This window comes from Gossypium hirsutum, chromosome A03 (genome assembly GCF_007990345.1).
Source record: "Gossypium hirsutum isolate 1008001.06 chromosome A03, Gossypium_hirsutum_v2.1, whole genome shotgun sequence".
Classification (NCBI taxonomy): Eukaryota; Viridiplantae; Streptophyta; class Magnoliopsida; order Malvales; family Malvaceae; genus Gossypium; species Gossypium hirsutum.
In genome coordinates, this window is record NC_053426.1 from 69377677 (window position 1) to 69449765 (window position 72089).

Genomic DNA, 72089 nt, shown 5'->3' on the forward strand with positions numbered 1-72089 from the left:
TCCGGCAACGGTCTCGGGCACGGGGTGTTACACAACAGCCAATCGGGCCCATTTAGCCCATTTCAGCCCATATGGCCAAATCACAACCCAAGTCCACAGAATCGCCCGTCGGCCTCAGGAAACCTATCAGTCTCCCCCTTACGAGTGCTCGAGCACTCGCAAGACTACTAATAAACTATAAATTATACATATTTTTACCCCATGTTTAATGCATTTTATGGATGATTACTCATTAGAATTGGTCAATTCGATGCTCCTAATGCTTTAATTTCATGTTTTATACTTAGGAGAGCATAGGAGAGCGAAAGGAACGAGAAACGGGCCAAAAATAGAGAAAATGGGCCAAAGTACGAAATCAAGACGACATGGACCTCCTCATACGGGCAGACCACACGGCCATGTCAATCTGGCAGAATCGAAGCACGACTCACATGGGTATAGCACACGCCCGTGCCATTCTAACAAGCTCGAACACGGCCTAAAGTAATCGCACACGGGCGTGTAACATGGGCGTGTCACACGGGCGTGTCCCTGCCGAGCCCAAGTTGAGTCCAATTTGGAAAAGGCCACTTTTGAGGGCTCATAGGAAATCCAAAGCGTATAAATATACCCTAGAGGAGGAAGAAAAGGGAGACGGAGAAGGGAGAGAAAGGAATTACTCCAAGGAAGCTGATTGATCCATCTCGGAAGCCTGATTCATCATCAAGATTGAAGATCTCTCTTCAATTTCCTTTCAGGAGTTTTGTGTTTTCTTTATGTTTTGTATTCTTTATTCTTCTGAGATGTTTTCTTATTTAGTTATGAACTAAAACCCCTAAATACCTAAGGGGAATGAAACCTAAGATGAATCTTGTTATTATTTTCTGAATCATATGATAAATATTTAACTTGTTCTTAATTCTTGTTTTGATATCCCAGGACACTGAATCAAGACATGCTCTTATTCAGAGGAGGAATAGACCCTGTCTAAGAGTACATTTGTCATAATTAAGCGGAGTTGATTGCGCGCCTAGAAATAGGGTGACAAGATTTTACTGGATTAGGGTGAAACCTAATAAGGGGATCCATAGATCGAGTTAATGCAACCCTAGAGTGTTAATTAGAGAAAAGTCTTAGTTATTCAATCTAGGGATTAGACGTTATTAGTATTGAATAGGGATAATAACATAACTTAGGGATCTCTGCGAAACAAGTTGAATGAATAAATCGTTCGATTCGGAGCCAGAATAACAAGTAAAGTCTAGGTGGATTTTTCCTTAGGTATTGTCTTAAGTCAATCGATTTTTCCCAAAAGCAATTCCCCACTTCTTTTCTTAGTGCGTTCTTAGTTTAGATAATTAGTTAATTAAAACAAAACCTCTTTATTCTTAGGCTAGATAATAAAAAGTCAGACATTACTAGTACTTTTAGTTCCTTTGGGTTAGACAATCCGGTCTTGCTAAAACTATACTACTGTTTGATAGGTACATTTTCCTACATCTCGATAATAGTTAGTTCAAGAACGAGTAATTATAAATATTTAAAACCTATCACGAAATCACGTGATCAAGTTTTTGGCGCCGTTGCCGGGGAACTGAAATATTAGAAACGCTCAATTTTTATTACTTTAGCCATTTATTTTTCTTGCAATTTAATTTATTTTTATTATTATTACTAATTAATTTACTTTTTCATTCTCTTGGTAGTTTTTTTATAGTTTATGACTAGAAGAAACCTGTCGGGACCATTACTTTTCGACAAAGAAATCGATCGTACAGTTCGCAGAAATCAAAGAGAAATATGGCGCAGTTTAAGATAAACAGAGAACGAGCAAGAAGGTGATACTCAACCCCCAATGAAGAGGTGGCTGAAAACCAAGGCAATCAGCTACCTCCTGCAATTGCGGCTAATCAAAATCCTGCTCCACACACTATGTATGATTATGCTAAACCTTCCTCAATAGAAACTGAATCTAGCATAGTTAGACCTGCTGTAGCTGCAAATAATTTCGAATTAAAACCTAACACTATTCAAATGATACAACAAATTGTTCAGTTTGATGGTTTGCAGGATGAGGATCCCAACGCTCATTTAGCCAACTTCTTAGAACTATGCGATACATTTAAAATTAATGGTGTTTCTGATGATGCCATTCGTCTTCGGTTATTCCCTTTTTCATTGAGGAACAAAGCTAAACAGTGGTTGAACTTGTTACCACGAGGGTCAATTACTACTTGGGAGCAAATGACTGAAATTTTTTTACTAAAATACTTTCCACCGGCTAAAACGGCTAAATTACGTAATGATATCTCTTCTTTTGTGTAGACGGATTTAGAAACACTTTACGATGCATAGGAGAGATACAAGGACTTACTGAGAAGGTGTCCTCACCATGGGTTACTGCTTTGGCTCCAAGTACAAACATTCTACAATGGTCTGAATCCTTCAACTCGGTAAATGGTTGACACAGCTGTTGGCAGAACCATCAACAATAAAACACCGAAAGATGCCTATGAGTTTATAGAGGAGATGTCACTGAATAATTATCAGTGGCAAGTCATGAGGACAAAGCCAACAAAAATAGCCACCGTTTATAACGTCGATTCAGTCACCATGCTCTCTAATCAGGTAAAACTCTTAAATAAAAAGATTGATGGTTTTCTTAGTTCTTCACAGGTTCACCCAGTAATGCAGTGCGAAGCAAGTGGAGGTGGAACAAACAATTCGAAATATCAACCTTATACCCACAACATGGATAACGAGCAATTAAATTACATGGGTAACAATCCTCGACCTCAAAACAATCCATATAGTAACACTTAAAATGCAGGTTGGAGGAACCACCCCAATTTCTCGTGGGGCGGTCAAGGAAATCAAAGACCACAACATCCTCCAGGCTACCAACAACCACCCACCAATAGGAAAAGAAGCCAACCCTTGAAGAGATGCTCTCAAAATTCATGTCAGTGTTAGAAACTCATTTTCAGAACAGTGAGACAGCATTTAAAAATCAACAAACGTCAATCCAAGGGCTCGAAACTCAGATAGGCCAGCTTTCCAAACTAATCTCCGAACGACCACAAGGTAGTTTGCCAAGTAATACTGAACCGAACCCAAGGGAACAGCTCAACACAATTAATATCCAAGATGACGAATGAGTCATTGAGCCTGAACCAGAACCGAGGCAAGAAACTGTGGTAAGCAAAGGTCAAGGTGAGGTAGATTATAATAAAAACAAACCAGTGCCTGTCGAATAGAAACCTCATGTGCCATTCCCCAACGCGACAAGGAAAGACCGCTCAGATGAACAATTTGGTAAATTCCTTAAACTCTTGAAAAAATTTCATATTAACTTATCGTTTATTGAAGCTCTATTGCAGATGCCAAACGCAATGAAATTTTTAAAGGAGCTTTTAGCAAATAAGCGAAAGTTGGATGAGGCGTCACATGTGGAGCTTAACGCAGTTTGCTTGGCCATTCTCCAAAATAAACTACCCAACAAACTAAAAGACCCAGGGAGTTTTATAATTCCTTGCTTAATTGGTAGTTTAGATGTTAATTATGCATTAGCTGATTTGGGGGCTAGTTTCAACGTCATGCCTTACAAAATGTTTAAGCAACTAGGTTTCGGGAAACCCAAATAGACTAGGATGAGCATTCAACTAGTAGATAAAACTATAAGAATCCCTAGGGGTATTATTGAAGATGTGCTAGTTAAAATCGATAAATTTATATTTCCTATTGACTTTATTGTTCTAGACATAGAAGAGGATAGCAACACTCCCTTAATCCTAGGAAGGACCTTTTTAGCAACTGCTAAAACCATCATTGATGTTGGCACAGGTGAACTCACACTCCGGGTGGGAGATGAAACAATCACCCTTCAAGTTCGCAATTCGAGCAACATATCAGGAATTGAAGGTGATCATCTAAACCATTCCACTAAAACTAACAATATGGTGCCACCTACTTTGCAGAAAATGAGTCTGAAGGAAGCACACGAGTCATTCTCAAGCAATAGTAGAGAACCTGTTCATGAAGATTGGAGATTACAAATCGAGGAACTCGATGAATGGAGGACGAACAAACCAAGAACACCCGACAAACCGAAACTACGCCAAAACGAGCCCTATACCTCTGCAAATCAACTTAAGGTTGGTGATAAGGTCTTATTAGATGCTGCAGATCCCCACATTGTCACTACCACACTGAATGAGGAAATCCCTCTTACGGTACTCAGTATTTTTCCATTCGGTACGGTAGAGGTGAGTTATCCCAAGTTTGACACTTTTAAGGTAAACAACACCCGGTTAAAACCTTATTTTAATGAGATTGATAATAGGAATGAGGAGAATAAACTCCTCAAACCACCATGATTATTCAACAGAGAGGTAAGTCGAGCTTAGACTATAAATAAGCGTTTCTCGAGAGGCAACCCGAGCATTAAAAATAGTAATTTCTTTAAATTTTGGTATTTAACTCCTAACTTACTAATAGAAATCTTGAATACAGGTGTTTCCACAGAGACACAGCCAAGCACACGGGCGTACGTAAGGCCGTGTGAAAGTAGGGCAAAAAGATTTCCCCAACACGGGCTATGATTAAACTCCACGGCCGTGCAATATGGCCGTGGTCAAGCCTGCCAAAACAACACGGGCGTGTGACACGTCCATGTGGAAGAACCATGGTCGAACCTGTTAAATTGACACGGGCGTGGGGATCGCACACACGGGCGTGGGAGAAGCGAACGAAGCTAGACACGGTCGTGCGATACGATTGTGTGAACCCACACGCCTAAGGAATACGGGCGTGCACTAAATGTCAAACGCGCCCAAATTTGAAATTCGTTAATCACACGAGCTGAAATTGGGGAACACGGGCGTGTTCGCTAGCCGTGTGGTGCAAAATCTATAAATACCCTGCACTATTCACTTTCTTCCCCATTCAAAAACCCTAACCCTAGCCGCTGCAACTCTACACGGCCCCCCTGCCATTCCCGTGCGCCACCTCCAAATTCATTTTTAAAGCTCAATCTCTCTCCCTTAGCATTTGTTTACTCCTTTCACTTCTATTTTACTTATTACTAATGCTTATTATTACAATAATCCCCATTACTTTTGAACTATTTTTCATTTTGCTCATTTCTTTATCATTTAGTTTGCATTCTTAGGTTAGTTATTATACATTTCGAATAGAATCAAGTTATATTGCACACTTTATATCCATGACATTACTATGCTTATTTTCATGCTATTACCATACCAATGTCTGTCATTTAATTTACATTCCTATGTTAGTTACCATACAATCTGTGTTAAATTGAGACTAGGAAAACTTTACACCCATTACATTTCTATTCTCATTCTCATTGTTATTGTGGTTGAGGTTGCCTCATATTAGTAGTCTTGGATGAAATAGTTAATTCATGCCTTTTACTTCCTCTTCGAATATGTTTACATATTATTATTATATTTATATGACAGGCTTTTAATGTCGTCACGAGGAAAGAAAACCACCGTACCAGCCTCGAAGAAGAGGAAGGGAGCATCATCTTCCGCGGGTCCAACCGCAGAAATTCGTCACCCTCTCCTGCAGTTCCCCCGAGGGCCTCAAGAAGAGCTTTTCCAAATACTTCGGGCCCGACCCTTGATTGCGGGTTTCTGAATCGACTCGGCTGCCATAGAATAAGTTCAGATGGCTGGCGAGATTCAGGCTCTCTTAACCACCGACCCGTGGGAGCTATTCTTCGAGATTATCGAGCCGACATACCTCTAGCTCACTATGGAACTCTGCTCAACGTTCCATCTCCAGACCATAATGACAAGGTACGATGATCCCGACATGGTCCAGTTTTGCCTAGGCAGATTAATCCGCCAGCTAAGCGTCCTAGAGTTTGGTGCTGCACTAGGCCTATATACGGAGGAGTTCAGGGAGGAGAATGAACTACATGCTCTCAGTCGCCACATACATTTCTCTCCCTCGAAGTGCTGACACACTTTGGCACCTAGCACGGCCTCGTACAATCCTAGTCGTTCCAAGGCATCAGTTCTCCCACCATCCCTGAGGTACTTACACGCTATTTTAGCTCACATGATTACAGGGAGGCGAGAGAGCACTGGCATCGTCAACACCCACGACGTCTACTTCTTATTGTGCATGTCGCAAGGGCACGTCATCGACCTTGCCTATTTCATTACCCTTGTGATTCAGCACCAGACGGAGCGGCATCAGAAGGGGGTCATCTCCATTGGCCCCTACATGACTAGGCTAGCGCGACACTTCGGGCTCCTCAACACCGTGGCCCAAGAATCATCCCTCACCCTCATCGGCCAGATGTCTCCACAAGGCATCTCGAGCATGCTTAGCATGAGGATGATCGAGAGGCGCCAAGGAACCTACCCTCCCCAGTATTGTCTCACCCAATCTACTGAGGAGGAGGCCTACGAGGGCATTGCTGATGATGCCCCCCACAGCACGAGGACCAACCGACACAGCCACCACCACCCTCTCGTCCAGTTCATGCGGCGGCTTCATATACTGACATCTCTGAGCATCTCACCCGATTCGAGCAACAGTGTTTTCAACGATTTGACAACATTGATGCTACTCTACAGCAGATTTATCAGCACCTCCACATCTCATCGCCAGTCCCACCTCGCGAACCATCCAGCGATGAAGATGTTTAGAAATATTTATCTATTATTTTATGTTTTTAATTTTTATTGAAACTACTTTTTATTTTTGTTAGATTTTAGAATTTTATTTTTAATTATTAATTTCGGTTATTTGTTTTCAAGTAATTATTGTTCCTAATATCCCCTAAAAAGTTCCTGATTTTATCACAGTTATATAGAGCTTTTAAGCTCATCATCACATAGGAACTAAAACTCCACCGGGAAAGGTTCTCCATGACTGCCATGTCCTGCTCGACCACGACCATAGCTACCACTAGATATAATATTCTTTTGGTGCAGGACCTATGGACTAATGAACCTCTACGACCGCCGGAGTATCCTCCTCCACCCTCAAACCGATTACTCTCCAAAACTCCAGTTCGAGGAATCCATCATACAGAAAGTTTCACTTCTTTCCCTATCTTATTTTATTTTATAATACCTATCTTTGTACATTGATGGCAATGTACATCTTAAGTGTGGGGGGAGGTATTCATTTCATTATCAGAAAAATTCTTGAATGACTGCCTAGTTCTCTTAAAAAGCTCTTATATCATATTTAGGATAAATTTTAATTGATTTATGATTTTGATTGATATATCTTGAATTAAAACATAGGGATTTATGCATTGATTGTTTAAAGTTTAAGACATTAGAGAATCAAGCATGATAAGTTGATTTTTAAGAATTTAAAATCTTAGGCTGTTTCCCCAAAGTTTAGGTATTACTTTGAATTGGAATTCACAAGTTTTTAACATCAAAAAGCCATAATTTTTGTGAGATTTTTGAGCCTTTTGAGCATCTTGTAATTCTTTCATGCTCACTTTTATTATTGCTTTGAGTGCGTCAGTATTGAACTGTTATTTTAGAACTTGCTTGATTATGCATGTCGAGACCACACCATTTGATTTGATATATCTAAATGATTAAGGCACTTAGGATTAACCCACTTATGCCATGAAAAGCCTACCTCCATGATTAACCCTTAGTAAACCCATTTGAGCCTAACAAGCCATTCCTTGTATTAACCTCAATATTAGCCCTTAACCCATTATTGTTGAAATCCCTTAAATTAATTTGATCCCTATTTTTGTCGAGATTTGAGTTGAAGAAATTGCTTAGTTATGTCTTGTTTGTAATAAGTTAGTCTTTGAATATTTAACTTGTTCTTATAAAAAAAAATTATGTATGCATATCTGTAATTTCATATTCTGAGAGAAGCTCTGTTGTATGCAAGTGAAGATTAACTCTTTTTATAGTTAGGAAAATTTTCAATTCAATCTCGATTCTAACCCTTTCTTTCAGCTTGTGACCACACCCCCTAACCAAGCTTCACTACAACCCTCTAAAGACCTTTTGATTGATGTATCATCTTAAATTATAGTGGTGGAGATTTGATTTTCATGCAAGCCTATGGTAATGACTTTTCTTTATTGACTATTGAGTGCTTCATTTTTTGTCCTTAAACACCTCGAGTGATTTGAGTGAATCTTTAGTGAGGGTGTGAAACTCTGTAATCAATGGTAATTACTTAAATGAGGAGAGACACCTATGTTTGCATGATTAAATACTCAACTCAGAATGTTTGAGACTTTGATGTTCTTTTAGGTTAATCCTCAAGGTATGATTACTTATGGATTAATTAGAGCTATTATCGATAGAAATTATAAGTTGAGAAGAATTTATTTTGATTATGAGTTGAGAATTTTGCTAAACCATAAATTATACATATTTTTACCCCATATTTAATGCATTTTATGGATGATTTCTCATTAGAATTGGTGAATTCGATGCTCCTAATGCTTTAATTTCATGTTTTATACTTAGGAGAGCATATGAGAGTGAAAGGAATGAGAAACGGGCCAAAAATAGAGAAAATGGGCCAAAGTACGAAATCAACATGGCTTGGACCTCTTCACACGGGCAGACGACATCGTGTCAATATAGCAGAATCAAAGCATGACACACACGGGTATAGCACACACCCATGCCATTCTAATAGGCTTGAACATGGCCTAAAGTAATCACACACGGGAGTGTCACACAGGCGTGTCCCTGCTGAGCCCAAGTTGAGTCCAATTCGAAAAAGGCCACTTTTGAGGGCTCATAGGCATTCCAAAGCCTATAAATACACCCTAGAGGAGGAAGAAAAGAGAGACAGTGAAGGAGGAGTAAGGAATTACTCCAAGGAAGTCGATTGATCCACCTCGGAAGCCAGATTCATCATCAAGACTGAAGATCTCTCCTCAATTTCCCTTCAGGAGTTTTGGGTTTTCTTTATGTTTTGTATTCTTTATTCTTTTGAGATGTTTTCTTATTTAGTTATGAACTAAAACCCCTAAATACCTAAGGGGAATGAAACCTAAGACGAATCTTGTTATTATTTTATGAATCATATGATAAATATTTAACTTGTTCTTAATTCTTGTTTTGATATCTCAGGATACTGAATCAAGACATGCTCTTATTCAGAGGAGGAATAGACCCTGTCTAAGAGTACATTGGTCATAATTAAGCGAAGTTGATTGCGCGCCTAGAAATAGGGTGACAAGATTTTGCTGGATTAGGGTGAAACCTAATAAGGGGATCCATAGATCGAGTTAATACAACCCTAGAGTGTTAATTAGAGAAAAAGTCTCGGTTATTCAATCTAGGGATTAGATGTTATTAGTATTGAATAGGGATAATAACATAACTTAGGGATCTCTACGAAACAAGTTGAATGAATAAATCGTCCGATTCGGAGCCAGAATTACAAGTAAAGTCTAGGTGGATTTTTCCTTAGGTATTGTCTTAAGTCAATCGATTTTTCCCAAAAGCAATTCCCCAATTCTTTTCTCTGTGTGTTCTTAGTTTACATAATTAGTTAGTTAAAATAACAACCTCGTTATTCTTAGGCTAGATAATAAAAAGACAGTCATTACTAGTACTTTTAGTTCCTTTAGGTTCGACAATCTGGTCTTGCTAAAACTATACTACTATTCGATAGGTACACTTGCCTACATCGCGATAATAGTTAGTTCAAGAACGATTAATTATAAATATTTAAAACCTATCACGAAATCACGCGATCAACTACCGTAGCCAAACTTTCAGCTTTTCGACATTTCAACATTTCGACTTTTTCCGATACATAATGTGTGTGTAGTGTATGTACACACCTAGTAAGCAAGCATGATGCGATCTCCTTAGCCCAAACCTACAATTGATATCAATCAAAGATTAATCACACGTGCTTATCGATTATTGTACCAAAATCCAGAATCTCACCTTAACCTTACCTGAACGCCAAGCCTCTACTAGCTTTTACTTTGATCACTAAACACGTGTATTTCTCAGATCTGAAGAACAAATCGGCAGGAATCCAAAATCGAGATCTGACACTAATTCCCTACCAAAGTCGATTAGAAAGAAGTGAGGGACCGAATACTCGATACTTATCAAAAACCGATTGGGAGAGCGAACACTTACACTAGAACCGACTGGGTGGAAAGAGTAGTGGTAGCACCAAGGGTATTCGGCTCTTAGAGATTTGAATGGAAACAATTAATTACTAAGCACCAATGAAGAGAGGAAGAAGAATCGACTAAAGCAAAGAAAATATTGAGTAGAGGAGGGATAAGAATTCGACACAAAGAAAGAAAAGAAAAAAAAAGGTTTTCGGCTTATTCGAGAAAAGGGTTTATGGCACAAAGTGAAGGGAAATTCATCATTAGCTTTTCAGCCCTCCCATTTGGCACCTATTTATAGCCCTATAGCTGAATTCTTCAAGCCCAAGTTAGCAATTCGGCTCCACTTACTCCTTACTTCTTATCTCCTCATTTTTCTCCCTGATAACCCCTTGATCCTTTCTTTAATTTTCTCTTCTGAGCACTCCCCTTGGAGTCCATCTTCACGCCACTTCCATCCTTCTAGAAGGGCAAAATTAAACTCTAAAAATACTAAGCTAGGATTCGAACCTTGGACCCCCTTGCTAGCTATTAACGCCACCTCACTACTCTTTATGTGGAGTCACTTAGCCACTCCACCACAGGCTCTTTTTGTGTCCAATTGCTTCTTCATTTATTCAAAAGCCCACTTACTTGTCAGCCCTGATTCTTTTAATAATTAAATTATAATTTCTTCTACCCCTTAAGACCTACTAAAATTATCGCTTGGATAAGAATATTAAACACAATTTTTATCAAAATCGAAAATAAAGAAAATTCAAAATTTCAGGAATTCGAGATTTCGGGATTTTTGTTTTGGGATTTTTAGGGTGTTACAACGAGTGTGTGTCTGGCTATGTGAAAACACCAGTTGGTGTGAATTAGAAATTAATTTCACACAGGTAAAGGACAAGGGCGTGTCCCTAGGTGAGTAGGCCGTGTGAGTCACAGGGGCCATCAACACAACCATGTTGAGTTGGTCACACGGGCGTGTTGCCCTTCCACACAGGCGTGTGCCCTATTTTAAGGACAAAATTTTCATAGTTGGTTTAAGGACCCGGTATAGTCCCGGTTAGTTTCCAATGGTCGAATTGGGTCCGTAGGCCCATAATAAGAAGATTAAAGTAGAAATTGAAAAAGTTTTAAATTGGACCGTGTCTGGGTGACTCGAGATTGTTTGTGTACATGGGATAACGTTAGGTAATGCCTTGTACTCCGCCTCGGCTGGGTTACGGGTACAAGGTGTTACACTGTAACTCTCTGACTTGTAACTCATGAACAAATTGATATCACACGGCCAAGTCACACACCTGTATGCTACGCATTGTGGATAATTAATTTAATTCGAATTAGGTGCAGGTTTCACACGGCCATGTAACACGTTCGTGTCCAAGGTCGTGTTAACCACAGGGCTGAGACACACGCTTGTGTCTCTTCCCATGTGCCCATTTCTGAGCATTCTATTTTGCATTTTTAAGATAGAGGGGACACACGGCCGAACAACACGCCCATGGGACAGGCTAAGTGACACACACGCCTGTGTGTCTGTCCATGTAGACAAAATGAGGCCATTTCCTAGTCTCATTTGTCACCCAAATTTACCATTTTCCTATACTAAAACACACAAACATACATCCACCAATCCAACATCATAGTCACAAGAAATTTGACATCAATCATATAGTATTATCTCATGCACCATTAGATATAACTTAGTCATGTCATAAACTCATATGCTAACGCAATCTCATCGAACCAACACATAATAAACACTTATATAATTATCAAAACATCACTTCAAAATAGCCAAACTTAGACCATCACTGGCCACTCCAATGGCCAAGTTATAAAACAACCATTACAAGCCATCATTGGCCAATTTAGCTTATATACCAAAATGAGATTTCTAGTTATACCAAAATGAGATAGTGGATAGTGTGATGACTGCTCCGATCGACTTCCAACCTTTGCGAGCTTTGAGCACTATAAAATAGGGAAAAATAAATGGAGTAAGAATTTTATGCTTAATAAGTTTGAGTAATAGAAAATAAACTTACTCGTCCTATTTATTAACACAAGCACACATACATACATATTGCATCAATTTTGGGTAAGTTACCTAACAGCATGCACTTATTCAAATAAGTTAGTCACATAATTTCATATGAATATCAAATAAACATAGATGAGCTCATCACATTACAAGCTTCCATTAATTTCACATTTCCACTTCTTCAAGTGTCTTTTCTGTCGAACTATTGAAATCTCAATGGATGTTCCGGTAATATAAACATGTGCAAAAGTACCCATTGGGGTACATAATAAAAAGGCACACCCTTGAGACATACATTTTACTGTAGGATTACCAGTCTAGGCTAAATCCTATCCGTAGCATATGCTCTAAAGAGCTTAATATGGATTACCCGTCTGGGCTAAATCCAATTTATAACCTAACTTAAGAGGGCTTACATTAGAATTACCCGTCTGGGATAAATTCTATCTGCAACATATGTACTATTATTTTCGACCTATCAAAATTCAACATTCGATCAGGACTTGATAATTTTTCCATATTACACAAATTAAAAATATATCAATATGTATATATATCATCTCATACAAACAGCAAAATCATACAAATCAATTGAAACATATTAACATACATTTTCAAGTTACATGAACTTACCTTGAAAATGGTTTGTTTTTGAGTTTCTACTAATCCGAAACCTTTTGCTTTCCTCGATCTAGTTCTACGGTTGGTCTTTTTGGATCTATATGGATAAATTTAACTATTAATCTATCACATTTCAATCACATTTGCATTCTATTACGTCCTAGGCAAAGTTACCATTTTTACCCTATTCTTTTTTAAAAAATTCTATTTTTGTCCCAGGCTCGGAAAATGAAATTCATGAAATTTAACCCTCTTTCCAGGCCTAGCCAAAATTCATTTACTACATTTACAGCACATACATTTCACAAATTTCAAAAATTTCCATAGATTTTACCACTTTTTCATTTAAGTCCCTAAATCAAGTTTTCATAAAAAATTACTTTGTAAAAGTTATTTATCTATGAACAAACTTTCATTTTCTACTATAAATTTCTAATTTTCAGCATATTCATCCATGACCTAAATTTTATACCTTGATAACTTTTCAAATTAATCCCTTAAATAAAGAGATTAGGTTATCCTGATTCCAAAAAATATAAAGATCATTAAAAACGGGACTTGATTTCATACCTTATTGATTTTGAAATGTTTTCATCCTCTCTCCTAGGGCTTCCATAGAAATTTTAGGGATGAAGATGAATAGAAAAGATGATAATTCTGATACCACAAATGTAACATCCCCTACCCGTATCCATTGCTGGAATAGGGTACGAGGTATTACCGGAGTTTACTGAACATTTTCAGATAATTCTGAGTCATTTATTATTCATATTTTGGAAATAATCATAACGTCTCTCTATTGGGCCCTTGAAGCCCCAAACATACATTAGAAACCAATTGGAATTAAATCGGGATTAAAAAAATTTTGCAAAATCTTAAATTTTATTTTCATCTAAGTACTTACTATTTCAATGCTCCTTATAATTAAACATCTTACCGTTCAATCAATAGTTTGACACTTGTCTAAGCGTCAAACAACATCATTGTTAGTATACTTGCACACATTTCATCTAAATTCAACATTGATATACTTATTTTCTCTACATATCGCACTTGAGTTTAATAATAGTCTCAACTTACATAATTTCCTTGCATCAACATATCAAAGATAATCATATATGTACATTTCATGAAACATATCATGCTCTTACCATTTCTTCATAAGCATATATCATTCATTTCATTATATCAATATTTCATGCTCCATCATTTCCATATATTTTATGTATATTTATTCCGGTAATAGTTTATATCAGACTTAACATAAATTAAATTCCATGTACTTATACTTATTTTGTTTATCGATCTTCATAATTATTTCATATAACTATTTTGTACATATATTTCCATATGACCAGTTCTTGTAAACATTTGACACAACTATTTCATATAACCATTCGTCATCTAATACGTATTACCTGAATATCAATTGTTTAATAGATGTCATAGCGTCTCCCGTCCACGGTCTTATTTATCTTTGACATGATGCCATAGTGTCTTTCAACTATGGTCTTACTCATTTTTTGTCATGTTGCCATGGTATCTTTCAACCATGGTCTTATTCTTTTCATGTCACGTTGCCATGGTATCTTTCAACCATGGTCTTACACATTTCATATCAGGTTGTCATGGTATCTTTCAACCATGGTCTTATTCTTTTCATGTCACGTTGCCATGGTATCTTTCAACCATGGTTTTACACATTTCATATCAGGTTGCCATGGTATCTTTCAACCATGGTCTTATTCTTTTCATATCACGTTGCCATGGTATCTTTCAACCATGGTCTTACACATTTCATATCAGGTTTCCATGGTATCTTTCAACCATGGTCTTACCATTTCATATCAAAGAGCACACTCCCGCGAACCTCATCCTTACAGTGGGATTACCAGTCCAGGCTGAATCCCCTGCAACGACAATTACTCTAATGAGCTTGTATCTAAATTACCAGTCCAGGCTAAATTCAGACCCTAATTCGGATTACCCGTCCGGGCTAAATCCATTTTACACGTATTCTTCGGGAGGGCTATGTCATAATAGGATCACTCGTCCGGGCTAGATCCTTTTTACCGTCAATTCCTTTTCAGAGATCGATCGAATTTTCCTTTCATTCAACAGGGCTTTATTTTCAAAATATATCGAGTATTAGCAATATTTCATCAATTATCATGAATTGAACATTCAAATCATATTTTTATCACATAACTACATATTTCAAGTATTTAAAATACAATTCAAGTTACACAAACTTACCTCATTGCTTGTTTGAGTTTATAATTTCATTAATCCGATATCTTTTCTTTTTCACGATCAAGTCTCATATTTAAGTCATCCGAATCTTTATAAATAAATTTGATCATCATTTTCATTCAATTCATATTCTAACGCATTTAATTAATGCTTTAGGAAAAATATCCATTTTGCCTCTAAGCTTTTAATTAATGACGATTTCATCCTTAGGGTCAGGAAAATAAAATTCTTGTAATTTAATCCTTATTTCTAGATATTATTCTCATACATATTGATAACAATCCATGAATTCTATAAAATATTAGAATTTTTCATAATTTCAACACTTTTCAATTTAATCCCTAACACATGTTTTCCCCCTATCTTGAACTAAATTAATAATTTCATTCAATTTTGTAATTAAAATAATAAAATTAATCCATTTCATGCAATTTGGTCATTTTTGAAATTTTTACAAAATTGCCCATAAAGTTTTACTTTTATTCAATTTAGTTCCTGAGCCTAAAATAAGCAAATTAGCCACCTAAATGAATATTCATATATGTTTTCCTCCTCCTCCTCTCCATTCCACATCCTTAATACATATAACACACTTGTAAGTAACATTATCTATATTTTTTATTATTTACTTTTATGAATATTCAAGTTGTCTATCTGTGTCATAGTCACTAAATTATTTATAACTTGAGCTATGGAACTCCAAATTAAGATCCGTTAATTTTCCTTGAAACTAGACTCATATATCTTCTTACCATAAAATTTTCAGAATTTTTCGTTTAGCCATTAGGTATAGTTTATTCTTTAAATTCACCTCTATTCTGCTGTCTGACAGTTTCGACCCTTCTTCACTAAAAAATAATTATCTCACAGTACAGAACTCAGATTGTAACGCCCTAATTTTTGGGAATTCTGTGTATGTTGGCAAAGATTTAAAATTTTGATGTTCTGTTTGTTTGGCGTAGGTTTAATTATGTTAGTGGGCCTCTAGAAGGACCAAGCTTAAGTTAAAACTCGGTAATTTTAGTTAATTTTAGTTCCGAAAGAAAAAGGGGTTCTGGGTAACTGGGTTTTTAAGTATTAATTGGGTAAAATAAAACACAAAGAAGCAGGTGGCAAAGTGGCATGTGACGCCACTGGAAAGGCTATAAAAGTGGCGTGTGGATGCTAGGGAGAACCAAGGTTAAAGTCACAATGGGAGCATATTAAGGGAATTATTTTTATGTTTGGAAAGGGTAAGTAATGGAACTCAAGTAAAAGACTGTCAGGAGGAGTTTGAGTTGCTCAAGTGATTGAGTAAGGAAGGGATAAGGGAGAGGATTTAGGAGCTGATAAGGGGAGAAAATCAAGGAATCTGAGTATGAAGTAGGAGTTGGCTGTATAGGGGACTCTGCAAGTGCACATTCGGCTAGGGCACCTTATGTTGGGAATTTTGGCATTTGGTCTAGGGCTGCCGAATTCTTTTGTACTTCGGGACTAGGTTATTTAGTTTGTTCTACCGAAGATTAGATTTCTCTTCTCTTCCCTTTTATTTTTGCTAAAAACTGAAGACTACCCCTGTGCCGACTTCACAACCACAAAATCGAATTCTCTGCTCATCTATTCTTCTGTTCATCTTTTCTTTTTCTTTTAGCCGAACCTAGAAACCCCTCACTGTGCCGTTTTCTCCATAGCCGAATACTACCTCTTTTCTCATCCTTCTCCTTCTTCTATCTTCTCTTTTCCTCATAATCGAACTCATACCCTTCCTTCTCTGTCGCATCCATTATTGTTACCATCTCCCACATTCTCCAAGAGCTAAATCTTGTGGTAGTCAAACTTCTCTTCTCTTACTTACTTATAAAAATCAAAATCTATAAACCTGTGGTGGAGGAAGCCGAAACTTGGGTTGTTGGAATCTGTTTCTTCTCACGAGTACGGTAGATCGGGGTTAGGATCATGGATAGGTGCACTCTTTTAAGCCGAACAACGATAGGTAAGTTGTTGAAATAATTTTCGTTAATCATACATGTTTTAAGAAAAAAAGCCGAAACCCTTAAGGGGATGTCTAACGTTTGGACTAAGGGCATTATGCCTTTTTTTTCTTTGAATGTGTAAGCATTAGCGTGGACAAGGGAGCGTGCAGCGAAGGACTTGAAGACTATTCAGTTGGATCCTTGGATCTAATCCATATTTCGACAAGAAGGTAAGAGCAATAGGGTTTTAAGCATGGTTGGCCGAATATGGTAAGGGGTTAATACGTAGTTCATTTTCGATAGTTAGATTAACGGGTTAGTAATCCAATTGTAGGAAGTTTGTGTGTGGATCTCATCAGCATATCATCGCAAACAGGTGTGTAACTGACACCCTCTTATAGACTAGATCAGCAAAAGCTGAAAAACCGAAATGCAGAAAGCCGGCATTTTGAGAACATGCGAGTGTGCAAATGCTCGTGAGATTAATAGTTTGATGTATATGGTAGATTAAAGGGATAAGACTGTAGAGTGCACGATTCTGTGCATTTTGATGTTTTGGGGCTTAATAGGCCAAAATCGGGATAGTAGGCCAACAGGCCCAATTCGGTAAGAAAACGTGGTAAGTGTTTCTAGTCGTACGTAAATGGCTATGTTATGCATGAAAACCTTAAGAATAGTGAACTTACTTGAATACCCCCATGTATGGAAATTACTGAGATACCCCTAGGTGAAAAATTACCATTTTACCCCTAGGGTTACTGTTGACTGAAAATCATGATGATTTAATTCTGTATGATGTGTGCCATGATTGTATATCTGTTGCATGGGGACATGGGTTATATTATGGAGGAAGCGTCCTGGTGGCTATGCCACAATTATCTGATCTGGTGGCTCTGCCACATACATCTGTTCTGGTGGTTTTGCCACGATTATCTGTATCTGGTGACTCTGTCACATTATCTATTCTGGCAGCCATGCTACATATTTTTGTGGCGTGTAGCAGTTGGGTGGGTCGAGTAGTCTCCCCACATGGTGAAAGGTTGGTATGGGGGTGCATGTGGTTGGATATGGGTTGGGTTTTGCATAAACATGTGTTATCTGTTCTGTTCTGTTATGGGCCTAGGGCTCTATTCTGACTTCTGTTCTGGGCTAAGGCCAACTTATTCTGTTTCTGTGGTTTGAGCCGATATAGGCTATGGTTGGGTTAATTTACACATTGAGTTTCCCCAAGCTTACCCTTTTATTTTCATTCACGCAGGTAATCCCCAACCATAGTAGGCTTGGAGCTGTGAGGGATTCGGAGTGGCCACACGTTCTGCAAGTTGATTTTCTCCTGGTGAACTGGACATCCTTTTATTTACGTTAAGGTTTTGGTTTTTTTTTTAAATGTAATAAGGCCGCTTAATTATTTTTTTATGGTTTTAATATGTTTTGTCAAGATAGGTAATACTTATATTTAACTGTTGGAATTGGATAGCTTTAGCGCATGTTTTCAAAAAATAGTAATTGATTTCCAAATAACACGACAACAAGCAAAGCTTCCGAAATGAAAATATTTTCCAAAATTAATCACTCTTTCCTAAAAAGGACTTAATCAAATTGGTTTCCTGGAAACATACATGACGTTAAGGTGTGGCAATGGCGGTGTGCATGTCTAGGATTGGATCCAAGGGGAGCTTGGTACTTAAGCAGTCCGATGGACTCACCTCCTCTTTCCCGGTTTCCTACCTGGTGTACAGCTTCCATTCACTTTAACCTGCAATGAAATTATCTTTTAAAACACTAAGTAAGTTTTTCTAGAACAACAACATGAAATGTTTTGAACGCTTCTAGGTGGCATGTCGGATTCGGCCATAACGTCTGGACCGGGTTAGGTGTGTTACACAGATAACATTCCTGTTGATTTCTCCTTAAAATAGACTCATTATGGATTCTAAAAATATAACTTTAAGCCTCTAGTTATTTTTCTTCAATTTGTTGAGATTTTCCAAAGTCAGAACAGGGGAACCTAAATTCATTCTGACCTTGTCTCACAAAACTCAGTATATCTCATAATTTACAACTCAATTGCTCAAACCGTTTTTTCTATAAGAAATTAGACTCAATAAGATTTAATTTCATATTTTATTCTTCCTCTAATTCAATTTATACAATTTTTGGTGATTTTTCAAACTTAAAATACTGTTGTTGTCCTAAACAGTCTTAATGCAGAATGTTGATTTTATACTTTAATTTCAATTTAATCCTAACTAAATTCACTTACTTTTCTATCTTAATTCATACTTTATTTCTACTCAATTTTTAACCAAACTTAGACATAATTATCTATTTTTCATCATAAAACTATAATTTCAAAATTCATTCAATTTAGTCCTTAAAGCATAAAACTTATGAATCACTTTACAATTCAATCCTTATTTCATTTCTAACTTGAATTTCTAACAATTTAGCCCTTAATTCATCTTTTTGTTCAACTTAATCAACATATAAAAATTCATTAACTTCCTAACTTTTGATATAATTCATGTAGTACTCTTCTCTAGAAATCCATAAACATCAAAATTGCAAGAAAGGGGATCAAATTGACTTACCTAGTAAAGCTTAAGGCTTCAAAAACCCCAATTTTCCTTCTATTTTTCATTCCTTCCTTTCTTTTCCCTGTTTCGTCTCATTCTCTACTTCTTCTTTTCTTTTTCTTTCGTTTTACTTTATATATATATAATATAATAACAACAACAATAATAATGACTTTATTAAATATTTGCTTAATATCAAATATTTATTTTACACTTGGGCACACATATATTATTACATTTGTATTTCATCCCCACCATACACTTGTCATTTTACATTTATTTATCATATAAATATATTATAATATAATTATTTATTTAATAAATATCTTTCACTAAATAATAAATATCTATTTAATATCAAATACATATATTACAAATGTATGTATTTTTTATTAATACATTTGTACCAAATCATTACCATACACTTGTCTTTATTTAATTTTTAATTATTTGTCATGTTTTTAGTTTTAGTGATTTCCAATTTAGTCCCTAGCTATTTCTAATTTTTCCATGGATGAGTCATTAAAATATCTACTAACTACCCTTCAATGGTCTAATTACCATTTAAGGACTTAAGTTTTGAATTCCATAACTATTTGATACCAATAGCTACTAGAACAAAATTTTTGCATTTTATGCAATTTAGTCCTTTACCTAATTAACCACACAATCGATAAAATTTTCGCATCGAAATTTTCATGTGACCTTCTTATCCTGATGTCAACCATAAAATAAAATAAAATAAAATTTTAAATTTTTGGCTCAGATTTGTGGTCTCGAAACCATTGTTTCGATCTCACCGAAAATGGGCTGTTACAACTCTCCCCCTTAGAATTTTCGTCCTAAAAAATTCTTACCTGTGAAGAGGTTAGGGTATTGCTTCCTCATGGTATCCTCAGGCTCCCAAGTAGCTTCCTCTATTCCATGTCATTTCTAGAGGAATTTTACCAAAGCCATCTTTTTGTTTCTTAGCTCTTTCATATCATATTCTAGTATTTTAATCGGTTCCTCATTGTAAGTCATATCAGGCTGAATCTCAACTTCTATTGGAGTAATAACGTGTAAAGGATCCGGTCGATATCGTGTAGCATGGACACATGAAACACATTATGAATTTTATCAAGCTCCGGATGTAACGCTAACTGATATACAACAGGCCCGATTCTTTCAATAATATCATATAGCCCGATGAACCGTGGACTTAGTTTTCCTTTGCGCCCAAATCAGATAACTTTCTTCCAAGGTGACACTTTCAGGAATACTTTGTCACCAGCTTGAAATTCTATTTCTTTTCGTTTCAAATCAACGTAGGACTTTTGACAATTAGATGCTGCTTTCAAACTGTCTCGAATTACCTTCACCTTTTCTTCGGTCTCTCGAATCAAGTCAACTCCATGTATCTTTTTCTCACTTAACTCTGTCCAATACAATGGAATTCTACACTTTCGACCATATAGAGCCTCATACGGTGCCATTTTAATACTGGATTGATAACTGTTATTGTAAGCAAATTCAATCAAAGGCAAGTACTTTTCGCAGTTACCTCTAAATTCAAGTACACAACATTGAAGCATGTCCTTTAGAATCTGTATCACACATTCAGATTGGTCATTTGTTTGAGGATGGAACGCAATACTGAAGTGTAAACGAGTGCCCATAGCTTTATGTAACTTACTCCAAAATTGAGATGTAAACTAAGGGTCTCTATCTGAGATAATGGAGATTGGCACTCTTGTAGCCTTACAATCTTAGAGACATATAGTTCAACCAATCTATCTAATGAAAAATCCATACGTACCGGGATCTTCGTTAAATGATCAAAAATTACCTAGACAACATCTTTCTTTTTCGGTGATAGAGGTAATCCCATTACAAAGTCCATAGTAACTCTTTCCCATTTCCATTCCAATATTGTAACTGGCTGCAATAATCCTGAAGGTACTTGGTGTTCAGCCTTCACTTGCTGACATATCAAACACTTCGATATAAATTCTGAAATATCCTGTTTCATTCCCGGCCACCAGTACATCCTTTTCAAGTCACTATACATATTACTACCAGGATGGATAGTCATGTTACCATTATGAGCTTTATTCAAAATCTTCTGTACTAGTTCTGAACTTTTTGGAATGCATACTCTGCCTCTGAATAATAAACAACCATCGGTCCTGATCTAAAATTCAGAGTCAGAAGTCGAGTCACTTTGTTTCCGTTTTGCTTGCAACATACTATTATTTTTTTGAGCTTCAGAGATCTATTGCACAAACGTCAGTCTAACTTTCAACTCAGCTATGAGTGAACCATCATTAGATAAAGACAACTGAGTTCAATGACTGTAAGACAAACAAGGATTTTCGGCTCAATGCATCTGCCACTACATTACAAGTATATCAAAATAACCATTATACCAAAATAAGCTAGTTAACATATATTTAGCTACCATAGCATGACATTACAAGTATATCAAAACAACCATTACTAGCCATTCCAATGGCTAGATTACAAACATTATTATCAAGCTACTAATGGTCAAGTTGTCCTATACATGCCATTATACCAAAATAATTTTTCTATGTATACCCAAAATAAGCTAGTTGATAGTGTGATGATGCTTCAATGATCTCCAACCTTCATAAGCTTCTGAGCACTATAAAACAGGGGAAAATAAAATGGAGTAAGTATTACATGCTTAGTAAGTTCGTATAATGGAAACTAAACTTATCAATCCTGTTTCATGTTTTCCATCCATTAGAAAAATTGCCTAAACGTGTGCATTCAATCAAACATGTTAGTCGCCAAAATCTTCATAAAAATCAAGTAAACATAGATGAGCTCATCATGCAATATTCTTTCAAGTCATTATCATTTCATCTCAAAACTCTCATACCATGTTAAGAGTCGTGTCCGTTGAATCATTGAAATTCCGATGGATACCCAAGTGGTACACTCGAGGTGTACAATTCAATAACCCATCAATTCTTATTCAGAGGTACCCATTAGGGAACTTAATCAAATAATAAACTCTTGAGCCATATATCATATTACAGGATTACTAGTCCAGGCTAAATCCTTTATGTAACGTATGCTCGGAAGAGCCCAATTAGGCTTACCAGTCCAGGTTAAATCCTAATTGTAACATATGCTCGAGAGGGATTATATCAAGATTACCCGTCCAGGCTAAATCCTTTCTATAATGAGATTAATAGGATCACTCATCCGAGCTAAATCCCGTCAACAAGAAATGTAAGACCTCATTTTATAAGGCAATCACATTTATCCATCGAAATTCAATATTCAAACGAACTTTACCCTTTTTCCAACATTTCCAACATGTAATCATTTCATACATTTATAATATTCACATAAATATAATTCATATTTCAAAAAATCATAGCATTCAAGTTAACATATTTACATGCTTGATTAAGTTACACGAACTTACCTCGACACTTGTTCTCGTATATAATCTACTAATCCGAAATCCTTTCTTTTCCTCTGTCTAACCTTGAATTTGAGTTGTCTGGATCTATGTAAGTGAATTTAACCATCAATTTCACACATTTCATATTCATTTAGATTCAAGTTATGTCTTACGTAAAATTACCAAATTGTCAATAACTTTTCCACTAATTCCAATTTCATCCCTAGGCTTGGAAAATGAAACTTGTGCAATTTACTCCCTATTCCAAGCCTAAGCATAATCCCATTACAAAATTTACAGTACATGTATTCATTAAAATTTAGAATTTTTTCATCAAATTTCACAACTTTACATTTTAGTCCCTAAATCATGTTTTCATCAAAAATCACTTTGTAAAAGTTGTTTATCTATCAAGAACCTTTTCATTTTCTACCATAAATTTCTAATTCATATTCATCGATGACCCAAATTTCATACCTTGATAACTTTTCAAATTAATCCCTCAAATAGATAGATTAGACTATCCCTATTTCAAAAACATAAAAATTACTAAAAACGAGACTTGTTTCATACCTTTTTAAGCTTGGAAAGTTTTCTTCGTCTCTCCTAGGGTTTCCATAGAAATTTTGGGGAAGAAGACATGAAAATAAGATGATAATTTCTTTTTAATTATTTATCATCTTTTAATTTTTGTGATTTCCAAAATAGTCCCTACTCTTTTCTAATTTTTCCATGGATGAGTCACCAAAAATCTACATACTTTTCTTTAATGGTCTAATTAGCATATAAGGACCTCTAGTTTTGAATTCCATAGTTATTTAATCCTTATAGCTACTAGAATTCAACTTTTGCATTTTATACGATTTAGTCCTTCTCGTAATTAAACACTTGATCGATAAAATTTTCGTATCAAAATTTTCACACGACATGCCTATCACAATACAGACCATATAATAAAATAAAAATAAATTTGTGATCCCAAAGCCACTGTTCTGATTTCACTGAAAAATGGGTTGTTACAACTCTCCCCCGTTAAGGATTTTTGTCCTCGAAAATCTTACCAGTAAAGAGATTCGGTTATTGCTTCCTCATAGTGTCCTCCAGTTTCCAAGTAGCCTCTTCAATACCTTGTCGTTGCCAAAGAAATTTGACTAAAGCTACCTTTTTATTTCTTAACTCTTTTATTTCCACAACTAAGATTTTGATTGGTTCTTCACTATATGTCATATCAGGCTAAATCTCTACTTCTGTTGGAGAGATAACATGTGAAGGATCAGATCGGTACCGTCGTAGCATAGAAGGATGAAAAACATTGTGAATCAGATCAAGTTTTGGTGGTAAAGCTAACCGATATGCAACCGATCCAATTCTTTCTGTAATCTCATATGGTCCATGTCACAGCTCGATTTAGACCCTAATCAGAACGGTGGTTTCGGGACCACGAATTCGAGTTAGAAAAATATTTTTAAATTATTTTCCATGTTTATTTTGTGTGAATTTATATCTGTGAAATTTTCGTGATTTAATTTTGTCGTTTAGGTGTCCGATTAAATAAAAGGACTGATAAACGCCAAATTATACATATTTTTACCCCAAATACCTAGCATATTTATGGATGTTTATTACTAGATTTATGGATTTTGGTGCTTTTAATTCGGTTATTTCATGTTTTGTACTCAGAAGAGCACCAAGAGTCAAAAGGAGCCAAAAACGAGCCAAAACGGGACAAAACGACCAAATCGAGAAGATGACACTGCCTAAACCTTGCCACATGGGTAGCTCACAGGCCCGTGTCTTTCAAGGGTGTCGACCAAGGCTTTCTCCATTCACACGGCCTGGCAGTTGACCCACACGGCCGTGTGTAATTTAACGGATCAAACACGGCTTGACAATCACGTCACACTGCCGTGGCACATGAGAGTGTCCCTTTTTTAAAGAGTTGTATTTTACACGGAAAAGGATACTTATGGAGGAAGAAAGTCAATTCAAAGCCTATATAAACACCCTCAGTATGACTTAGAGAGGGGCCGTCCCTCTAGAACTTTTCTGGAATACAAAACCACACGCTGAGAATTACTTGAAAGAAGGCAGACGATTATCCCAAAAGCCGGAGCTACTCCAAAACTGAATATCTCTCTCAGAATTCCTTCAGGGGTTTTAGAGTTTTCTTTATGTTTTTTTATTTTCATACTTTTGAGATATACTATTATTTTATTATGAACTAAACCCCTTAGATACCTAAAAGGGTTGAAACCTATGATGGATCTTGTTATTATTATCTGAACTGTATGATAAATACTTGATTTGTTCTTAATTATGTTTTTTTTAATGCTTGAGTTAATATTCTGAGTATTAATTCATGATTTGATGTGCTTATGTAGAGGAGAAAAAGTCCCTGTCTAAGAGTAGATTTGGCATAATTAAGCGAAGTTGATCGAACGCCTAGAAATAGGGTTACGAGATTTAACCGAATTAGGGTGAAACCTAATATGGGAGTCCATAGATCGATTTACTGCTTCCCTAGGGGTTTTAATTAAGAAAGAGATTTCGATTAATTCAACTGAGGGTTAGACGTTATTAGTCTTGAAGGAGATAATAATATAGGTTAGGGAGTCTCACGGATCAAGTTAAGTGAATAAATCGTCTGGTTCAGAGTCAGATAACAAGTGAAATCTAGGTGGATTCCTCCTTGGGTGTCGTCTTTATCAATTACTTTTTTTCAAGCCTTTTTCCAAATTTTTCTCTTTGCTTTACTTTAATTAGTTAATTAGTTTAGTTAATTAGTTTAATAAACAACCCCTCATTATTTCTAGGTTAAATAATAAAAAGATAGTTATTACTAGTACTTTTGGTTCCCTTGGGTACGACATCCCAGTCTTGCCATTCTATACTATTGTTCGATAGGTGCGCTTGTCTTTTCGTCATGATAATAGTTAGTCTAGGTTTGATCTTCATTATAAATATTTATTAGTTGTTACGAATCACGCGATCAAGCTTTTGGCACCGTTACTAGGGAACTAAAATATTTGGAACGCTAAATTTTTATTACTTTAGCCATTTATTTTTCTTGCAATTTAATTTAATTTAATTTAATTATTATTTATTAATTTACTTTTTCTTTTTCTCTTGGTAGGTTTTTATAGTTTATGACTAGAAGAAACCCGTCAGGACCATTACTTTTTGACGAAGAAATCGATCGTACAGTTCGTAGAAACCAAAGAAAAATAAGGCGCAGCTTAAGATACACGGAGAACGAGCAAGAAGACAATACTCAACCCCAACCGAAGAGATGGCTGAAAACCAAGGCAATCAGCTACCTCCTGCAATTGCGGCTAATCAAAATCCTGTTCCACGCACTATGTATGATTATGCTAAACCTTCTTTAACAGGAACTGAGTCTATCATAGTTAGACCGGCTGTAGCTGCAAATACTTTTGAATTGAAACCTAACACAATTCAAATGATACAAAAGTTTGTTCAGTTTGATGGTTTGCAGGATGAAGATCCCAATGCTCACTTAGCAAACTTTTTGGAATTTTACGATACATTTAAAATCAATGGTGTTTCTGATGATTCCATTCATCTTCGGTTATTTCCTTTTTCGTTAAGGAACAAAGCTAAACAGTGGTTGAACTCGTTACCACGAGGGTCAATTACTACTAGGGAAGAAATGACCAAAATTTTTTTACTAAAGTACTTTCCACCTGCTAAAATGGCTAAAGTACGCAATGATATCTCTTCTTTTGTAAAAATGGATTTAGAAACACATTACGATGCATGGGAGAGATACGAGGACTTACTGAGAAAGTGCCCTCACTATGGGTTACCACTTTGGCGGTAAGTACAAACATTCCACAATTGTCTGAATCCCTCAACTCGGCAAATGGTTGACACAGCTGCTGGTAGAACCATCAACAACAAAACACTTGAATAGGCTTATGAATTCATTGAAGAAATGTCACTGAATAACTATCAGTGGCAAGTCATGAGGACTAAGCCAACAAAAACAGCTGGCATTTATAACTTCGACTCAGTTACTATGCTGTCAAATCAGGTAGAACTTCTCAATAAAAAGATTGATGGTTTACTTAGTTCTACGCAGGTACATCCAATAATGAGGTGTGACGCAAGTGGAGGAGGTGTTCATACAGAATATCAACCTTCAATCCCGCAATCGAAGAGGAACAAGTCAACTATATGGGTAACAATAATTTTAGATCGCAAAATAACCCATACTGTAATACTTATAATGCAGGTTGGAGGAACCACCCAAATTTCTCCTAGGGTGGTCAAGGGAATCAAAAGCCACAAAATCCTCAGGGTTTTCAACAACCACCCTACCAACAGGAAAAGAAGCCAAATCTTGAAGAGATGCTCTCAAAGTTCATATTAGTGTCAGAAACCCGTTTCTAAAATACTGAGACAGCACTTAAAAATCAACAAGCATGGATCTAAGGACTCGAAACTCAGATAGGCCAGCTTTCCAAACTGATCCCCAAATGACCACAAGGTAGTTTTCCAAGTAATATCGAACCTAACCCAAGGGAAAAACTCAACACAATTAATACTCAAGATGACGAAGGAGTCGTTGAGCCTGAACCAGAAACGAGGCAAGAAACTGTGGTAAGCAAATGAAGAGATGAGGTAGGTTAAAATACAAACAAACCAGTGATTTTCGAATATAAACCTCGTGTGCCATACCCTAACGCGTCAAGGAAAGACCGCTCAGACGAACAATTTGGTAAATTCCCTAAACTTTTGAAAAAATTACATATTAACTTACTGTTTATTGAAGCTTTGTCGCAGATGCCAAATGCAATGAAATTTTTAAAAGAGATTTTAGTAAATAAGCGGAAGTTGGGCGAAGCGTTGCATGTGGAGCTAAATGCAGTCTGCTTGGCTATTCTACAGAATAAACTACCCCACAAATTGAAATATCCAGGGGTTTTACAATTTCTTTCTTAATTGGTAGTTTAGATATACATCATGCATTAACTGATTTAGGGGCTAGTATTAACGTCATGCCTTACAAAATGTTTAAGCAACTAGGTCTTGGAAACCTAAACAAACTAGGATGAGCATTCAATTGGCAAATAAAACTATAAGATTCCTTAAGGGTATTATTGAAGATGTACTCGTGAAAGTAGATAAGTTCATATTTCCAGTTGATTTCATTATTCTAGACATAGAAGAGGATAATAAAACCCCTTTGATTTTAGGGAGGCCCTTTTTAGCAACTGCTAAAACAATTATTGATGTTGGCACAGGTGAGCTTACACTCGTGTGGGAGATGAAACGATCACCCTTCAAGCTCATAATTCTGGCATCACATCAAACATTGAAGGTAATAGTTCACACCAATCTACTAAAACTGACAGTATGACTTTGCAGAAATTGAGCTTCAAAGAAGTTCACGAGCCATGTTTTAGAAATGATAGATGACACATTCATGAAGAACGAAGGCTACGGATAGAGGAGCTAGACGAATGGTGAGAACACAAACCGAGAACACATGATAAACCGAAACTACGCCAAAACAATCCTGATACCTCTCCTAATTAACTTAAGGTTGGCGATAAAGTCTTACTAGATGCCGCAGATCCTCACATTGTCACTACCACACCGAATGAGGAAATCCCTCTTATGGTGCTCAGTATTTTTCCATTCGGTACAGTGGAGGTGAGTCACCCCAAGTTCGGCACTTTTAAGGTAAACAACACCCGATTAAAACCCTATTTTGATGAGATTGATAGTAGGAATGAAGAGTATAAACTCCTCGAACCACCCTGACCATTCACTAGAGAGGTAAGTCGAGCTTAGACTATAAATAAACGCTTCTCGGGAGGTAACCCGAGTACTAACATATTTTGATTTCATTTATTTTTTATTTTTTACTTCTAACACTTTAAATAATTAGATTTATCTTTGAATTTCAAATTTTTCAGCACACACGGCCAGGCACACAGACATGCCTAAGACTGTGGCCAAGCAGGGGAAGAAACACGGTCGTGCGATACAGCCATGTAGAAGCAGGACTTGATTTCCCCAAAACACGGGATGTGATAAATCCTCACAGCCGTGCAACATGGCCGTGGGTGAACTTGATAGGTGAACATGGGCATGGGAATTGGAAAACACGGGCGTGCCAGGGGCAAGGTTCGATTCTATTTCTTCGACACGGGTGTGAGACACGTCTGTGCCGTGAAGCCTGGACAATAATACACGGGCATGGTACCCTAACACACGGGTGTGGGAGAAGCGAACAAAGCTAGGCACAGCTGTGCAATATGGCCATGGGCCACACACCCCAAGACACACGGGCGTGGGATAGTAGTCGGGCACGACCTAAATTGAAAAATTCAAAAAACACAGGCTCACTTTCAGAGTACACAGGCGTGGTCCTAGGCCATGTGGCTTCCCCCTATATAAGCAAACCACTGTTCATTTTCATTTTCCTTTCAAAACCCTAGCCGAAATCTCCCCTTCCCCACTCCTTAATCCCTATTCCGGTCACCATTACCCAGATTCTCACTTCTCTAACCCTCAAACCACCCTAAAATCAACTCCCTCTGCACTAGTCCTCACTTTCCCCTCTCTTTTCCCCTATTTTTCCCTCCACACGACCGTACACCAATGCCATACACCCGTGCTCACTAGCAACACGCCCGTACACCACCCTACAGCAACTTTTGGTTCACTTTCTCAACCTGAATACTTTAGGAATTTTCTTTAGTATTTTATATATTTGAATTGTTTTAACTACTAAATAGCATATGCTAGTTTTAGGATTCTTGCTTAATAGATGATACATCTTTGATTCCAGTAAATGCTTCTGAATAATCATATAAAATTTTCACCTCTCACTTGATATAGTTAAATGTTAACCCATCTTGGACCTAATATATCAATGCTCATACATTTTCAGGTACATTATGTCATCATCGAGAGGCAAAAAGGCCACGTCCCATCCTCAAAGAGACGTAAGGGGCCGGGTTCATCCTCGGTACGTGCTACAGCTGAAGTTCGGCACCCGTTCCTTGAGTTTTTGCAAGCTTCACAAGAAGAGCTATTTCAGATACTATGCGCATGATCCCTCACTATAGGTCGCTGCATCGACTGGGCTGCCGTAGAATAAGTCCAACTAGCTGATGCTATCTGTGCCCTCCTGACCACAGACCCATAGGAACGGTTCTTTGATATCACTGAACCCACTTATTTAGAGCTAACTTTAGAATTATGCTCTACTTTTCATTTACAGGTGGTGATGACAAACAATGACGACCTTGGCACCATTCACTTCCGATTAGGCGGTCTAGTTCGCGCGATGAGTGTTCCAGAGTTTGGAGTCGCTCTGGGACTTTACACCGATGAGTTTATAGAGGAGGAGGACATGAATGCACTACCACGCAATATCCACATTTCTCCCTCCTTGTGCTGGAAAGCTTTGGCACCACTCTTTTCCACCTACGACCCCAGCCACTTGACGGCCTCAGCTTTCGCCCCTTCCCTACGCTATCTCCATGCCATATTGGTACACACCTTGACCGAAGGGAGAGAGAGCACCGGTTTTGTCAACTCCCATGACGCCTATTATTTATGGTGCATGGTGAATGCACACATGACTAACTTGGTATACTTCATCGCTTTCGCCATTCGCCATCAGACCGAGCGACATCGGAAGGGAGTAATCTCTATCGGCCCCTACGTGACGCGCCTTGCCAGACACTTCGACCTCCTCAACACCGTGGCCCGTCATCAGCGCTTACACTGATAGGTCAGATGTCTCCACAGGGCATCATGACTATGTTACAGATGAGGATGATTGAGCGCTGCCGTGGGACCGATCCTCCTCAGTACTGTCTCACTCATGCCATTGACGAGAAGGATCTAGAGGACATTCCTGATGATGTCCCCCCGCAGCACGAGGAGCCTTCTACCACGCCACCTAGGGAGTGACCAGTTCATGTGGCTGCTTTATTGGCACACCTTTCCGACCGACTTGCTAACTTTGAGCAGTATTGCACTACACAGTTCGAGATGATTCACGAGCGAGATCAATGACGTGATAGACAGATGGACGACATGCAGGCCATGATGGAGCAGCTGTGCCAGCACTTTCACATTGCCACCACCTGAGGGCCCCACTGACGAGGATTATTGAATCCTCTTATCTTTTTATTTTTCTTTTTTTCTTTTTCTTTTTATTTTTATTTTCATTTCAATTTTCTTATTTTCTTTTGAAAGACATATCTATATTAGTAAATTTTACTTTCTTCATTTTTCTAGTATCACTAATAAGTAATCCCACTACACTCTTTTCCACACCAAGTTTAATAAGCTCTTCATGATTCTACAGATTTCCAAGCAAAGCTGCTAGGAATATTTTACAGAATGAGGAAACAAATGGGAAACAATACCTCACGAGTTCCATGTTCAACGACCCAATTTCTTCATCTAGCTAAGAACAGTGGCAACTACCACTTTCCCCAAACATTCCAGCCTCAGAATCAAGCTCCACATCCATATAACAGGGAGTTTCACCTCCTTCCCTCTTATGATTTTCTTTATTTTGAATAATCTATCTTTGTACATTGAGGGCAATGTACATCTTAAGTGTGGGGGGGGTGAACATGAACATGATGCCTAACATTGCATTATTCTCAAATCCCTGAATTTGATCTTGTGCTTAAGTGATTTTCTCATAATATTGATCGAATGAATTCTAATTGATCTATAATTATTGTTGATATGTCATGAATGGAATTATGCATGATTATTTGATTATAGGACATTAGAGAATCGAGCATGATAAATTGATATTTTGAGAACTAAAATTTTTAGATTATTTTCCTAAATTGAGGTATTATCTTGAAATCTTAATTATACAGGAATGACATCAAAAACCCAAATTTTTGGTGAGATTTTTGAGCCTTTTGAGCATATAGCTTTCTTTCTTGCTCACTTCTTTTGTGGTTTGAGTGTGTCAACATTGAACTATTTTTCTAGAACTTGCTTCGATTATACATGTTGAGATCACACGTATGATTTGATATACTGAGATGATAAAGGCACTTAGGATTTAACCCACTTACTCCATAAAAAGCCTTCTCACATAATTAAACCCTTAGTAAACCCCCTTGAGCCTACTAACCCTTTTTATTAATTAACACTCATCATTAACCCATTAACCCATTATTGTTGAAATCCTCTTACTTAATTTACCTTTTTTTTAACAGGATTATTTTTAATATTGTTACCTCACTATGTTCACCATTTTTTTTACTGAATCAGGAAGTATGATTTCTATATTATATAGACTTGATTTGTTCTTAAAAAAAAGAAAAGAAAAAGAGAGAGCTCATGTAATATAGTTCTAGATATTTGTTTGTGATTCAGAAATTAAGTTTTTGATAGTGGGGTAATATATTGAAATTATCTCGATTCTAACCTTGTCTCTTCAGCTTGTATCCATACCTGTAACCTAAACCTCATTACAACCATGCAAAGACCTTTTGATTTGTGTATCATATCATTTACAAGTGGTGGAGATTTGGTTTTCATACAAGCTTATGGTAATAACTTCTCATGTCAGACAATCGAGTGCTTAATCTTGAACCTAAAGCACTTTGAGTGATTTGAGTGAATCTTTAGTGAGGATGTCATCTCTTGTATATTTAGGACTAAAGTTAATTACTTAGAGGAAGGAGATTACCTATGATTTTATTATCAAAATATTTGATTTAGATTGTTTGAGGCTTTTAATGCCCCTATAGTTGAATTCTCACTGTATGATTTTCTGTGGAATAACTTGGAACATTATCAGAAATGATTATGTGATTGAAAGGAATGAATTCTAGCAGTAAATGAGAGTTTTACTTGAGGACAAGCAAATGCTTAAGTGTGGGGGTATTTGATAAACGCTAAATTATACATGTTTTTACCCCAAATACCTAGCATATTTATGGATGTTTATTACTAGCTTTATGGATTTTGGTGCTCTTAATCCGATTATTTCATTTTTTGTACTCAGGAGAGCATTGAGAGTCAAAACGAGCCAAAAATGAGCCAAAAAGAGACAAAACAGACCAAATTGAGAAGATGACACGGCCTAAGCCTTGACACACGGGTAGCTTACACGTCCGTGTCTTTCGAGGGTCTCGACCAAGGCTTTCACGATTCACACGGCCTGGCTATTGATCCACACGGTCGTGTGCAATTTAACGGATCGAACATGGCTTGGCAATCATGTCACACGGCCGTGGCACACGAGCGTGTCCCTTTTTCAAATAGTTGTATTTTACACCAAAAATGATACTTAGGGAGGAAGAAAGTCAATCCAAAGCCTATATAAAGACCCTAAGTATGACTTAGAGAGGGGCCGTCCCCTCCAGAACCTTTCTGGAGTACAAAACCACACGCTGGGAATTACTTGAAGGAAGCCAGACGATCTATCCCAAAAGCCGGAGCTACTCCAAGACTGAAGATCTCTCTCAGAATTCCTTCAAGGGTTTTAGAGTTTTCTTTATGTTTTTTTATTTTCATACTTTTGAGATGTACTCTTATTTTATTATGAACTAACCCCCTAGATACCTAAGGGGGTTGAAACCTATGATGGATCTTGTTATTATTATCTGAACTGTATGATAAATACTTGGTTTGTTCTTAATTATGTATTTTTTAATGCTTGAGTTAATATTTCGGGTATTAATTCCTGATTTGATGTGCTTATGTAGGGAACAAAAGTCCCTGTCTAAGAGTAGATTTGGCATAATTAAGCGGAGCAGACCGAACGCCTAGAAATAGGGTTACGAGATTTTACCAGATTAGGGTGAAACCTAATATGGAGTCCATAGATCGATTTACTGCTTCCCTAGGGGTTTTAATTAAGAAAGAGATTTCGATTAATTCAACTAAGGGTTAGACGTTATTAGTCTCGAAAGAGATAATAATATAGGTTAGGGAGTCTCACAGATCAAGTTAAGTGAATAAATCGTCTGGTTCAGAGTCAGATAACAAGTGAAATCTAGGTGGATTTCTCCTTGACAGTAGTCTTTATCAATTACTTTCCTTCAAGTGTTTTTCTAAATTTTCTCTTTGCTTTACTTTAATTAGTTAATTAGTTTAGTTAATTAGTTTAATAAACAACCCCTCCTTATTTCTAGGTTAAATAATAAAAAGATAGTTATTACTAGTACTTCTGGTTCCCTTGGGTACGACATCTCGGTCTTGCCATTACTATACTATTGTTCGATAGTTGCGCTTGCCTTTTCGTCGTGATAATAGTTAGTCTAGGCTTGATCTTCATTATAAATATTTATTACTTGTTACGAATCACACGATCAAGGACTTAATCGCGTAAATAAAAAACTTGATAATTTAAAGCATGAGGGCCAAATTGTTAGTGGCTTTCTAAGTTGAGACATTTATGCTGTAAATATCCCATTAATAAGTAAGTGGGACGACATAAGATATATGTTACATGGTTTTTATATTATATTAGTAAAGGTATATAAGTAAATTAAATATTAAATTATTATATGTTATATTATAATATAAAACATAAAATAAACAAAGCCATATTTGAGTGTTCATATGTTCTTGGTAGCCAAAACTAAACAAAATAAAAAAAAAAAGCAAGCTAGGGTTCGGTCAATATTCAAGCCCATACAAGGTTTGTTTTTGTTCGATTTTTGATAATTTCTACGTTTTTGAGATCGTTGCTTCGAGTACTACAAAACCCAAGGCTTAATTTTTGATTTTGATGAATATTTTGAGTTGTGTCATTGTTGATAGTTTGTGATTTTTGTTGTTTGATGATGAAAAATGAAAGACATGTTTTAGATTAACATATTTTGTATTGGAGTTTTTGATGATTTTGAGTAAATAGGACTTAATTGCAAAAATAATAATTTGAGGGACTAAAATGTGAAATTGATAAACTATATGGACTTGTATGAGCATGGGTACTATTTGGCCTAACATGGGTGTTGTGAAATTTTGTGTATTTTGTGTTTTGTGCAATAGGGACTAAATTGTAAAAATTATAAATGTTAGGGTAAAATGGTAATTTACCCATTTATGTGTTTTTGGACTAAATTGAATGAAAATATGTTTGAATGAGCTTAATTTGAATATGTTTAGATCAAGAACAAAAGAAATCAGATTTGGATCGGGGAAAAACGAAAGTCGTCGACTAGCTGTCCAATTCTATGTTGTGTCGTCCGAGGTAAGTTTATAAGCAAATAGACGAGTTTGTTGATAGTTTAATGCTATAATTACATCCTATTATGAAAGGTTATAATTAAATTATGCTATGGCCGAATATTTCAAATCTAGTTATGACATTCTCGAGTTCAATTCGACGAAGTTACGATGTCCGAAAGCCCCGTATGAACCGTATGAATAGTTAGGATACATATGTCATGACATAGGACTCTGATATATGAGTGCGAGTAAGACCATGGCATCGATTTGTGATTTCGATATGTGTTTACGAGTAAGACCCTATCTGGGACAGTGGCATCGATATCTGACTACATGTAAGACCACGTTTGGGACGTTGGCATTATACGATTTATGTGATTATCCGAGTGTCCTATCTAATTTTGAATGATTCATTGGGCAAAAGTAAACCATGTACAGATTGTATAATACGAGCTAAGTGGTCAGGTAGGAGTAATATGGTATTTACTCAAGACAAGGTAATAAAGTATTGTAATTGTATGCTATAAATCATACACTTAGCAAATGAGAAATCCATGTATAATTGAATATGTGCATTCGGCTTGTGATGAAGAATTTATGTGGTATTGAAATGTCAATTAGTATGTGTATATGTATACTTGCATATTCGGATACTTAGGTTTAAGGTACACAAGTAATGTTATCTAATGATTCTTATGTTATATAAGTGAATAAACGGATGTGTGACAGCCCAAAGTTGACCCTAGTCGGGAAGTGGTTTCGGGACCGCTAAACCGAGTCACCGAAATGTTTGAATGTGATACTTATTGTCTAGAATATGTAATTATGAATGTGTGAAAATTTCAAGCTTCAATTTGGTTGATTTCATGTGAATTTAGTCAATAGGACTTATGTGAGAAAATTCTAAAATGTGATAGGTCAATGTGTGAGGACCTATTAGTGCATGTGGACAAAGGGGGGACTTGCATGTCAAATTTCCCCCCCTAATGAGTAGTGGCCGGCCATGACAAGGAATGATGGGCAAAACATGTCATGAAACATGTTTTGTTAATGGAAGAATAAAATAAGGAGTATGGGTAATAAAGAAATGGAAACAAAAGAAAAAAAAATGTGTAGTTTCCCCCCCCATTGCCGTGAGCTAAAGAGAAGAAAGGAGAAAAATTTGTGTTCATCCTTTCTCACCTTCATTTTAGCCTACATTAGAAAGAAAAACAAAGAAAAAAATTTCTCATCCTTTGGTTCATCCTTGGCCAAAAATTTTAAGGAGGAAAGAAGAAGAAAGGTGAAGAGATTCGGCCATGCATGTAGCTAGGCTAAGGTATGTTTGATGATGTTTCATGAGATGCATGCATGATTTAGTTGTTAGCTTGAGTTCTACCTAGCCCATGGTCTAAATCTTGCTATGTGATGGAAATGGCACTTGACCATGGATGCATCATTCTTGGTTGATGTTTGATGTTGTGGTGATGAGGTATGAGGATGAGTTAAGATTCGGCCTAGGTGGAGGTTGTGTTAATGCCATTGCATGCAAAATATGAAGCTTGTTAATGATGCATGTGATGATGGCTTGATAATTCTTGAACCTCCTTTTTAGCATTTTTGTGTGAGCACATATGTGCATTGGTTGCTAAATGGAGAAGAATCGGCTAGCAAGATGTGTGCTAAGGCCGAATGTAACTTTGCATGTTAATGAGCAATGCATGTGTTAAATTGATGAAAAGGGGGAGGATGCTTTACTAGTGTGTATATGTGTGTATTAAGTGTTGAAATCGACCCCAAAAATAGACATGCATATTCGGCCAAGGGGAAAGAAATTAGCTAATATGTTGTGTTGATGCATGATTTTTGCATGTATGAGACTTTAATGTCTAATGTATAAATATGGGCTAAGTGCCTTGTGTTCATCTTTTTGATGCCTAAATGATGAAATCAATTTATTTGTTTGATTAAGCTCAAGAGCAAAGGGGAAATAAATCCGATAAAGGGAAGGAAAAAGTGGTTGAATAGCTAGCGGAATCGTTCGACAACACCCGAGGTAAGTTCTTGAGTAAGAGAGCTTAAATTACAATGTGATTAAATCATGCTCTATGTGTGGCTATTGAGCCGAATGTGCAAGGACGATATGTGCCTTGTGTTTGAGTTTCGCAAATGAAAATGAAATGTGAATGTGCATGATTAATTGAATGCTGTCCGGGCTAAGTCCCGAAGGCTTTGTGCTAAGTGAATATATCCGGACTAAGATCCGAAGGCCTTTGTGCGAGATACTAAATCCGGGTTAAGTCCCGAAGGCATTCGTGCGAGTTATTAAATCCGGGTTAAGTCCCGAAGGCATTCGTGCGAGTTGTTAAATCCGGGTTATGTCCCGAAGGCATTGTGTGAGTTACTAAACCGGGCTATGTCCCGAAGGCATTTGAACGAGGAGCTATATCCGGTTAAATCCCGAAGGTACGTGATTTGGTAATGAATGAGCTTGCTGTAAAATTCCAGCGAATACTCGAAAAACATCCCAATATGGGGATATGTTACGTATGTGTTAAATTTAATTGAGCCCTTACAAATAAATGTTCGCTCAGTTGATAAACGAGCTACCGGCCTTCGGCCAAGTTAGTTTATTGTGTATGTACATAAGGGTTGTTAATGTTGTGAAGCAAGTTTGATATCGGTAAATTGCGTATTATGAAATATTCCGTTTAGCTAAATGTGTGCTATTCTTTGTGCATGCTGGAATTCCTTGCTCAAACTTACTAAGCATAAATTGCTTACTCGTTACATTGCTCCTCTGTTTTATAGATTTTTGGTTCTCCAGCTATCGGACTCGGGATCTTGAAGTCGAAGTCGCCCACACTATCCAAGGCTCTTTTGGGTACTATTTTGGTTGAATTTTGATATGGCATGTATAGGACTACCCATTGTTGTCTTTCGAGTACTTTATGAAATGTATAAGTGTACAGCCATGCGAAAATGGCTTGTAGAAGTGGAGTATGGCATTAGACCATTCGTATTTATGAATGTATAGATGGTTTCATGATGTAACTATAGTTGGAATGGAAGTGTTGAGCAAATGATCAGCCACTAGAATGGCTAAGTATGATCATATGTGGGCTTATGTATGACAAGGCCCTAGTTGGTCCATGAAACCCCAAATTAGGTAAGGTTACTTTGAAAACAGAAGCTGATAGCAGCAGTGGTGTGGATTGGAAAAATCACAAGAATTCGTAGGAGTGGAATTAAATAGTGAATAAATTATGTAATCGAACCTTGATGAATCTACTTTCATATGGAAGTAACGAAACAATCATACGAACAGTACAGTAAGAGATATTCGGGTTCTTGTGGAACAGGGCCAGAACAGTTTCTGGATTCCCTGTTCCGCCTTTGGAAATTCACTATAAATTGACCAGAGATAATTAGGGGTCATACCATATATGTATGGATTCCTCTCTGAGTCTAGTTTCCATAGAAACAAGCGGCATCAGTATTGAAGCTCTGTGCAGAGATATATCCCAGTCGTAATGGGAAAGGGTCAGTGTAGTCGACCCCTGTAACATGGGAGACTTTGACTAATAAAATGTACAAATTGGCCCGACCAAAAATTCTAGAAAAAAATACATAGGTGGGGACATGAGTCTAGTTTCAGGGAAAAATCACAAAACTTATTTTTGAGTTGTGAAACTCAAGATATGATTTTGAAGCGACTAGTACTCAGACTGGGCAGTGTCTGGAAAAATTTTTCAAAGTTTGTTAACATCTCGTGTCCGACTCCGGTGTCGGTCTCGGGTTCGGGGTGTTACAGGATGTGTGATTTATTAAGACTATTTGGCTGGAAGTAAATTTACAAGCGTTAAATGGTCATATTTGCATTCGGCTTAGGTGTATTATAGCTTATGGAAAATGTTTCACATATGTAATTTATAAGTTTGAGGTCAAGCATAAAAATGTAAATGTATTTGTTTGATTATCATAAGATATATATAGTAATGAGTTGTTTATTTGCTTATGACTTACTAAGCTGCATGATAAACCGTAATTTATACATATTTGTACCCCATGCTTAACACAGTTTATGAATGATTTTTCCTTAAAATTGGTGAATTCGATGCTCCTAATGCCTTAATTTCTTGTTTTATACTGAGGCGAGCATAAGAGAATGAAAGGAACGAGAAATGGGCCAAAAAAGGAGAAAATGAGCCAACGTACGAAATCATCATGGCCTGGACTTCCTCACACGGGCAGACCACATGACCTTGTCAATTTGGCAGAATCAAAACAAGACTGACACGGGTAGACCACACGCTTGTGCCTATTTAACAGACTTGACCACGGCCTGAAGTAATCACACATGGCCATGTCACTGCCGAGCCCAAGTTTAGTCCAATTCAAAAAAGGCCAATTTTGAGGGTTCTTAGGCATTCCAAAGCCTATAAGTACACCCTAGAGGAGGAGGAAGGGACACACAGAGGGAAGGAGGCAGGGAACTGCTCAAGGAAATCCGATTGATCCATCTTAGAAGCCAAATTCATCATCAAGACTGAAGATCTCCCCTCAATTTCCCTTCAGGAGTTTTGGGTTTTCTTTATGTTTTGTATAAATTATTCTTCTGAGATGTTTTCCTTTTCAGTTATGAACTAAATCCCTAAATACCTAAGGGGAATGAAACCTAAGACGAATCTTGTTATTATTTTCTGAATTGTATGATAAATATTTAACTTGTTCTTAATTATGTGTTCTTAATTCTTGTCTTGATATTCTAGGATATTGATTCAAGATAAGCTCTTACTCAGAGGAGGAATAGACCCTGTCTAAGAGTATATTTATCATAATTAAGCGGAGTTGGTTGTGCACCTAGAGATAGGGTGACAAGATTTTGCCGAATTAGGGTGAAACCTAATAAGGGGATCCATAGATCGAGTTAATGCAATCCTATGGAGTTAATTAGAAAGAGATTTCAATTATTCAACTTAGGGTTAGACGTTGTTAGTCTCGAGAGGGATAATAATATAACTTAGGGATTTCTACGGATCAAGTCAAATGAATAAATCGTCCGATTCAGAGTCAAATAACAAGTGAAGTCTAGGTGGATTTTTCCTTAGGTATTGTCTTAATTCAATTGTTTTCCAAAAGTAATTCCCCAATTCTATTTCCTATGAATTCTTAGTTTAGTTAATTAGTTAGTTAAAACAAACCCTATTATTTTTAGGTTAGATAATAAAAAGACAGTCATTACTAGTACTTTTTGTTCTTTGGGTTCGACAATCCGGTTTTGCTAGAGCTATACTACTGTTCGGTAGGTACACTTGCCTTCATCGTGATAATAGTTAGTTTCAAAAATGATTCATTATAAATTTATAAAACTTATCACACGAATATCACGATCAAGTTTTTGGCATCGTTATCGGGAAACTAAGATATTAGGAACACTCGATTTTTATTACTTTAGCCATTTATTTTTCTTGCAAGTTAATTTTATTTTATTATTATTATTATTTATTAATTTAATTTTTCTTTCTCTTTGCAGGTTTTTATAGTTTATGACTAGAAGAAACCCGTTAGGACCACTACTTTTTAACGAAGAAATTGATCGCACAGTTCGTAGAAACCAAAGAGAAATAAGACGAAGCTTAAGATACACAGAGAACGAGCAAGAGGATGATATTCAAACCCCAACCGAGGAGATGGCTGAAAATCAAGACAATCAGCTACCTCCTGCAATACCTGCTGAACTAGCAAATCAGAATCCTGCTCCTCGTACTATGTATGATTACGCTAAACCTACTTTAACAGGAACTGAGTCAAGTATAGTTAGGCCTCCTATTGCTGCGAATAATTTTGAACTAAAACGTAACACTATTCAAATGATACATCAATTTGTTTAGTTTGATGGTTTGCAGGATGAGGATCCAAACACTCACATGGCAAATTTCTTGGAATTCTATGATACATTTAAAATTAATGGTGTTTCTGACGATGCCATTCGTCTTCGGTTATTCCCTTTTTCATTAAGGAACAAAGCTAAACAGTGGTTCAACTCGTTACCACGAAGGTCAATTACTACTTGGGAACAAATGACCAAAAAAATTTTATTAAAATATTTTTCGTCGACTAAAACAGCCAAATTACGTAATGATATCTCTTCATTTGTGCAAATGGACTTAGAAACTCTTTACAATGCATGGTAGAGATACAAGGACCTACTACGTAGGTGTTCCCACCATGGATTACCTCTATGCTTGCAAGTTCAAACATTCTACAATGGTGTGAATCCCTTGACAAGACAGATGATTGATGCTGCAGCTGGGGGAACCATCAATAACAAAACACCTGAAGAGGCTTACGAATTTATTGAAGAGATGTCACTGAATAACTATCAATGGCAAGTCATGAGGACTAAGCCAACTAAAATTCGGCTACTATGCTGTCAAACCAGGTAGAGCTTTTAAATAAAAAGATTGATGGTTTACTTGGCTCTTCACAGGTTCACCTAGTAATGCAGTGCAAAGCAAGTGGAGGTGGATCAAGCAATTCAGAATATCAATCCTATGGCCACAACTTGGATAACGAGCAGTTAAATTAGATCGGTAATAATCCTCGATCTCAAAACAATCCATATAGTAACACTTACAATGCAGGTTGGAGGAACCACCCAAATTTCTCATGGGGAGGCCAAGGAAATTAGAGACCCCCTCCAGGCTACCAACAACCACCCTACCAATAGGAAAAGAAGCTGAACCTTGAAGAGATGCTTTCAAAGTTTATATCGGTGTCAGAAACTCATTTTTAGAATACCAAGATAGCACTTAAGAATCAACAAGCATCGATCCAAGGGCTCGAGACTCAGATTGGACAGCTTGCCAAGTTAATTTCTGAACGACCACAAGGTAGCCTGTCAAGCAACACAGAATCTAACCCAAGAGAGCAACTCAACGCGATTACTAGTCAAGATGAGGAAGGGTTAGCCACACTTGAACCAGAACCAAGGCAAGAAACTGAGATAAGCAAAGGCAAAGGTGAGGTAGACCACAATGAGCAGAAATCGGTAAGTATAGAATACAAACCTCGTGTGCCATACCCTAATGTGACAAGGAAAGACCTCTTAGATGAACAATTAGGTAAATTCCCTAAACTCTTAAAAAAATTACAAATTAACTTACCGTTTATTGAAGCTCTATCGCAGATGCCAAACACAATGAAATTTTTAAAGGAGCTTTTAGCAAATAAGTGGAAGTTGGACGAGGCTTCGCATGTGAAGATAAACGCAGTTTGCTCAGCTATTCTACAGAATAAACTACCCAACAAATTAAAAGATCCAGGGGGTTTTACAATTCCTTGCTTAATTGGTAGTGTAGATGTTAATCGTGCTTTAGCTGATTTAGGGGCTAGTTTTAACGTCATGCCCTATAAAATGTTCAAACAATTAGGTCTTGGGAAACCCAAACAGACTAGGATGAGCATTCAATTAGTAGATAAAAGTATAAGATTTCCTAGGATTATTATTGAAGATGTGCTAGTTAAAATCGATAAATTTATATTTCCCGTTGACTTCATTGATCTAGACATAGAGGAGGAAAGCAACACTCCTTCGATTTTAGGAAGGCCCTTTTTAGCAACTGCTAAAACTATTATTGATATTGGCACAAGTGAGCTCACACTTCTTGTGGGAGAAGAAACAATCACCCTTCAAGCTCGTAATTCTGGTAACACACCAAAAATTGAAGGTGATCATCTAAACCATTCTACTAAAATTGACAATATGGTGAACCTACTTTGCAGGAAATGAGTCTGAACGAAGTACATGAGCCATTCTCAAGCAATAGTAGAGGACCTATTCATGAAGAATGAAGGCTACAAATTGAAGAGCTAGATGAATGGCGGACGCATAAATCGAGAACACACGATAAACAAAAACTACGCCAGGATGAGCTCAATGCCTTTCCAAATCAACTTAAGGTTGGAGATAAAGTTTTATTAGATGCCACAGATCCTCACATTGTCACTCCCAAACCGAATGAAGAAATTCCTCTTACGGTACTTAGCATTTTTCCATTCGGTACAGTCGAGGTAAGTCATCCCATGTTCGGCACTTTTAAGGTAAACAATACTCGCCTAAAACCTTATTTTGATGAGATTCACAGCAGGAATGAAGAGTATAAACTCCTCGAACCACCATGACCATTCAATAGAGAGGTAAGTCAAGCTTAGACTATAAATAAGCACTTCTCGGTAGGCAACCCGAGCACTAACTGTATTAACTTCTTTAAATTTTAGTGTTTAAACACCTAACTTATTAACGGAGCTCTTGAATACAGGTTTCCCACACAGACACGACCTAGCACACGGGCGCAGCTTAGGCCATGTGGAAACAGGGAAAAAATTTCCCCAACACGGGTTATGATAAATCGCCACGGCCGTGCGACATAGCCATGAGCGAACCTGCCAAAACAACATGGGCAATCGACACCCTCGTGCCTGGAAACTGTGGCTGAACCTGTCAAATAAACACGGGCGTACGACACGCCCGTGCCAAGTACCCGTGGTCGAACCTGTTAAATTAACGCGGGTGTGGGAGAAACGAACAAAGACAAACACGGCCGTGCGACATGGCCGTGTGCACCCACACGCCCAAGGAACACGGGCGTGGGCCAATTGTCAGACGCGCCCAAATTTAAAATTCGCGAATCACACGGGCAAAAATTGGGGAACACTGGTTCCATGGCCGTGTGCCCCCAAAATCTATAAATAAACTACACTATTCATTGTCTTCTTTGCCCAAAAACCTTAACCCTAGCCGCTGCAAGTCCACACGGCCTCCCTGCCACGCCCGTGCGCCGCTTTGCACTCCATTTTTGACGCCTAATCTCTCCCCCTTAGCGTTTGTTTACTCTTTTCATTTCTATTTTACTTATTTCTAATTCTTATTATCAATATAATATTCATTTTTCTCATAATATTTTCATTTTGTGCATTATTCTATCATTTAATTTGCATTCTTAGGTTATTTATCATAACATTTCATGTTGAATCGTGTTGTTAGAAAAGCCTCATTCTATTGTCATACCCATGCCATACTATGCTCATTCTCATCCTATTACCATGCTAATGTTACGAAATTATGTTATGAAATTGATTATTTTGGTTGAGTTTAGTTAGTATTAATAGTTTTGGCTGAAATTGTTAGTTTAAATTCATGGCTTTTTCCTTTTCAAATTCATTTACCTACTATTATTTTCTTTATATTGCAGGTATACAATGTCGTCTTCACGTGGTAAAAAGGCCACCGTCCCTAATTCAAAGAAAAGGAAGGGAGCATCATCTTCCTCGGCTCCTACCATGGAAATTCGCCACCGTTTCTTGTAATTCCCCATCGGGCCCCAAGAAGAACATTTCCAAATACTCCGGGCTCGACCTTTAATTGCAGGCCGCTGCATCAACTGGGTTGCAGTAGAATAAGTTCAATTGGCTGATGTGATTTGGGCCCTCCTAACCATTGACCCTTGGGAGCTTTTCTATGGGATCATAGAGCCAACATATCTGGAACTCACGATGGAACTATGCTCAACGTTTCATCTTCAGACTTTAATGATGAACTACGATGATCTCGGCACGGTCCAATTTCACCTAGGTGGACTAGTCCGCCAGCTAAGCATCCCAGAATTCAGTACTACACTGGGCTTATATACGGAGGAGTTCAATGAGGAGAATGACTTACATGCTTTCAACCGCCACATCCATTGTTCTCCTTCGCAGTGCTGGGACGCACTAGTACCAGGTTCGGCCACCTACAATCCTAGCCGCTCCAAAGCATCGGCTCTCCCTCCATCTCTGAGGTACCCACATGCCATTTTGGCTCACACAATGCCAGGAAGGCGAGAGAGCACTGGCGTCATCAACACTCACGACGCCTACTTTCTATGGTGTATGTCGCACGGGCATGTCATAGACCTTGCTTATTTCATTGCCCTCGCCATTCAGCACCAGACGGAGTGGCATAGGAAGGGGGTCATCTCCATTGGCCCCTATGTTACTCGGTTGGCTCGACACTTCAGGCTCCTCAACACTGTGGCCCAAGAATCATCCTTGACCCTCATTGGACAGATACCTGCCCAAGGCATCTCGAGCATGCTAAGCATGAGGATGATCGAAAAGCGCCGAGGAACCTACCCTCCTTAATATCGTCTCGCAAAATCTACTGAGGAGGAGGCGCCCGAGGACATTACTGATGATGTCCCTCCACATCACGAGGACCCATCGTCTCAGCCACCACCACCCTCTCGTCCAGTTCATGTGGCGGCTTCATACACTGACATCTCTGAGTGCTTAACTCGATTCGAGCAGCAATGTTTTCAGCGCTTCGATCACATTGATGCTACACTACATCAGATTGGTCAGCACTTCCACATCTCATCGGCACCCCCACCTCGCAAACCATTTAGCGATGAAGATGTTTAAAAACTTTTATTTATTATTTTATGTTTTTACTTTTATTTTATTTTGAGACTACTTTTTATTTTTCTTTCACCTTATTTTTATTAGGACTTATAATTATTATTTTACAATTTTTAATTTTGGCTAATTCATATTGAGCACTTACCCTTCCTTATATATTTCCTAAAAGAGTTCCTGATTCAATCACAGTTATAAAGAGCTCTAAAGCTCACTATTACTCGGGGACTCGAAACTCCACTGGAAAAGGTTCTCCACGACTGCCATGTCCTGCTCGACCACGACTATAACCAACTTCAGATATAATATTCTTTTGGCGTAGGACTTATGGACTAATGAACCTCTACCACCACCAGAGTATCCTCCTCTACCCCCACGCCAATTATTCTCCAAAACTCCAGTTCAAGGAAATTCATTCATCCCTCAGGAAGTTTCACTTCTCTGCCTTTCTTATTTTTATATTCTTTTCTACATATCTATCTTTGTACATTGAGGGCAATGTACATCTTAAGTGTGGGGGGGGGGTATTCATTTCACTATCAGAAAAATCCCTAAATGATTGCCTTGTTCTCTTGAAAAGCTCTCATATCATGTTTAGGATTAATTTTGATTGATTTATGACTTTTATTGATATATCTTGAATTAAAACATAGGCATTTATGCATTGATTGTTTAAACTTTAAGACATCAGAGAATCAAGCATAATAAGTTAATTTTTGAAGAATTAAAAACTTTTAGGTTGTTTCCTTAAGTTTAGGTATTATCTTGAGTTGGAATTCACAAGTTTAAACATCAAAAAGCTAGAATTTTTGTGAGATCTTGAGCCTTTAGAGCATCTATTATTTATTTCATGCTCACTTTCATTATGAGTGCGTCAGTATTGAATTATTATTCTAGAACTTTATTGATTATGCATGTCAAGACCACATCGTTTGATTTGATATGTCAAAATGATAAAGGCACTTAGGTTTAACCCACTCACTCCATAAAAGCCTACCTTCACAATTAACCCTTAGTGAACCCCCTTGAGTCTAACAACCCATTCATTGATTTACCCTAAATATTAACCCATAACTCATTATTGTTGAAATCCCCTAAATTAATTTGATCACTATTTTTGTCGAGATTTGAGTTGGAATAATTGTTTCGCTATGTTTTATTCTTCTTTTTTGTAATTTGACTTGTTCTTAAAAAAATGTATACATATTAGTAATAGTGATCTTCTAAGCTAAAGAAGTTAAATTCCATATTCTGAGAAACAAGCTCTGTTGTACGCAATTGTTGACTAATCATTTTTCTAATTAGGCAAATTTTCAATCCAATCTCGATCCTAACCCTTTCTTTCAGCTTGTGACCACACCCCCTAACCAAGCCTCGTTACAACCCTCTAAAGACCTTTTGATTGATATTTCATCTCAATTTATAGTGGTGGAGATTTGATTTTCATGCAAGCTTATGGTAATCACTTTTCATTATTGACTATTGAGTGTTTCATTTATTGTCCTTAAACACCTCGAGTGATTTGAGTGAATCTTTAGTGAGGATGTGAAACTCTATGACATTTTGAATCAAAGGTAATTACTTAGACGAGGGGAGACACCTATGTTTTCATGATAAAATACTCAACTTAGAATGTTTGAAACTTTGATGTTTTTTCAGTTGAATTTTCAATTTATGATTACCTATGGATTATTTTGAGATATTATTAATAGAAATTATAAGTTGAGAAGAATTTATTTTGATTATGAGTTGAGGATTTTGCTTGAGGACAAGCAAATGCTTAAGTGTGGGGGTATTTAATAAACCATAATTTATACATATTTTTACCCCATGCTTAGCACATTTTATGAATGATTTTTCCTTAAAATTGGTGAATTCGATGCTCCCCATGCCTTAATTTCATGTTTTATACTTAGGCGAGCATATGAGAGCGAAAGGAATGGGAAACGGGCCAAAAATTGAGAAAATGGGCCAATGTACGAAATCAACACGGCCTGGACTTCCTCACACGGGTAGACCACACAGCCGTGTCAATTTGGTAGAATCAAAGCAAGACTCACAGGGGTAGACCACACGTCCGTGCCTATTTAACAGGCTTGACCATGGCCTGAAATAATCGCACACGGGCATGTCATACGGGCGTGTCCCCTACCGAGCCCAAGTTTAGCCCAATTCAGAAAAGGCCAATTTTGAGGGTTCTTAGGCATTCCAATGCCTATAAATACACCCTAAAGGAGGAGGAAGGGACACACAGAGGGAAGGAGGTAGGGAACTGCTCAAGGAAAGCCGATTGATCAATCTCAGAAGTTGGATTCATCATCAAGACTGAAGATCTACCCTCAATTTCCCTTCAGGAGTTTTGTGTTTTCTTTATGTTTTGTATTCACTATTCTTCTGAGATGTTTTCCTTTTTAGTTATGAACTAAATCCTCTATGTAATAGCCCAAAATTGGGTCTAATTGGAACAGAGGTTTCGGGACTACAAAATCTGAGATATAAATAATTATTTTATGATTATTTTGAGGTCTATGATATGATTGCATGATTGAGTGAAAATTTCGTGAAGAAATTCTATGCATAAGGTGCTTAATTCGAAGTTAGGGACTAAATTGAATAAGTTGCAAAACTTGCATTCTAGAAGTTTCTAGTATGAAATTGATTTGAAATATTAATTAGGAGGTCTTAAATAGCAATTTGACCAATTCATAAGTTATGGAAAAAAATTGGACATGGATGAAATTTTTGGAAAGTTTAGTAGTAAGGGTATTTTGGTTATTTAGGGGTAAAATGAATTAAAATACAAAATTAAAAGCCAATTTTGCTCATCTTCTTCACCATGGACGTGTATACCAAGAGACTCCATGGCTAGGGTTTTCAAGCTTCCCAAGCTCAATTGTAAGTCCGTTCTAACCCCGTTTTTTAAGTTCTTTACGTTTTTGGAGTCCCGGTAACTTGATTTAGCTTATGCTAGCAATAATTCAACCTAGGGTTCATATTTGTAAAAATACCCATAGGTAAAATTTGTGTATTCTGGTGGTTTATGATACAATATGAGGTTTTAAATTATGTTAGACAACTTGTGCTACTCGGTTTTAAGTGAAAACGAGCAAAAGGGTTTAATCGGTAAAAATACCTAATAGTCATAAGTATATGTTAGAGTGAGAATTTGATGTTGCCATAGAAGGGAAAAGTTATCATCATGTCATAAAATATAAGAATAAGGGATGAAGTTTAATTCCCGAGCCTAGGGGTAAAAGTTTAAATATGCAAAAGTTTAGGGGCAAAATTATAATTTTTCCAAAGTTTGAGTTAAGGACTATTTTGAATAGTACATTAATTAAATAAGTAAAATATAATGTTTTAGATCTCGAAAAACGAGATTGGAACCTAGAATGAGAGAAAAATCGAAAATTGGAAAAGTTGGTAAAATGGCCGTTTTAATATCAAGGTAAGTTCATATGTATAATAAGCATTAATTTATGCATGTTTCAATGTAAAATTGATATATTTACTATGATTTCCGAGGTGTTGAAAGTATGTAAGTTGGTATGATAATAATACAACAATAATGCTGTAATTTATATTTGAAAGTTAAATTTAGTGAATTAATTGAATTATGTTAAATTAAATGATTATGGTGCCAAGTTTATGAATTGATTTAAAAATATGTCTATGGTACATGAAGTGCATTGAATTATCATACATAAATGTGATTTCTATGACTATGGATATTATGGGAAATTGTAAGTTCATATGATTTTTAATAAGACAATGTGTAATTTAATGTTATTGCGTTGATATTAAATGAGATGTAAGTTTATATGTAAGTAATACATCACTATTACCTGTATTATGATATTTTATAAAAATATTGGAAATATGATTGTGGATAATTACTTGATTGGTGAAATTGTTAGAAAAGAGAGAGAAATCCCGGTTGAACCTTCGAAAAGATTGGATGATACAGATGGTATGTAGCTAGGTCACATGTATAGTGCTGAGTGCACATCAGGTGTACAAGAGAGCTACAAGACATTATGATGTAGCTAGGTCACATGGGTGATACTATGTGTACACCATGTAGATAAGAGAGCTACAGGATATATGTAGCTAGGTCGCATGCGTAGTTCCAAGTGAAGGACACCATGTAGACAGGAGAGCTACGAGATAAACTGGCTAGGTCACATGGGTGGTACTAAGTGCTCACCATGTGTACAAGAGAGCAGAACTATATGATGGGTGGAGCTATGTGCTGAAACCACCAAGTATCGAGGATTGATCCGAAGTGTTCAACGGGAGACTCTCTATGTATTGCTTTGTGAGTTTTGTGCTGAATAAGTGCAGGAACTTGGTTATGTGAATGATGTGTTCATTAAGTGACCAGGATGTGGTAAGGTTATAAACAAGTAAGTTATACATGAGGATGATTTTATGGTGACCTTGTGATCATGGGCCTATAATTGTGATGTATGAAATGTGGTGAAAATGATTTGTGATATGTATGTTAAAATAAGGTTAATACAAAGAAAGTGTGAAAGAGTGAATTAGCAATAAAACTGTTTTGGACAGTAGCAGTGACGTGATTTTGAAAAACCACCAAAAATAGTAGAAATTGAATCAGAGACTGAATGAGATATCAAATTAAATCTTAATGATATTTTCATATAAAAGAAAAATAGAAAGCAAAGGAGTTCTATATTTTGAGATATTTATGTTTTTGTGAGACTGATTCAGAATGATTACGTGATCCCCTGTTCTGAATTTGGAAAATCACAAAAATTTGGAAAAAAATAATTAGAGGCTCAAAATTATATTTTTAAAATACATAATGAGTCTATTTTCAAGATAAATCAACAAGAACATTATCCGAGTTCTGTACTATGAGATAATTATTTTTTAGTGAAGAGAGGTTAGAACTGTCAGAAAGTGAAACAGGGGAAATTTTAATGAATAAAATGTACTAATTGGCTAAACCAAAAATTATGAAAATATTGTTGTGGAAAGATATGTGAGTCTAGTTTCAGGGGAAATTTACAGATCTTAATTTGGAGCTCTGTAGCTCGAATTATAAATAATTAAGTGACTATGACTCGTGTGGACAGTTTGATGTGAACATTTATTAGTAAATTGTGAAATCGTACTTACAAGAATGCTATATACATTAAGGATGTGGAATGGAGAGGAGGAGGAGGAAAATAAATATATGTGGAATACATGGAAACTATGGTATATGAAATATTGATATAATGAAATAAATGATATGTGTTTATAAGAAAACAAAAAGAGAATGTTATGTATCATGACATGTATATATATATATGACTAGTCTCAATGTAATGCTTGTTGGGTATGGAATTGAATTGAAATGTTTCAGGCAAACATGTTATTCTGCGCATCTGAATCATGGTATTTTATAAAGATATGATCTAGCTTTAAATATGAATGCTTGATGATTAAGCTGAAGATATTTGGTAAGATGATAATCTTGGTATAAATGTATAAGTGGTACTATAAAAAACAAGGTAAAATGAGTATGAGAGACACATGTATGATGACATACAAATGCTATGTTTGTGGTTTAATTAAGGATGTTTAATCATTAAATGAATACCATGTTATATGCTTTTGATTTTGTATAAGTGTGTAAGAGATCAAGGTTGACCAAAGCTTGGAAAATAGCCTAGGTATATTCCACACAGGCAGAGACACGACCATGTGTCTCAGCCGTGTATGGAACACGACTTTGGGACACGGGCGTGTGGAGCCTAAAGCATGAAATTTCCAAGATTTTCGTAAGTTCTTGATTTAGTCCCGAACCCTTTCTAAAGTATGTTTTGGGCTCTGTAGACTCAAATAAGGGACTATGTGTAAGAGAATGAACTCTTTGAAATATGAATAAAATTTTATGGCTCGTATTTTAGTTTAATGTTTGTATATTTGTCTGGTAATGCCTCGTACCTTAGCCCGACCTCGAATACGGGTAAGGGGTGTTACACTCTAAATACCTAAGGGGAATGAAACCTAAGACGAATCTTGTTATTATTTTCTGAATTGTATGATAAATATTTGGCTTGTTCTTAATTATGTGTTCTTAATTCTTATCTTGATATTCTAGGATATTGATTCAAGATAAGCTCTTATTCAAAGGAGGAATAGACCCTGTCTAAGAGTACGTTTGTCATAATTAAGCGGATTTGGTTGTGCGCCGAGAGATAGGGTGATAAGATTTTGCCGAATTAGGGTGAAACCTAATAAGGGATCCATAGATCGAGTTAATGCAACCCTGGGGAGTTAATTAGAAAGAGATTTCAATTATTCAACTTAGGGTTAGACGTTGTTAGTCTCGAGAGGGATAATAATATAACTTAGGGATTTCTACGGATCAAGTCAAATGAATAAATCGTCCTATTCAGAGTCAAATAACAAGTGAAGTCTAGGTGGATTTTTCCTTAGGTATTGTCTTAATGCAATCATTTTCCAAAAGTAATTCCCCAATTCTATTTCTTGTGAATTCTTAGTTTAGTTAATTAGTTAGTTAAAACAAACCCCATTATTTTTAGGTTAGATAATAAAAAGACAGTCATTACTAGTACTTTTAGTTCCTTTGGGTTCGACAATCCAGTCTTGCTAGAGCTATACTACTGTTCGATAGGTACAGTTGCCTTCATCGTGATAATAGTTAGTTTTAAAAACGATTCACTATAAATTTATGAAACTTATCACATGAATAACACGATCACTGCGGTAGCTTAGTCTGTGTACTATGTTATTATGTTTTATAGATTTTTTTGGGAAGTCAGCTGCAAGCTCGGGGATTTGTCAGCCAAGTTCATCACACTATCTACTGTTTTGGTACCGAATTAGCTAAACTTAAATTATGGCATGTATAGGCTGGTTTATGTTTTGAAAGGTTGGATTTATTTTGGTTGTGTATAAAGCCATGCGAAAATGGCTTAATCTTTATTTTTAAAGTTGGTCATGTTTGATTATGGTTTGAGTTTATTTTAGCTATGGTATTTTATGCTATAAATAAGTAATATTTATGATAAGTGCTTGGTTGTGTATTTAAGTTGATAAATGACTTGGATGTGGTATGAACATTTGACCGTAACATGTATACTTAGGTATATTCAAGGACTTCGGATATGATTCTTGTTAAGATTGAGTAAATAATCATTTGGTTGGTGTGCTTAAATAAGGTAGAATTATGTAGTTTCACATTAAAGATTTAAATAGTTAAATTCAAATGTGAGATAAATATGCTTTGTTATGTTATTTCATAGTGATTAAGGTCCATGTCTGGAATAGATACAAATGAGATGGTTTTGTGTGATTCGGTCATATGTTTAAATTTGTTGTTAATTATGCAAGGGTTTACCATATATTTATTAATATAAAAATTATGATATATGTTTGCAATTAATTGTTGACTATTATTATTTTTACTATAGCACGTGTACATGTGATATTGGGCCACATTGTTTTTGTTAAATATTTATTTATACTTTACTGTGTATAAAGTGATATATTATTGATGCTGTGTATATATGTAAAAGAAAAATGCATGAGGCTGAATTTATAAATTTATAAATTGTCTATAAAATTGTTGGTAGGTACTAATGGTCCATGATAGCCGAAAGGACTAGGTTAATTACATGTATAGTATTTAATTTAATTGTTATGATATCTTAGACGTATTAGGGCATAGGTTATTATGACAAATTTTGGAAATGACAAAAATATGGGTATTTAAATATTCGGCCATGACATGTTGATAAGCTTTTATATGACTATATATATATGTATACTTTCACTATGCAGTTGATAAGTATATGTGCTTGAGTTATGTATGTTCCCGAATGCTTGTTATTGATCTGTGAAATTATACATGATATGCGAAATTCACATAAGCTAAAGTATAAATGTCACATGATTTTTTTTAAAAAAAGGGGGCTGGTTATGACGTTGTTTAATTGTTATAATTGGCATTGTTTAATTGTTATAGAGTTTGTGCATTCGCGTGATTTTCAATAAATAAGTTTAATACTCAATGATGAAATTATTGATACAACTATGTTCTGAAAATGTACAAAATGTTACATATATGTATAAGTGTATTATTTTGGTTTTGTTTATTGAAGTTGAGTGGTGCATTTTAATCCCTTTTAAGATTTAAAATTGGACTGAGATATAAACATGTATGTGATTTGAATCTTGGATTACAAATTGATAACGAATATTTGTATGATTAATAGAATGATCAGTAATACCTCGTAACCCTAGTCCGGCGACGGATGTGGATTTTGAGTGTTACATTTTATTGGTATCAGAGCTACGGTTTAGGCGGTTCTGGGACTAATGTAGCGTGTGTGAGTTTAGCTATACATGCCATAATTATATGCTGTGATAGTATGATGACTTCTGATATTTGAAATGTGTTTTCATATAGTAAATGGATCCCGACAGAGTTGTAACTGATGATGTCGAGAGTGTTGCGCCTGCTCTCACGCAAGGGACACCACAGGCAGATTCTCGACTGACTCTGAGTAATCAAGAAAGTGAGGCTAAATAAGCATTCTATCAAATGATGAATGACTGGTTCACTCAATATATCCGGACTAACCTGGCAGCACAACAACCTTCACCCCCGATTAATCTGTCTTCCATGCTTGCTGTACCTCAAGTAAGTGATCCGTTCGATTGAATAGGCCACCTATCGATAAAATCAGAAAACATAAAGCTAAAGAATTTAAAGCCACTGATGATAATGATGCTGAGCGGGCCGAGTTTTGGCTTGATAATACCATCTGTGTGTTTGATGAGTTGTCCTGTACTCTAGATGAATGTTTGAAATGTGCTATATCCTTGCTTCGAGACACAGCATACCACTACTAGAATACCCTAGTATCAGTAGTTCCGAGAGAGCAGGTAGCTAGGAATTCTTTCAGACTGAGTTCCGTAAGAAATATATCAGTCAGAGATTTATAGATCAAACGCGTAAAGAATTTCTGGAGTTGAAACAGGGTCGAATGACAGTGACAGAGTATGAGCGAAAATTTGTGAGACTCAGTCGGTATGCCCGAGAGTGTGTTTCTATTGAAGCCATAATGTGTAAAAGATTTGAAGATGGGTTGAATGAAGATATCAAACTGTTAGTTGGTATACTTGAGATAAAAGAGTTTGTGGCACTTGTTGAGCGAGCCTGCAAAGCTAAAGAGCTTGGGCAAGAGAAAAGAAAAGATGACTTTGAAGTTAGAGATGCACGCAAAAGAACACCCAGTAAGTTATTCCAGTCGGCATTAAAGAAGTCCCGAGATGATTTCAGTCATTCAAAAACCACTTCGGGTTATTCTCGACGAGATCAGAACAGACCACCTGTGAATTCGAAAGCTACCTCGGTAGCCAGTGTGGGTAATATCAGATCTAATCAAACTGAGTGTGAGCATTATGGTAAATGACATCCTGGTAGTTTCAGATTACATGATCAGGCTTGTTTTAAATGTGGGTTGACGGAGCACTATATTCGAGATCACCCAAGGTTAGTTGAAGAGAATCCAGTGCAGAATTTGAGATCAGGTAATACTACGGCTCTGGGTAGACCACCAAGAAATGCAAGTAATACGAGTGGTAGTCAGAGAGGAAATAAAAATACATCAAACATATTTGAGGCTCGCGCACCTGCCAGAGCCTATGCAATACGTGCACGAGAGGAGGCTTCATCCCCAGATATTATTACTGGTACATTTACTCTTTATGATACTAATGTAATTGCATTGATTGATCCTAGCTCTACTCATTCTTATGTATGTGAGACATTAGTATTCAGCAAGACTCTACTTGTTGAGTCTACTGAGTTTGTGATTAGAGTGTCAAATCCCTTGGACATGTGCGTTATGGTTGATAAAGTGTGCAAGAATTATCCCTTGATGGTTCGAGATCTGTGCTTTCCAGCTAATTTGATGTTGCTACCATTTGATGAGTTTGATATATTGGCTGGCTTTACTTGATGCTGTTGTGAACTGTAAAAGAAAGACCATTGATCTACGGAGTCAGAATGATGAAGTCATTCAGGTTGAATCTAGTGATTTGTATGGTTTACCAGCAGTGATATCTTTGATGCTAGCTCAGAAATATGTGAGAAAAGGGTGTGAAGCTTATTTTGCCTACGTGCTCGACAGTAAAGCGGCTGAAAGAAACATTGAATCAGTACCCGTTGTATGTGAGTATCTGGATGTGTTTCCAGAAGAATTATTGGGTTTGCCACCTATTCGGGAAGTAGAGTTTGGTATTGAGTTAATTCCTGGGACGACTCCAATATCTATAGCTCCGTATAGAATGGCACCTACAAAATTAAAAGAATTGAAAGCTTAGCTACAAGAATTGATAGATAGAGGTTTCACACGACTGAGTTTCTCTCCATGGGGTGCACCTGTGTTGTTTGTAAAAAAGAAAGATGGAACTATGAGAATGTGCATAAATTACAGACAGCTTAATAAGGTGACTGTAAAGAATAAGTATCCATTGCCACGGATTGATGATCTGTTTGACCAACTGAAAGGGGCTATAGTATTTTCAAAGATAGATTTGAGATCAGGCTACTATCAGTTGCGAGTTAAAGATTCGGATGTGCCAAAGACTGCTTTCAGAACGAGGTACGGACACTATGAGTTTTTGGTTATGCCATTTGGACTCACTAATTCACCTGCTATTTTTATGGATTTGATCAATCAGATTTGATAAATCGGATCTTTAGACTGTATCTGGATCAGTTTGTGTTGTGTTTATTGATAACATTTTGATCTACTCTCGTGATAAAGCTAAACATGCTGAACATTTGAGACTTGTGTTGCAGACATTGTGAGATAAGCAGTTGTATGCGAAATTCAGTAAATGTGAATTCTGGTTAAGTGAAGTCAGTTTTCTGGGTCACGTGGTATCAGCATCAAGTATTCGGGTTGATTCGAGCAAAATATCAGCTATACTGGATTGGAAACCTCCGAAGAATGTTTCTAAAGTCTGAAGCTTTCTGGGAGTTGCTAGTTATTACAGACGCTTCATGAAAGGTTTCTCTATGATTGTAGCTCTGATGACAAAGCTACTATGAAAAGATGTTTAGTTCAAGTGGTCAGAGTTGTGTCAAAAAAGTTTTGATAAGTTGAAAGCCCTTTTGACTGAAGCTCCAGTGCTAGTTCAGCCAGAATCGGGTAAAGAATATGTTATTTATAGTGATACATCATTAAATGGTTTAGGCTGTGAATAGGTGCAGGAAGGCAGAGTGATAGCTTATGCCTCGAGACAGTTAAAGCCACATGAAAAGAACTATCCTGCACATGATTTGGAATTGGCAGCCATTGTGTTCGCATTGAAAATTTGGCGTCACTATCTGTTCGGTGAGAAATGTCATATTTGTTCTGATCATAAAAGCCTAAAATATTTGATAGACTCAGAAAGATCTGAATGTGAGCCAACGTCGATGGTTAGAATTGCTAAAAGACTACGAGCTTGTGATTGACTATCACCCGAGAAAGGCTAACATTGTTGCTGGTGCTTTAAGCCGAAAGTCACTATTTGCTTTGCAAGCAATGAACACGCATATGGCTATGTCAGATGAAGGTTCGATAGTAGCTGAATTAAAAGCTAGACCGTTATTTGTTCAACAAATATATGATGCCCAGAAGATTGATAATGAATTGATCGCAAAACGAGCTCAGTGTGAGACGGATGTTGATTCAGAGTTCAGGGTTAATGGTGATGACTGTTTGAGATTCAAGACCAGATATGTGTTCCAAGGAATACAGAGTTGATTCAAATGATTTTGAATGAAGCACATAGTAGTCGGTTATCTGTCCACCTAGGTAGTACAAAGATGTATAATGATCTAAAATAGCTTTACTGGTGACATAGTATGAAGCGAGACATTTCTAACTTTGTTACAAAATGTTTAGTCTGTCAACAAGTGAAAGCGGAACATCAAGTGTCTTCAGGATTACTCCAGCCTATCATGATACCTGAGTGGAAGTGGGATAGAGTCATGATGGATTTTGTATTTGGTTTACCATTGACACCGAGCAAGAAAGATGCAATCTGGGTTGTTGTTGATAGATTGACTAAATCGGCTCATTTTGTTCCGATATGTATAGATTAGTCACTTGATAAGCTGGCTGAATTGTACGTTTCTCAGATTGTAAGATTACATGGTGTGCCTATATCCATTGTTTCGGATAGAGATCCGAGGTTTACATTGCGATTTTGGAAGAAACTGCAAGATGCATTAGGTACGAAATTACATTGCAGTACTGCTTTCCATCTGCAAACAGATGGCCAGTCTAAACGAATCATTCAGATGCTTGAGGATATGTTGAGATGTTGCATTCTCGAGTTTGAAGGTACATGGGAATGATACCTACCTCTGATTGAATTTGCGTATAATAACAGCTATCAATCGAGTATCAAAATGGCACCTTATGAAGCTTTATATGGTCATAAATGTCGTACACCGTTGTACTAGACTGAGCTTAGTAAAAATAAGATACACGGGGTTGATTTGATCAGAGAAACTGAACAGAAAGTGAAAGTGATCAGTGAAAGTTTGAAAGCAGCATCGGATCGTCAGAAATCTTATGCGGACTTGAAACATAAAGATATAGAGTTTCAGATTGGGGACAAATTTTTCTTGAAAGTCTCACCATGGAAGAAAATACTCAGATTTGGTCCTAAAGGAAAATTGAGTCTGAGATTTATTGGGCCGTATGAAATAATAGAGTGTATTGGGCCAGTTGCTTGCAGACTGTTGTTGCCACCTGAGTTGGAAAAGATAAATAATGTATTCCACGTTTTAATGCTTCGGAGGTATCGATCTGATCCTTCACATGTGATTAGTCCGTCTGAGATTGAAATTCAGCCTGATATGACCTATGAAGAAGAACCGATTCGCATTTTGACTCGTGATGTTAAAGAGTTGCAGAATAATAAGATTTCGTTAGTTAAAGTATTGTGGCATAAGCATGGAGTTGAGGAAGCAACATGGGAGCTAGAGGGTACAATGAGAGAATGTTATCCAAACCTATTCACTGATAAGATTTTGGGGGATGAAAATCCCTAAGGGGGGAAGAGTTGTAACAGCTCGATTAAGACCCTAATCAGAATAGTGGTTTTGGGACCACAAATTCGAGTCAAAAAATATTTTTATATTATTTTTCATGTTTATTTTGTGTGAATTTATATCTATGAAATTTTCGTGATTTAATTTTTTCATTTAGGTGTCTGATTAAATAAAAGGACTTAATCGCATAAATTAAAAACTTGATAGTTTAAAGCATGAGGGACAAATTATTAGTGGCTTTCTAAGTTGGGACTTTTATGTTGTAAATATTCCATTAATAAGTAAGTGGGACGGGATAAGATATATGTTACATGGTTTTTATATTATATTAGTAAAGGTATATAAGTAAATTAAATATTAAATTATTATATGTTATATTATAATATAAAACATAAAATAAAAAAAGCCATATTTGAGTGTTCATATGTTCTTGGTAGCCGAAATTAAACAAAATTAAAAGAAAAGAAAGCAAGCTAGGGTTCGGTCAATATTCAAGCCCATACAAGGTTCGTTTTTGTTTTGTTTTTGATAGTTTCTACGTTTTTGAGATCGTTGCTTCGAGTACTACAAAACCCAAGCCTTAATTTTTGATTTTGATGAAAATTTTGAGTTGTGCCATTATTGATAGTTTGTGATTTTTTTTTGTTTGATGATTAAAAATGAAAGATATGTTTTAGATTAACATATTTTGTATTGGAGTTTTTGATGATTTTGAGTGAATAGGACTTAATTACAAAAATTATAATTTGAAGGACTAAAATGTGAAATTGATAAAATATGTGGATTTGTATGAGCATGGGTACTATTCGGCCTAACATGGGTGTTGTGAAATTTTGTGTATTTTGTGTTTTGTGCAATAGGGACTAAATTGTAGAAATTGTAAATGTCATGAGTAAAATTGTAATTTTCCCATTTATGTGACTAAATTGAATGAAAATATGTTTGAATGAGCTTAATTTGAATATGTTTAGATCAAGAACCAAAGAAATCAGATTTGGATCAGGGAAAAATGAAAGTCGTCGACTAGCTGCCCAATTCTGTTTTGTGTCGTCCGAGGTAAGTTTATAAGCAAATAGACGAGTTTGTTACGGAATATGTGAAATATGGTTACGACATTCCCGAGTTCAATTCGACCGAGTTACGACGTCCGAAAGCCCCTTATGAACCGTAGGAATAGTTAGGATACATATGTCATGACATAGGATTCTGATATATTTGTGCGAGTAAGACTATGGCATCGATTTGTGATTTTGATATGTGTTTATGAGTAAGACTGTCTGTGACAGTGGCATCGATATGTGACTACATGTAAGACCACGTCTGGGACGTTGGCATTGTATGATTTATGTGATTATCCGAGTGTCCTATCTAATTTCGAATGGTTCATTGGGCAAAAGTAAACTGTGTACGGATTGTATAATACGAGCTAAGTGGTCTGGTAGGAGTAATCTGGTATTTAATCAAGACAAGGTAAGAAAGTATTGTAGTTGTATACTATAAATCATACACTTTGCAAATGAGAAATCCATGTATAATTGAATATGTGCATTCGGTTTGTGATGAAGAATTTATGTGGTATTGAAATGTCAATTAGTATGTGTATATGTATACTTGCATATTCGGCTACTTAGGTTTAAGCTATACAAGTAATATTATCTAATGATTCTTATGCTATATAAGTGAATAAATGGATGTGTGATTTATTAAGACTATTTGGCTAGAAGTAAATTTACAAGTGTGAAATGGTCATATTTGCATTCAGCTTAGGTGTATTATAGCTTATGGAAAATGTTTCACATATATAATTTATAAGTTTGAGGTCAAGCATGAAAATGTTAATGTATTTGTTTGATTATCATAAGATATTTATAGTAATGAGTTGTTTATTTGCTTATGACTTACTAAGCTGCGGTAGCTTACTCTGTGTATTATGTTATTATGTTTTATAGATTTTTTTGGGAAATCAGCTGTAAGCTCGGGGATTTTTCAGCCAAGTTCATCACACTATCTACTGTTTTGGTACCGAATTAGCTAAACTTAAATTATGGCATGTATAGGCTAGTTTATGTTTTGAAAGGTTAGATTTATTTTGGTTGTGTATAAAGCTATGCAAAAATAGCTTAATCTTTATGTTTAGAGTTGGTCATGTTTGATTATGGTTTGAGTTTATTTTAGCTATGGTATTTTATGCTATAAATAAGTAATATTTATGATAAGTGCTTGGTTGTGTATTTAAGTTGATTAAGGACTTGGATGTGGTATGAACATTTGATCGTAACATGTATACTTAGGTATATTCAAGGACTTCGAATATGATTCTTGTTAAGATTGAGTAAATAATCATTCGGTTGGTGGGCTTAAATAAGGTAGAATTATGTAGTTTCACATTAAAGATTTAAATAGTTAAATTCAAATGTGAGATAAATATGCTTTGTTATGTTATTTCATAGTGATTAAGGTCCATGTCTGGAATAGGCACAAATGAGATGGTTTTGTGTGATTCGGTCATATGTTTAAATTTGTTGTTAATTATGCAAGGGTTAACCATATATTTATTAATATAAAAATTATGATATATGTTTGCAATTAATTGTTGACTATTATTATTTTTACTATAGCATGTGTGCATGTGTACATGTGATATTGGGCCACATTATTTTGGTTAAATTTTTATTTATACTTTACTGTGTATAAAGTGATATATTATTGATGCTGTGTATATATGTAAAAGAAAAATGCATGAGGCTGAATTTATAAATTTATAAATTGTCTATAAAATCGTTGGTAGGTACTAATGGTCTGTGATAGCCGAAAGGACTAGGTTAATTACATGTATAGTATTTAATTTAATTATTATGATATCTTAGACGTATTGGGGCATAGGTTATTATGACAAATTTTGGAAATGACAAAAATATGGGTATTTAAATATTCGACCATGACATGTTGATAAGCTTTTATATGATTATATATATATGTATACTTTCACTTTATAGTTGATAAGTATATGTGCTTGATTTATGTATGTACCCGAATACATGTTATTGATCTGTGAAATTATACATGATATGCGAAATTCACATAAGCTAAAGTATAAATGTCACATGATTTTTTTTAAAAACAAACAGGGGGTTGGTTATGACATTGTTTAATTGTTATAGAGTTTGTGCATTCGCATGATTTTCAATAAATAAGTTTAATGCTCAATGATGAAATTATTGATACAACTATGTTCTGTAAATGTATAAAATGTTACATATATGTATAAGTGTATTATTTTGGTTTTATTTATTTAAGCTGAGTGGTGCATTTTAATCCCTTTTAAGATTTAAAATTGGACTGAGATGTAAACATGTATGTGATTTGAATCTTGGATTGCAAATTGATAATGAATATTTGTATGATTAATAGAATGGTCAGTAACACCTCGTAACCCTAGTCCGGCGAAGGATGTGGGTTTAGGGTATTACAGTCCAATGAACCATGGACTCAGTTTTCCTTGTCACCGACCTGGAATTCTATTTCTTGTCATTTCAGATCAGCATAAGACTTTTGACGATCAGAGGCTGCTTTCAAACTGTCCTGAATTACTTTCACTTTTTCCTTGGTTTCACGGACTGAGTCAACTCTATGTAACTTTTTCTCATTGAGTTCTTTCCAATACAATGGAGTTCTACATTTGCGACCATACAAGGCTTCATACGATGCCATTTTAATACTAGATTGATAACTGTTTTTATAAACAAATTCAACTAAAGGTAAATACTTTTCCCTGTTACGTTCAAACTCAAGTATACAACATCGAAGCATATCTTCCAAGATCTTTATTACCCGTTCAGATTGACCATGTAACACCCCTAACCCGTATCCGTCCCTGGACTAGGATTAAGAGGTATTACCGAACATATCGGAACAATTCGCATTCATTTCTCAATCATTATAGCATCAAAGCTACACATCATTATAGAGTCTCTAAGGTAGGTCAACAAGACCTTAAACATGCTTTAGAAAGGGGTCAGGACTAAACTGAGCACATACAAAAATTTTTCAAAACTTAAACATATTTCTAAGTTACAAAGGTCACACACCCATGTGAACAGGCCATGTGCCTCACACGACATTATACATGCCTGTGTGTCTAGGCCGTGGTAAAACAAGGCATACATACTGATTTGTCCATACGGCCATAAGACACGCTCGTGTGCCAGGCTGTGTGAAAATTTGGGAGGCGACTGACTTAGCTACACAGCCAGTCACACGCCCGTGTATCTAGTGTAACATCCCGAATTAGGGCCTAGTCGGAACAGTTATTTTTGGACCACAAATTCGATGTAATAAAACTTATTTTTATTATATTTTTATGGTCCACAATTTCACGGGATGATTTTTGGAAAATTTTGTTCGAAAATTTTGACAATTGGGCACTCAATTTAGTCAAAAGGTCTAAATTGTAAAAAGTAAAAAAGTTGAGTTCTACATGTTAGAGGTGTCAAATTATTTTGAAATTTTAAATTTAAGGTCCTTAAATTTTTGGACAAAAATAGACATGAAATGGGTGAAATAGAATATTTTTAAGTTAGGGGCATTTTGGTAATCTAATAATTAAAAGAATTAAAAAGCCAAAATAAGCCAAATTTGTCCATCTTCTTCATGTATAAGCCGCATCTACTATGGAAGCCATGGCTAGGGTTTGTTTTAAGCTTCCAAACTCATTTGTAAGTGATCACGAACCTTATTTTTAATGCTCTTTACATTTTTGAAGTCTAAGTAACTCATTTTACCTATTTCTGCCATTATTTTGAGCTAGGGTTTATGTTTCAAAATTTACCCATGAGTGATATGCATGTGTTCTGATATCTAATGGTAGAAAATGAATGTTGGGTGTTAAATAAACAACTTTTGCTAAGTGATTTTCGATGAAAATGCTTAAAAGGACTAAATCATAAAAGTTTTAAAAGTTATAATAAAAGTGTGTTTTAGTGGAAATTGTGGGCTGCTATAGTTATGAAAATGATTCGGCTAGGTTTAAAGTATAAAAAAATTGAATGAAAATCATTTTACCAGCCTAGGGGCTAAATTGTAAATATGTGAAAGTTTAGGGGTAAAAATGAAAATTTGTAAAAAGATGATTTTTGGGTCAATTTGAATAATGTGAATAATAAATAAGCTACATGTGAAATGTTAGATCAAGAAAATCGAGATTCGGGCTTAAATCAGGAAGGTTCGAAGTTATGGATGAAAAGGGAATAATTAGCAGTGCTCGGATTTGAGGTAAGTTCGTGTGATAATAATAATGCAATGTTTTACTTGAAATGTTAATGCTTGATATTACGTGAACTGTAAGTTTGTGTGTAAGTAATTCAATAACTTCAATATTACGTATTTAATATCTGACATTATATGATACATGTATGTATGCTTAAATGAAATTGACATGTGATGATCCAATGGAAGTTTAATGATAGCCTCGTGTCTCGAAAGCCCAGGTGACCCAAAGGAATACTTAGGACTTGGATGTCGTGGCACCATGCTAAATGAGATTTCGTGTAAGACCATGTCTGGGACATGGCATCGACATTTGAGATGTGTGCCTGTGTAAGACCATGTCTGGGACATTGCATCGGTGATAATGTATGTGACTGTGTAAGAACATGTCTGGGATATGGCATCGTCGATGATATGTGTGCCAGTGTAAGACCATATCTGGGACATGGCATCGATGATGATATGTGGATTCATGTAAGACCATGTTGGGGACATGGCATTGGTACTTTATTTGGTGTATGATAATCCTGAGTGTCCTTTAGTATTCCGGTGGTTCAACGGGCCATTCAAGATGTTGGGATAAAAAGTGGAATAAAATGGGTAAGAATGTATGGTACAGGTATGTACACTAAGCTTATGGTTATTGAGACTTTGAAATGTCGAGATATCTGTGAGCTAAGATGTATGAATTATGATTATGAATTTTGTTGCAATACCATGTTAACTTAGTGCGTATTTAAACATGGAATTCATGAAATGGTGGGTTCACAATTAGTTGAAAGTGAACTTATGATAGTTATCATTATATTGCACTAAAATAGTTTTGGGACAGCAAGAGTAGTTCAAATTTGAAAATCCACCAAAAATTGTGGAAATTGAATTAGAGACTAAATAAGATATTAAATTAAATTTTATTGAGTCTAGTTTCACATAGAGGAAACAGTATAAGCAAAAGAATTTCATATTGTGAGATATTTGAATTTTTGTAAGACAAGTTCAGAGTGATTCTGGGCTCCCCTGGAAAATCATTAAAACTTTTATGAAAATAATTATAGGTTATATTTCATATGAGTAAATCCTAAATGAGTCTATTTTCAAAAGAAATATACAAGAACTCTATCCGAATCCCGTACTGTGAGATAATTGATTTTTAGTAAAGAAAGGTCAAAGCTATCAAACAGCAAAATAGGAGTAACTTTGAAGAATAAACTATACTTATTGGCTAGACCAGAAATTATGAAAATTTTATGGTAAGAAGATATGTGAGTTTAGTTTCAGGGAAAATTAGTGGATCTTAATCTAGAGTTCTATAGCTCAAGATATAAATAATTTAGTGACTCTGACTCGAATAGATAGCTTGACTTGAACATAACTAAAAGTGAAATTGTGATTGTATTACCTTAGGAAACATGTGGATAAAATTGCTTATTATTTTCATATGGACTTATTAAGATATAAAGCTTACTCCCTACTTTCCATTTCTTTAGCGTTGACAGGTTAGCTCGGGGTTGGAGATCGTCGGAGGCAGTATCACACTATCAAGTCATCACCTTTGGAGTATTGACATATATGTATTAAGCACGTTCAAGTGAGTGACATGTATAGGGACTTAGCTTTTATGATAGATTTTGTTCTGAATAGCCAAATGTATTGGCTTATATTGATTCATTGTATATAGCCATGAGATGTGGCTTATAATGATTGTGACCTGTAAGCCTAGTTATCCATGCTAAGTTCCAATGCTTGTGATACGATGATGTGTTTATGCTTGTGGGACATGCATGATTGGTGTTAAGACATATGTGTATGATAAATGCTTCATGACCAATCAAAATGGTCATAGCCATGAAGTAATTGTATGATATGGAAATAAGACGATGATGATTGAACATGAATACTTGATGTTTAAATAAGATCACTTGATAAGTCGATGAACATGAAAATTTGTTATAAATGGTTATCATATGATAGGGTCAAAGAATATGGATTGTTGTGTCTAGATTTGGCATTATACGAGTATGTGTAACTCGTGAACGATACCATGTTAATGTTAAGAATATACTTTAGTGAAGTATGCTAAATCATTAAAATGATGCCATGATGAATATCTTTGATGTGTGCAAAAATGTGAGTAACAAAAGGCTTGGAAAATAGCCTAAGTGCTAGCCACACGGGTAGAGACACTACCATGTGTCTTAGCCATATGGAGGACATGACTTAGCGCACGAGCGTATGGCCTGACCATGTGGATCAATTTGTTTTGCTTACGTCATAAACAAAGAGTTGACGGCCTGAGGACACAGGCATGTCCCTATGTCCACACGGACGTGTGACCCTGTTTCATGAAAATTTTTCTAAGTTTCCCAAAGCTTTCCAAAGTTCTCGGTTTAGTCTCAAATCGCCTTTAATGCATGTTTAGAGCCTCGGTAGCTCGTGTAAGGGACATTATGCATGTGATTGAATGTTTTTAATTTAAATGAAATTTTATGGCTCGATTTTACGAAATTGTGTAACTTTAAGTCCGGTAATGCCTTGAACCCTATCCCATCGTCGAATTTGGGTAAGAGGTGTTACATTTAGTGGTATCAGAGCTATGGTTTAGTCGGTTCTCAGACTAACCTAGCATGCATGAGAGTCTAGCTATACATCCCACCAATCTGTGGTAGTGTGATGTTTCCCGACGCGAATAAGAACTATCTTGTTTAGACAAAGGTACTCTCCAACCGAGCTACACCGACCATTTTCAATGTGAAGCTAACGTATTTGAGTAAACTACAGTTACGATGAGTTTAAATTCAAAAAGTTATGAATAAAAGTTCATGATATGCACGTGATAACATGTGAGATGAAAGTTCATGTTACGATGAGTACCTATGCTTGTTTGATATTCAAAATATATTGTGCACTTGACTTGTTTGATTAAGTGAATGTGATAAAAAGAAATTCATAAAGGTATGAATAAAGGTGTACAATATCGTGTTATGGATAAAAATGTCATTGTTCTGATTGAACGTTGAATGTTGATGAATTTCAATGATATCTTTAAATGAGACAAGGGATTATAATGTAATGAACTTATCTATGTTAAATTGATAGATTGATTCATGTGAATGTAATGATATGTATACGATGATGTGCAAGATGAAAGTTTAGACTGTGATATACTTATCCATGTTTTTTTGGCCCTTATATAATGTTATGTGCCTGATTTGTTTGATTGAACGATTAGGAAAAGTAAAGTTATTCAAAATCCATAGAATGCATGCATCAGTGCACTGGTTTAAATAAGATAATTGGAAGGTTCATGCCATACAAGTGTGAATAATAATTTGCCTGAAGTGATTGATATGCTTGTGAAAATGTTACTATGATGATGAATTAGTGTTACATGTATATGTGTATGAGAGACGAGTTAGGGACCTTACGACCCCACCCCCTTACCAGAGTGGTGTTTTGTAAAGGATTATATGAGACTAAGGAGTTCAGCTGTAAAGTGATTATAAATATGATCAAAGATTAAATTAGATTGATAAGTAAAGACATAACTAGTAAGGTGCAATGTTGAGAAATGTATTAACTGGATCTTCTTCAATGAGAATCATAATATGGGATTATAATCACAGAAATAGTTGAGAGAACAATATTTGAAAGGTAAGATATCTGAGTGTGACAGTTATGGCTAAATAGATTTCGGTGGCTTCTTCTGAAGTGTTCTATATGTTTAATTATTCTTAGTATTATTCCTGTGGCCATTACTCTTCTGATAAAATCCTTGTTCTATGGGAGTGTTTTCTAATCATGATGTATAGATGAAAGTATAGACAGTCTGACTGGTATATAATCTGTATTAACTGGATCTTCTTAAATGAGAATCATAATATGGGATTTATGATGACAAAAATAGTTGAGAGAAAAATATTTGAAAGGTAAAATATCTGTATAACACCCCGTACCCGAGACCGTTGCCGGAGTCGAACGCGAGGTGCTAACAAACTTAATTACTTTGTTTTCACAATCCATTTAAAAAAAATTCCAGACAGGCTGGCAAACTGCATCACTGTCGTCTTAAAAATCATATCTCGAGTTCCAAAACTCGAAAACTGATTCCGGAAATTTTCCCTGAAATTAGACTCAAATATCCATCTGTGGATTTATTTCTAGAATTTTTGGTCGGGCCAATTGGTACAGTTTATTGGTTAAGGTCTCCCCTGATTCTGGGTTCGACTACTCTGACCTTCACGTATTATGACTTGGATATCTCCCTGTACAGAGCTTCAATACTCATGCCGTTTGTTTCTAATGAAACTAGACTCAAAGGGGAATCTATAAATATAAGGCATGACTTCTAATTGTCTCTGGATAATTTATGGTAAATTTTCAAAGTCGAAACAGGGGATCCAGAAACCGTTCTGGCCCTGTTTCACGAGAAATTTAATATCTCTTAATATACTGTTCATATGATCGTTTCGTTACTTTCATATGAAAACAGATTCATCAAGGTTCGATTACATAATTTATTAACTATTTAATTCCATTCCTAAAAATTTTAGTGATTTTTAAAATCCACACCACTGCTGCTGTCAGCATTTGTTTTCAAGGTAAACTTTACCTATTTCGTGGTTACCATGGACCAACTAGAGTTTTGTCATACATAGGTCCACATATGATCATATTTAGCCATTCCAATGGCTGATCATTTGCCCAACACTTCCATTCCAGTCCATAGTCACATCATGAAACCATATATATATACATAAACACAAATGGTCTAATGCCATACTCCACTTCTACGAGCCATTTTCGCATGGATGTACACACATACATCACAAAAAGTACTTGAAAAACAACAAAGGGTAGTCCTATACATGCCATATCCAGAGTTCAACTAAAAGAGTACCAAAAGGGCTTTGATAGTGTGGATGACTTCGACTTTGATGATCCCGAATCCGATAGCTAACGAACAAAATCTATAAAACAGAGAGCCAAAGCAACGGGGTAAGCATTTTAAAGCTCAGTAAGTTTCAAGTAATGAAATTGGCTTTGACTAAAGTATTACATTCACATAGCTAAATGAATCACTTTATTAATACACATTCTCATAATCATACTTACTTCACACTTCATCAACATATACACACACAAGGTATCAACCTATCTAAAAGCCGAAAGTTCGTTAGTCGATTGAACGAATACTATTTAAAACGAATCGACTTTTCCGATGCACATGCAAACATACCTTATCGTTTGGGTTTTTCGAGCGTATTAATTGAATTTATTACAGCACAAAATGCTCACCTTCAAACCCAAGTTTCTTCGGAATTTAGCCGGATATAACCACAAGCACAATTGCCTTCGGGTCTTAACCCGGGTATAGCAACTCGCACAAATGCCTTCGGGTCTTAGCCCGGATATATCAACTCGCACAAATGCCTTCGGGTCTTAGCCCGAATAAAATCACTAGCATAAATGCCTTCGGGACTTAGCCCGGATAAAATCACTAGCATAAATGCCTTCGGGACTTAGCCCGGATATCATTCAAATGCTCATGCACACATATATCAATAATCATGACACATCCATATTCCATTTTCGTTACTAAGGCTCAAACACAAAACATTTATTAAACCTTTCCAATTTCGGCTTAATAGCCACACACAAAGAGCATGATTTTAATTGACTTTATAACATAGTCTCTATGCACATTCGGCTATCCGTCATAGTATGACTAATCATTTCAATATAATTCAAGTAGGGTCATTACTCGAAGACTTACCTCGGATGTTGTCGAACGGTTTCGACGGCTATTCAATCACTTTTTCCTTCCCCTTATCCAACTTTGGTCCTCTAAGCTCTTGAGCTTAATTCAAACAGATAGAGCTTATTTAATAATTTATCAATTTAACTATTCGATTAAATACATTTATATTATACAATTAGGTGCGAATAATTTTATTGACTAGTTATTCAAGCATTATACATGTGCTCTACTCATGCACCACCGAATAATAGGACTAGCTTAATACCTTGCATTTTCGAATTCATATACATCATTTAGTTCCTCATAACATACATTTTGTCCCTAACCAACACAAGAGCCCAAAGCATCACTTACAATGCCGAATTCCAATTAAGTCTACCATCATATCATTATCATATTTATGCACTTGGTAAGTTGCGTTTGAACACATTCGGCACTAGGTGTCCAAACCAATGTTCCTCGAACACTAAACCCAATTTATAACCAACTCAAAACTCCTTAATAACAAGCATTTAATAACAATGTACTTAACCAATTCCTTAAACATGCATTCGGCAATTACACCAAGACCATCTTAACTCGTTTCTCATCTTGCTAACAAAAACATAGTAAAGCAAATCTTCATACACAATGGTTATCAATTCATCCATTCACTAGGGACATGACCTAATGTTCAATAACAACCCCTCCTTTACCAAGTACACATTCGGCCTTGGTACATAATAAGGTAGCCGATTTCTTTCCCTTTAGCACCCATTGCTCACATATGATTATTTGTATAGTTCAAACACTCATCTATCTTTTCTCATCTAAATTTAACATGGAACAACAAAATTCACCATTGTCAAATACCATAGCCGAAAGCCGTAGTCCATAACACAAATCAAAATTTCTACATGGGTTACAAAAGTAGTTTGATATCTTACTCAAGATTAACCAAAATTTCATCAACTAATATAAACTTCTTACCTTGCTATTAGCCTAGGATGACCGAATGCCTCCCTCCCTACTTCCTCTTCACAATCGGCCAAGAAGAACAAAATGAGAAAGACTTTTTGTTCTCTTTTTTTTCTTCCCTTTTCCCCCTTCTACACGGCTAAGAAGAACTAAAGTATGAAGCCTTTCCCTTCTTTTTTTTTTGGTCATGCATGAGAATGATGAACACATTTTTTTTTCTTTGTTTTCTTCCTTCAATTTCTTATTAGTTTATTGCCCATGCTTCTTATTCTATTTTTCCATTATCACAACATGTTTCATGACATGTTTTGCCCATCATCCCTTGTCATGGCCGGCCACTAGTACTTAAATGGGGGGAAATTGACATGCAAGTCCACCCCTTTGATTACATGCACTATTAGGCCACTTGCATTTGCCTAGCACATTTCTAAATTTTCTCACATAAGTCCTATCAACTAAATTCATATGCAATTAACTAAATCGAAGCTTAAAACTTTCACACATTTATATTCACATATTTTAGGCAATAATTATCACATTCAAATAATTTGGTGACTCGGTCTAGCGGTCCCGAGACCGCTTTCCGACTAGGGTCACTTTAGGGCTATCACAACTCTCCCCCACTTAAGAAATTTTCGTCCCCGAAAATCTTACCGGTAAATAGGTTTGGGTATCATTCTTTCATCGAGCTCTCAGTTTCCCAAGTAGCTTCCTCGATCCCGTGTTTGAGCCATAACACCATTACTAACGGAACCCTTTTGTTTCGCAACTCTTTCACTTCATGAGCTAGGATACGCATCAATTCTTCTTCATAACTCATATCGACTTGAATTTCAACCTCTGATGGCTAATTATGTGCGATGGATCAGATCTATAGCGTCAAAGCATCGAAACATGAAAGACGTCATGAATCTTTTCAAGTTCAGGGGGCAAAATCAATCGATGCGCAACTGGACCGACTCGTTCGGATATTTCGTATGGCCCGATGAACCTCGGACTCAATTTGCCCTTACGCCCAAATCTGAGTATCTTTTTCCAAGGTGAAACTTTAAGAAACACCTTATCTCCCACCTGATACTCAATGTCTTTTCGTTTCAGATCCGCGTACGACTACTGGCGATCTGAGGCTATCTTTAGACTTTCACGGATTACTTTTACTTTCTGTTCAGCATCTTTAATCAAATCCACTCCGAAAATTTTACTTTCACCGAGCTCGGTCCAAAACAATGGTGTACGACATTTACGCCCGTACAAAGCCTTGTAAGGTGCCATCTTAATACTTGATTGAAAACTATTGTTGTAAGCGAATTCAATCAATGGTAAATACCGTTCCCATGAACCACTAAACTCAAGGATGCAACATCTCAACATATCCTCAAGTATCTGAATTACCCGCTCGGATTGACCAT

General features: G+C 36.2%; 2 non-coding genes across 2 annotated transcripts; both read right to left on the reverse strand.

The window, feature by feature from the left end:
- Positions 1-2271: 2271 nt before the first annotated feature.
- On the reverse strand, positions 2272-2378 carry LOC121227768 (small nucleolar RNA R71). Its single transcript, XR_005925291.1, has one exon. It is a non-coding gene; the product is annotated as a small nucleolar RNA R71 (small nucleolar RNA).
- A 24300-nt stretch (positions 2379-26678) lies between these two features.
- On the reverse strand, positions 26679-26782 carry LOC121227766 (small nucleolar RNA R71). The gene has a single exon (XR_005925289.1). It is a non-coding gene; the product is annotated as a small nucleolar RNA R71 (small nucleolar RNA).
- Positions 26783-72089: the final 45307 nt, after the last annotated feature.